Source organism: Uloborus diversus, chromosome 8 (assembly GCF_026930045.1).
Source record: "Uloborus diversus isolate 005 chromosome 8, Udiv.v.3.1, whole genome shotgun sequence".
NCBI lineage: Eukaryota > Metazoa > Arthropoda > Arachnida > Araneae > Uloboridae > Uloborus > Uloborus diversus.
In genome coordinates this window covers 101562599-101634687 of record NC_072738.1, presented here as the reverse complement: position 1 = coordinate 101634687, position 72089 = coordinate 101562599, and the positions used below count along the sequence as shown (strand labels likewise).

General features: G+C 34.4%; 1 long non-coding RNA gene across 1 annotated transcript; it reads left to right on the top strand.

The window, feature by feature from the left end:
- The first annotated feature begins 22020 nt into the window (after positions 1 to 22020).
- LOC129227713 (uncharacterized) lies at positions 22021 to 60644 on the top strand. The gene is made up of 3 exons (XR_008580870.1): positions 22021 to 22187; positions 37844 to 37919; positions 60533 to 60644. It is a non-coding gene; the product is annotated as an uncharacterized LOC129227713 (long non-coding RNA).
- The last annotated feature ends 11445 nt before the right edge of the window (positions 60645 to 72089 follow it).

Genomic DNA, 72089 nt, shown 5'->3' with positions numbered 1-72089 from the left:
TGGGTAGTTGTGTGTATGTGTGGGTGTCTGTATGTATGCGTGTGTGTATGTGTTTGTTTGTGTGTATGTGTAGGTGTATGTGTGTGTATGTGTTTGTGTGTGTGTGTGTAGTTGTGTATGTATGCGCGTGTGTGTAGGACATGGATGCAACCTGGAGACGGCTTTCGCTAGAGGTGCAGCATCGTGAGAGCCCGTCGACGGTGATGGTGCGGAGGGTAGCGGTGGGAAAAATCAAAGGAACGCCAAAAACAGTCAAGTGAGAACAATAAGCAATCGTGATTGCTCAAAAAAAAAAAAAAAAAATGCGCTGCTGATTTTTCAACTTATGTTCGATTTGCGAAATTTTCACCCCGCAAAATCACCGATATCTTCATAAACACGAAAATTACGGCTTTCGAAAAATAATCGTTGTTACAGTATTCGAAAATTTACTTATATCTCGGAAATTTTCCTATTCCTTTTTTTTTCTGGATTTCTACTTAGTGATTGGGCCTTAGAATTTTTCTTAGCTATAAAACGATTTGGTATCTTCATGTTTCTGTGTTTTGTGTTCCTCACCAATAGCTTTGAAACCGCTGCCATGTCTTTATACTGGTAAAAAACTCTAAAAATGTTTTTTTTTTTTTTTGCTTTGCACAACTATAACTTTGCAAAAGCAGGCACATGATACTATGCAATTGAAAAAATAAATAAATTGAAAAAAAAAATTAACCCACCTTCGCAGCTCTACTGTGTGCCATGCACGATTTTGCAATTTTATGTGCTTTATTAAGGTTACTCTCAACAATTTATTTCAACCTCAAATGTATTATTGTATTCGCAATTATGTAATTCGTAAAAATGTTAAAATTAAATGTTTGTTACGAACTGTCATTCTAGCACCGAGTTGGTTGACTGGGTTGAATTATATGGCGCAAGAGCCTTTAATGGGCAATACGTTGCCAAATTCTAGCACCAGAAATACAAATAGATGAATTTATCTTTTTCGTATTGTAAAAATTTGTTTTGTTTTAAGTAGTCACCAGACTTTAAAGAAATATAGTTAAATAAGCAATAAATCTTACTAATATTATCTATGCGAAAGTTTGTCTGTATGGATGTATGGATGTATGTTTGTTACTCTTTCACGCAAAAACTACTGAACGGATTTTGATGAAACTTTACAATAATATAGCTTATGCATCAGAATAACACATAGGGTAGTTTTCGTCCCGTTATGGGGGGCAAAACCCCCTTAGGGGGGCAATAAAACACAATTTTTGTATAAATTCTCTAATATTGGGATGAAAAAATACTTGCACATATTTACATTATATGTCCATCGAAAGCTCTGATTTTTCTGCTGAAGATGGCACCTGTTCGAAATTTCTAAGTAGAATAAAAAACGAGTTATGAGCTTTTTAGATCCATGTTCGAAGGCTTTCCTCAACTCAATACAGTATTTAGTGTATCATCTCAACTCCCTGTCGATAGCGACAATTGTTGTATTGTTGATTTTCTTTGCTTTTCGTGATTGTTCAAGGCTTTTCTCAAGTCAAATCTTGAAGTAAGATTTTTGCACAAGATTGGCAAATAATACATGATTTGGCTGATGATTTTCCATTTAAACGGAACTTTAATGGAATTAATGGTTTTTATTATTATTTATACTGATTGAACACTTACTCATTATCCAAACAACCAGCAGATCGCCAAAATTTTTGCAGAAAGATTTCCGTAGCTGATGCATTTGGCAGTTTTTTCAACGTTGCTGTTTTTGAAGCCGAAGACTGCGTCATAATGTTTCTCAGCTTTCACCATGCAAACAAAATATCGCCAATCAAAGAATTTTCAAGACTTTTTTTACTGTGTTAAATAATCCAGCAACTAAATTAGGCAAATCCATAAACAGCACAAAAACTTCCATTAATTTTCTTTTTTGCACAATTTCAAACAATCACCAAATTTTATTACTTATTTTGGTAACATTTCGGATGAAACTGTTTAGCGCCATTTTATGGTGACCAAAAATATCTCAGCATCTGGCGACGATATCTCTGTAACGAAAATTAATATCATATCGTTTTACAAAGTAAGGAAAGAATGGGGGAGCATCATCGAAGGTACCCCGAAACGACTTTCGAAAATTCGGTAAAATCACACCAAGCGCCACAATAATTGAAATTTCCCGAAATAACTAAAGCAAGTATATGGGGATTACGAGCGCAGCTACTTTTTTTTAATCACTTCATGCTTCATTAGCCATACAGAGAAGGTTTTAGACTCCATGTTAAAAAAATGTATCAACAGATTAATCTTTTTAAACATGAGAAGATTAATTTCATGTTTTTTAAATTTGTATATGCTTAAATATAGTGCTTTCTTTTCTAAATCAATACTACTTTGTTCTTTATACTTATTGCTATTTTAGTTTTATGGGTAAGTAAGAAACTCGATTTTTAATCACGTCAAAAAGATGTGTTTTAAATTCTTTCACTTAAAACAGAAGACAAAAGCAAGTAACTATTTTTTCTAATAATTATTACTGACCCAGGCAACGCCGGGTATTTTTGCTAGTTAAATAATAAAGGAATGAAAAAAATTCTAACGTCACTGAAAAATGTCCTTTGTTCTAAGAAATTCGCCTTAATGAAAGAAAAGGGGATGAAATAAAATGAATAATGTGCAAATGATTAAAAAAAAAATAAATGAAATAAAATAAAATAACAAAATAAATGACGTGAATTCAAAATTAAAAGTAAAAACGAAGTCTATTGACGCACAAATGTACAAAAAGATTATCTACACTGTTTCGAAGTAACAAGGATACTTTTTTTTCTTTTGCAATGCAAAGCTAAGGAAATTGGGGGAAAAAAAAAACCGAGCTGATGTGTGCATCACATGTCTTCCTTTTACTCCAATTTAATGTCATTTTCCCATTATTGGCAATTTTAATGTGAGTCAATAGTTTACTCTCTAAACATCACCAACAGTGGCCAAATCGAAACCAGATTTAAATTTTTTTTTAAACCGCTAAATTTGTCGCCAAGTTGGCGACAAAACTTGGCAACAAAAAGACTGTCAATATATCGCCAAGTGTCCGCCAAATTATAACACCACTTGAGTTTACATCGAAATTAACAATGATTTTCCCCCCAAAAGATGCAAAAGACCCCCTTAGGAACTCCGAATGCAACCAAAATTGAAGGTGCACAACTAGACCCCACTAGGAGTCTACGTACCAAATGTAAACTTTCTAGGACATACTGTTTTTGAGTTATGCGAGATACATTCACACATACGTACATACAGATGTCACCAGAAAACTCGTTGTAATTAACTCGGTTATCGTCAAAATGGATATTTCGGGTGTCTGTACATTCCTAGGCATATATGCACGTGTGGTCGAGTCGAAAAAAAAACCCAACATTCAGTCAGAGCAAAATAGAAATTAAGGCCGATTTTTGAGTGAAAATTTTTTCGCGAATACAATACTTTTTTGTAAAAGGAAGTAAAAAAGTCAATGATGTATGCGCGCCGAAATTCTTCTGTATTGAAAAAAAATATGCTTCTTTTAACCCCGGAACACGTGAATGTAATAATTTTGCAAATTTGCTTTAATACATTGACTTTTTTCATTCAGTATCAATCGTTCTATTTTTGATAATTTAACTAAAATTTCCACCATATGGCAAAAAAAAAAAAAAAAAAGCAATAATCTCACACACAAAGTTATATGGATAGAAGCTGACAACAGGCTTTATAGAGGTGAATTGAAACAAAATTTCCGCCAGGACACAGAATTATTTCTAAAAATAAAATTTCGTCTGTTTATTCATGTGTCGTCAATTCATCCACTTTTTCTGCTATCCCCTTTCGCAACTCCAACAAACTATAGGGGGCGCTGCAGCCACAGTCTAATGGCGGATGAAAAAGGTAAAACAAACAAATGCCGTAACTTTTAACTTGCTTTGAAGTTTAGTGAAAGACAGTAATTTTTCATCTTGTTTGTGGGAAGCTTTCTTTTCTTCTGAAATTACATTACACCTCAAACTGTCTGAAGCCTGTCATTTACCCCCAAAGAAAACACGTGGATTGGAATGTTTTACCTTTTTCGGTAGTATTTTTAATCACCGCAGGTAGCGTATTTGAACTCTGGAGTTGCGAATATTAAATTCACTCGTTCAAAATTTACTACGAGGTATCGCATTCGGGGGGAAACATTTTCCTCTACTACGCCGTCAGTTTCCGTGTGAAAGGTGCGGCTAGATTCAGAAGTGCGAAATGTTTTATCGCGTAATAATGAAGGGATGAAACGAGCGGAGATATCACCCGAAAAGGCATCAATACTTATTACACCATTCTTATCGGCAACACGATCTTTGCCCACAAAATACATGGCCTTTACGCGATACCTATTAAAAGGCGGTGTCCCTACTCGAATCGAACGTTCACACCTGTGAGAAACAGAAAAGCTATTATTATTAAGGAAAATGTAAACGATGGTTTGTTTGTGCTGTGAAAACGTAGTATATCTTACGCAAATTAAACGTGAAACATTTTGCAACTATGCACTGTGCTTTGTGGAATTTTTGAGTTTGTACATGGCGTAAACCAGTGTGTCCAACCTTTTCTTTCCAGATGGCAACACTTCATATTAAAATTATTCTTCCGGGCCAGAACACATCGCTCGTTTGGAAAAAGAGTACCACAACACGAAATTTTCAATGGGGTCGTTTCCAAAATTTTAAAACTATTTTTTTTCTGAAAGAGCATGCTTAAAAACATAGGATCTGACCATTTTTAAATAATTGACTAAGTTTTATATTTTTAAAAAATATTTTAATCGGTGCGCTTTTATTGTTTAATGCTTCTGCCGATGACATCACAAATGATGGAATGCCATTCACTGTTGCCATTCAGAAGAGCACAATATTTAATTCGCATCTTTACTCACGTGTACTGGCAACGATATGGTTGATAGCAAGCGTAGAGGCAATTTTTAATTCGCTGCTTGATTATCATAACGTGTAAACGCAGTGAAAAATGCGCCCAAGTACATCATTTGCGACGTCATAAAGACCACGCCTTGTTTAAAAAATCCGGCATTTTAAGAAATTAATTAAAAAATAAATGTTGGGAAAATGAAAGTATTTTCTAGGTCCATGTTATTTTTTTTGCTTATTCTATCACTTTCTGTGACTAACAGTAGTACTTTTGACTGAAGGAAACAACCCCATTCTCTTTTCGCTTAACGGGCTTCAAATGACGTTTTCTTCTTAGGAAAGGAATGACAAATTTTTTGTTCGAATATTGGTATATAACACTGGAGAACACAGCTAACTTACTTCTCTTACAGGAAATTGCCTGACGAGTTAAACTTCAAACGCTTCACCTATAAAATTTTATTTCTTCGTATTGTGACACGCTTCTTCCAAATGAGCGACATATAAAATTTGAAGATACTAACAACTTTTCTAAATTAAATGAGAAAACATGGAAAAGGAAAGAAAATGGGGTCGTTTAAAAATTTTTAAAAGTATTTTTTCCTGAAAGAGCATGCTTAAAAACATAGGATCTGACCATTTTTTAAATAATTTGTTTAAGTTTAATATTTAAAAAAATTACTTAATTCGGTGCGCTTTCATTCTTTATGCTTCTGCCGATGACATCATAAATGATGAAATGCCATACAGTGTTGCCATTCGCAGAACAGAATATTTAATTCACATCTGTACTCACGTGTATTGGCAACGATATGGTTGATAGCAAACGTAGAGCGCAATTTTAATTTGCTTCTTGATTATCATAACGTGGAAACGTGATAGAAAGATGCGCCAAAGAGCATCATTTGTGACGTCATCAAGACCACGCCTTGTTTTAAAAATCGGACATTAAAAAAAAATTAATTAAAAAAATAACAGTTGGGAAAATAAAAGTATTTTCTGGGTCCATATTTTTTTTTTTTTTTTTTTGCTTATTCTTTCAATTTCCGTGACAAAATGTACTATTTTTGACTGACGGAAACAACCCCATTACAAACCAAGAACTGCTGCTATCATTACTTGATCATTATTTTATTAGTTGCATCTGTTTTCTAAAAACCATTCTTTGGATATTTGGCTCCTAATTTGAGATAATAGTGGTTTTCTATTTGTAACATTGAACAAATCAGCGTTCCAGCTGGGTCAGCTTCGCGGGCCACATATGACCCACGAGTCGTAAGTTGGACATCACTGGCATAGACTATAGAGTAAGAATAGAACTAGCGTGACCGATTGGGTTTCTTTTATGGACTGTTACGGATAAGAACGGTTTTAACTACCTGTTACGTGGAACCCTGCTGTTACACGGCACGTCTGTGTGAGGTTCCATGAGTCAAATAGAAGCAAAAAAGAAGATACATCCCTACTTGGTAACTGTTACATATTAACTAAAAAAAGAAAATACAAAGGTGATTTTCCAAATATGTACAGGAAAGTTTGGATTACGTAGGTTTAAAATATCTATATATATTTTTTTAAATTTAAAACATCTGTAAAAAATAAGGAAGACACCTTAAAAGTCGCATAGCTAAAATAATATACAGTCGGATCATGATAATTTGAAGCTTATAACTTGAACATACATTTTTCTCAAAGTTTTCCTTGGATCCCAAACTTTTGAGACTGTTGTGGAAATTTCTCCGTAACTCGAACTACCAATAACTTGAACGTTTTAGCCGGTCCCTTGGGGATTCGAGCTATCAGGAGTTGACTGTATCAGCAGAGCTTAACTTTTGAACTTTAGTAACTGTGCCTTTTGTGGGACATGTAAATAACATAGTAGACATTTAAGTGATATAATGGGGATTTTAGTAATATTTTTTAATATGCAAATTGGAAGAATGATTTATAACGAATGTACAATTATTATTAACATGTAACCAATGTGTTGTAGTATGAAATTAGAAAATATAAAAATGAAATTTTCACATAACACTAAGAGTTTTAAAATAATTTCCTAATCATATCAAAATTCTTATTAAATGTAAACACCATGTTCAGGCAAGAAAAAGGAAGTTAATACAGTTATAATTACACAATAAAGATATTTAAAGACTTCGCTTAAATCTTACATCTTTTAATGTACTTCATAACGAAAAAAGACTGTACCGCACAAAAGCTTCTAGATGGAATCGCTGATGACTTTGCTGTTTTAGTAATTAAATTATCACTCCACCATCTTGGATACAATTTTGAAATTATAATTGACCTGAAAGATTTTTTTAAATCTGTCAATCTAAGAAAAAATCACTAAATTGTCTTAACACATCACACATCCTGATTTTTAAAAGTAAAAAATACTATAAATATAAAAAAAAAAGCCCTATGCTTCTATCATGTATTCGAAGGTGTTTGAGCACGTTACATGTTTCAACTAAAGCCGTGTAAATAACTCTGGAAAATGGGCTTGTAACTGACAAATGCTGTTAAAATATGCCTCAGCAAGTCTGCTTCAAAGTTTTATCAGACATAACTTCTTTCAAGAACTTAGAACTACACTGCATATTATCAAAATTTGATGATATTTCAATTTTATTGATTTTCTATTAGTCAGACAGGGGTAAATGACAGAGAATAAAAACTTACGTTGAAAATGAAGTCGAGCTTGTCCCCCCCCCCCCCCCAAAAAAAAAAAATTAATTGGAATCCTGAAATTTTGAATTCAAATTATGTTTTTCGCAATCACGAACTGAGACAGGACCCTACTCATTGGAGTTATTGTTTCTAGAAAGGGCTCCTGTCCCCCCAAGCCTGCCTCTCCTCCTGGGCGGTTACGTGTGCATAGTTGTGTGTGTAAGTGTGTAGGCTTGTGTGTGTGCGTAGACCTATGTGTATGCACGTAGGCGTGTGTGTGTGTATGTGTGGGAAGTCGTGTATGTGTGCGAGTGTGGGAACGTGCGTGTGTGTAGGACATGGACACCTCCGACCAGGAGAAGCGGATAGCTCAGGACCGGAGCAGCCGCGTCGCTTACAGAGGACGGTGGTACTACAGAGGCTTCTGGTCCAAGCTGAAAAAGGCACGCACCTCAAAAACGGTCAAATGAGAACAATAAGCAATCGTGATTGCTCAAAAAATTTTGAGTATCAAAGTGCAACTTTAATCTAAATGAACAAACTTGAATGCTTCTTTTCCAGAATTGCTGCCACTTTTTTGAGAAAAATTTTCCAAGGAAAAAAAAAATATTTTCCACCATTAGCATGACTTACGCTCCTTGTGACAGCGTTTACACTCTTTTTTAAGATGTTTCCCACTGTTTTGATTCTTTATTGTTAAGTTGCATTAAAATATGCTAATAATAATAATGATAATAATAATGACCAAGACCAGAACACTTGATACAACATTCCAATTTTTTTCGAGGAACTTTTGTATCATATTCGCAGATTTTATTTGAAATCGTGTGAAATGTTAAACCAAATAACTTTTAAGCAAAAAAGTTTTGTTTTTAGGATATTTTAACGAATGGCAAAGTGCTACATCCACAAAAATACTAACTGTAAGCCACCATTAAGGGACATTTAAGATAAAAAAAAAATATATATCCATAGAAAAAGTTTCTACACAACAGAGATCTAAATATTTGGAGAGTGACCATTAAGAGAGATTTGACACTCATATAACAAGAGAATAACTATACGAAGTAACAAAATATTTTTGTAATCTGAGTACTTTATTCATTGAAATGTTTAAACTTGATAATTAAATGGAAATTCTATTTATGCGTGAATATTTAACGTTAGCCATTTTTTTACTTAATAATAACTTGTGTAACAAGTTAACTTTTATTATTTTATCACATTAAAGCCACCAATGAATATTTATATCTGCCAGTTGTTCTTAGTAAGCACTACTGAAATAAATCTTTTTTGAAAGCATTCAGATTTGTTGTTCCATAGATCAAAATGAGAATGGTGGAACAATGGTCAAAAAAAGAGTTCCATATTGCATCTCTTAAGAACTGATTAATGCCCGTTGAATAACATCTTACCGTAAGATACGAGACTTGCATACGTAATGCGAAAAGAACACGGGGTATTTTAATTACATTCCTCGTGCGTACGCCTAATTAAATCCAGACTAGGAGTGCATTGTTCCACTGTAACCATATCTTCAGAAAAAGAAACTGATGTGGGCGGCAACCATAGGAAGGTGAGCCACAATTGGTGGGTAGAAGTCACGTGACCTCGCGTGCCGAGAAGATATTTTTTAAAGGGTGCTTTAAGAATTATTATTTTTATTTTTTTCAAGCATGCAGCAGTGGTAATAAGGTTGAATCTCTGCAAACAATGAGAACAAGACTCGAATATTGTTTGGAGCAACATTGTATGTATATCATAAATTTTCCTGATGTTTTAGTATGAAATCTTGTAATATTGCTTGAGTTATGAGGTTCTCTTGGCCACGGGACGTCACGCAGTTCACAGGGTGATATTACTAAGTTCTTAAGTGGATGTTTCCGCAGGTATCCCCGAAGGACACACTTTTCGCAGCACGCCAGCTGTTACGTAATTAGTTTGCACAGTGTTACATCGATCTGACTCGTTCTACTTGTTCTTTTTGCCGAAATACAAAGAAGTACCATTTCTTGGCTCAACATAGGATCAAGTAATTCTACAAACAATGAATTAGATAAATATTGATCTGGTATGTGCTGCAGTTGCAGCAATTTTTATGAAGTGGGTTTCCAAACCATCTGAAGGGTCCCTTCTCATATTTGTTAAGCTGAGATATAAATAAAATAAGAAGGCGTTCTACACGTTCTGTTAGAGGAAATACAAAGCAATGCCATTTCTTGCCCCGGATTGAATTAAGTAATTCCATAAACAATGAATTGGATAAGTGAAATAACACAACGTAAATAAAGTGCAAATAAAAGCATTTAAAAAAGAGTTAAAAACTCAGCAAACAGTTGTTTCGAGGCTATCAATTGCAAGCCCCTACGTCAGTGCATAAAAAGGAAGTGGTTCACCAATGCACACCAAACGACAAATGGACGTTTCAATGCATTTGTCGTTTGGTTTGCATTGGTGAACCATTCATTCTTTTATTCACAGATGAAAGGGCTTGAATTTGATAGCCCCGAAACAACTATTCGCTTTTATTGGTACTTTGTACACGTTGTGTTATTTTACTTATTCTACAGTACAAAGTTTTCGGCAGCTTTTTTACAATGAATTGGATAAATATTGAAGTGGGAGAAATGTTCATATGGTATGCGGATCCAAAAAATTTTATGAAGTGATTTCATCAAGTCATCTGAAGGGTCCTTTCCCCATTCTGTAAAGCTCGGAGAAAAATTGAATGAAAAAGACATTCTTAATGCTCGCTTAGATGAAATACAAAGTAGCACCATATCTTGGCTCTGCATAGAAGGAAGCAATTCCATAAACAATGAATTAGTTAGATAAATATTGATAAATAGTAGGAATCTAGATACGATATGAGAGGTGGCACCTACAATTTTTATGGGGTCCCCTTTCCAAAGCACCTGAACAGCTCCTCTACTTTGGTAAATCAGATATTAACTAAATAAAAAAGGATTTATTGTAGGCTTATAAGTAAAATGACACAACGTATACAAAGTACAAATAATAGCATTTAAAAGAGAGTTAAAACCTCAGCAAACAGCTGTTTCGGGGTTATCAAGAACAAGCCCCTTCATCAGTGCATAAAAAAATAATGTAGGGTTCCAATAATGCAAACCAAACGACAGATGGAATTTGCATTGGTAAAACCATTCATTCTTCTTTTTATGTACTGATAAAGAAGCTTGCATTTGCCCCAAAACATCTGTTTGCTGAGTTTTTAACTCTCTTTTAAAGGCTTTTATTTGTACTTTATGCACGTTGTGTCATTTTACTTATTCCACAGTACAAAGTTTTTGACTGCTTTTTTACAATTTATACTTATAATTGAAAATATTGAACTGGCGACGAAAACTATGATTACTACATTAACAAGGCAAAATATTGTAATCTTAAGTCAGACTAAAAGAAGTCCAAGTTAAGTTTCTCATCATTGGTAACGATGTTCGGAAACTAATGAACGAGTTTGGTAATTTCGGTTGATAAAATCTTTGGTTGATGAAAATATACTTTGTCTCTTGTTGAGTAGAAATCGCAAAACCATTAATTTTACCTTAAGGTATAGTCTATTTCAATGGAGGCAGGATAAAAAAAATACCTTCATAGTCTCGAAAGTTTTTGAGTTTAACATACGTTAAAAGTCAGCAAAAAGTATCATCAGTTGCTAAGAAATTGCTTCTCTGGAAGCTACGTCCGCGCTACCACTGAAGATGACCACCGCAGATGCGGTCGAAACGTTTGGAGTTACTTCACTCAGATCGCGGCACAAAAGCCCGGAATCATTTAATATAATGAGTTTACAGGCACGTTGGTTTTCCTAAAAGAAAAAAAAAAGAAAAGAAAAACATCCTTGTCCGAGATATGGCAACATGGACGTCGACAGAAGTTTTAAACTACTTTATCTCCGGAACGGTGCAAGATATTTGGTTGCAGTTTCTCTTCATTGAAAGAGAGTGATTTTTTTCTTTAACACGATATGCACCTCTAGGAAATATGAGTAAAATTTCTTTTACTACACTTTCTTGAAAAACAACAGATTAAATCAATTGTTTTTGAAATTGCGAATTTCAACGATTTTAAATTCTTTACTGTTTATCAGTACTATTGAGTACTACATTCCTTGAAAAAGAGAGCTTCCACTTTTAAGTTTAACAGATTTTAGATGCATTTGAAAATATGAGTTTTCAAGAACTCTATATGTAGATGTAGACTTGAAAAACCATCACTTTATTTAGTAGCAAATGGCAAAAAGACTTTTAATTTAGTTATGTAGCCAAATTTTCATTTTTAGCTGCCTCCTCATCCAAAAACTTCATTTTTATGAAAACAAGAACGCTTTCTTCAGCCGATTTGCCGTCTGAAACCTTAATGCTTTTCACCGCCCGCAAATATTTAGTGCAGAGCCGAAATATTGCTTGATTTCACAAAATTAAAATCATAAAAAAGTGGCAATTAAGAATGAAAATGTAGCTACATAATTAGATTTATGTTTTCCGCTCACTTGCTACTGAATAAAACTTTGAATTTACCTGTCTACATTTACTTAAATAATTCCTGAAAAACCCTCACTTCTTCAAATCTTTTGTTGAATTCAAAAGTGGAAGCTCTCCATTTTCAGGGAATGTAGCATTCAATAGCACTAATAACCAGTAAAAAAATCAAAAACTTAAAAATTGGCAGTTAAAAAAAATTAAAAATTGATTTAAGTTGTAGCAAGAATAAATGTACTCATACAGTACACATCCTTTTAAAGAGAAAGTCACTTTCTTCCCCATAAAAAATCGCAACAAGATATCATGTATCGTTCGGGAAATACAGCAGTTTAAAATTTCTCTCGAAAATCATAGTGAGAAATGGTGGCCAGGATGCCATCTTTGGCGAGCTGTATCTCGGACCATGAATTATTTTCCTTAAAAAAAATACATGTAACTTACTTTCTTTCAGAACTTTTTTTTCTTCTGAAATTTAACATATTTTAAGTTCAAAAACTTCCAAGACTATGAAGGTAATCCTGCGGCTTGAGTTTTGTTACATGGAATATGATGTTGGGATTTTTTTTAAACTGTTGACAATAACTGAATTACTAAAATAAACTGAAAAAATGATTAGGAAAACATTAAAATAAAGAAAAAAAGGGAAACGTTTTATTTAAGTGTAAAATTAAATTATTAAAACCACCAAAGTTTGTAAGGATAAGCTATAAAAAATCATTATAATTTTTACCAGGCAAATTTATTTATGAATAGATATCGAGTACAATTAATAAAATGTGTGAAGAACAAATCATTAAACATAATACACAATAAAAATGTTGATGACTAAATACAAACATAAATAAATAAATTAATAATTGAAAATGAATGAAAGAGTGTAAAATCGTAAAAAGGAAAAAAAAATAAAGAATTAAAAAGAAATATAATAATACTAATGGCTTAATAAAGATAAATTCTTAAATATGTATTAAAAAAATAAATCACTGGATTAGCGAAACAAAAAAAGTGCAAAGAAATGGAATCGGTAAATGAAATGAATGTGCGTGAAAAATAATAATAAAAAAAAGTATTAATTTTTGTAGGTGGAAGGAAAAATTAATAAAGGAATGCAAGACAAGTCAAAAAATTACTGAAAACAATGAAGAAACAAATTTATAACTTAACGGTGAATTGATAAGTAGTAGTTTACTTAACGAAGGGTTAATAAACAAATGACTAAACAACAGACTAAAGAAACCGATGAAGATAGTGTAAATGAATTGATACTAAAGAAAAAAAAAGAATCAGTCAGTAAAAAGTTGAATAAAGAAATAGAAAACAGCTTAATGAATAAAAAAGCAGAAAAATAAAGTAAGGAATAGAGCCAATGAATGCCTGAATCAAATAATGAATATATAAACAACGAAAAGGATAAATACATTTTTAAAAATTAGTTAATGAAAAACGAAACAAAATGAGCGAAATGACTGAATAAATAAATGAATACACAACCAAATGAATAAATGCGCTAAGTGAGCAAGTAAGTGAATTTTCTTTAAAAAAGGAACGCTTAAAGGGGGAAAAAAAAGAGCGCAATAAGTATATGAATAATTAAAGTGCATTAAGTGCCCATAATATTTTTCTGATGCATTTTCCTTGTTTTGTTTCTCTGTTTATCATTCTTAAGCTTCCGCTATTGAGGTTTATGAAATAATTTCGACGATATTTATTGGCATATAAACATTTAATACCCCTTTCCTTTCCTAACCTTCATCGGTCATACTTCCAGGGGTTAGGGCAGTTACGTCCACATACTGTTCACTAATAGAGCACTTTAAATGCATAGTGGCCCTTTGCTGTATCACTTAAACATGCGTCTGGAAATACAAGTTAAATCTCAGTGATTGATTTGCTGCCCTCTGCTCTTATCTTTCAGATTTCAATAAGAGATTGTGGGTATTGAAGGGTTCTAAATGGGATAGGGGATTTTTTCCGTAAATGTGTCTGTTCCTACCATTCTTTGCCGATAAACGTGGGTCGTCGTCTAGGCCATAAACATGGCTTAGCAGCAATGGGGATCATTGGTTGTTATTGTAATTGTTCTTTATATCAATCGGGATAAGGGTGACAAAATGATCTAAGAACTTTGTAAATAAAAGAATTAAATGTAAAAAAAAAATGGAGTTAATTGTATGATATTTTGAAGTAAAAATTCTTGAATCAAACTTTGTCGGCTTACGGTTCCAAGGTGTTTTGGGGCGATTCTCGAAAAAAATTTCCCGTGCGTAGCGCTAAGTTTTTTGTTTTTTCCAGCTAACCAAAGCCTTCAAAAAATAATGCTGTTGGAGAATAATACATGCTTTACTATACTATCAAAGCATAACAGTTAATCCCATATTTAATTAATAATTATTTGAATAAAATAAAAAACTTAGCGTTACGCACAGGACATTTTTTCGAGAATCGCCCTTTTGAGTAATCTTGCAAAGCAAATAAGGTGTCTCTCGTATAACACGGTTAATTCGTACTGTGTTATATACGAGACTTTTTGAAAATAATTTTTTTAAGTGTATTGAACAAAAATAAAATTCAATCTTTTAAAATTTGTTTAATGTCAAAACCGTGTAGTATTAGATTCAAGTCTTATACAATGTAACATCGAATCCGTGTTATAGTAGTCGCAAATTTCGTACCGCGTAATATTGAAACCGTGTTGAAGAAGTACCGTGCTGTACGACGGAAGCCAGTATTTCACTAAAAGAAAAAAAAATGTAACATTTTGAAGTAAAAATTTTGATTCCTTGAACCAAACTTTGTCGCTTTAGGTTTGCAGGTGTTTTTTTAGTAAAGCAAGGGAAAGCAAGGATTTAATTAACGAAAGAAAAAAGCGTTAGCTGTAACATATTTTATGGTAAAAAAACGGATTCCCTTTAAACAAACTTTGTCGATTTACGATTCGAAGGTGTTTTTGGGTGCTCTTAAAAATCAAAGATTTAATTAAAGAAAGAAAAAAAAAAGTGTACATATTTTGAAGTAAAAATTCTGATTTTTTTAAACCAATTTTTGTCGACCAATGGTTCGAAGGTGTTTTTACTTCCTTTTACGCAGTAAAGGAAGTATTGTATTCACAAAAAAAATTTCACCCAAAAATCGGTTATTTTGCTCGCTCCCGAATGAATATTGATTTTTTTTTGACCCGACCACACGTGGATATATGCCTAAGAACATATAAACACCCGAAATCTCAATTTTGACGATCCCCGAATTAATAACAAGTTTTCTCCTGACGTCTGTATGTAGGTATGTATGTGCGTATGTACGTATGTGCCTCGCATAACTCAAAAACAGTATGTACTTGAAAGTTGAAATTTGGTGCGAAGACTCCCAGTAGGGTCGAGGTGTGCACCTCCCCTTTTGTTTGCATTCGGATGTTCCAAAGGGGCTCTTTTACACCTTTTTTTTGGGGGGGGGGGGAATCATTGTTACTTTCATTGCAAACTCAAGTGATGTTATAATTTGGCAAACACTTGGCGATTTATCGCTAAGCGGTTGGTCAACAAGTTTTTTCGCCAACTTGGCGAGAATTGGCGTGTTTTTTTTATTATCTTGTTTTATTTTGGCCACTCTTCGCAATATTTTGAATTACATTAAGATGTCCAATATTGGGAAAATTAATCTGTGTAAAACGTTTTTTTTTTTTTTTTTGCTTCAATTCGCAACAAACTTGGGGTAAAAATATTAAAAGTTTATTTGTTTACCCCAAGGCACTATTATCATGAAATTGGCGTAAAAGGAAGTCATGTGATGCACACATGAGCTCGTTTTTAATGATCTTGGAAAGAAAGGATTTACAGTCGAGTTCCGACTTACGCGAGGGATGCGTACCAAGACCCCTCGCGTTGTGGAAAAGGGTATGCGTAAAAACTTTTATAAACATACCCAATTACTTTAGACACTTGTATACACCACCTCAAATTGTTAAAAACCACTTCTTAACTATACAGTACAGTTTCTTACATAAAAAACTGATTTTTTATTTGTATTTTAAATTTAAAAAGAATGTTTAATTCAACATAAAATGCTGCTACGATACAAAAAATCAATAATTAATGGAAAAGAAAGAAATACAATAAACCAGTACGGTGCGTACAGTATGTAGTAAGAAAAACTAATGCACTATAGTTTTACTGTACAGTGGGCCCAGTAATGATGTTTGTAGCTTAAAAAAGTGAATATGGTGATTTATGCTGCGTGATCAAACCTTTATTCTTAAATATTTTTAAATACACAATACAGTTGCTTCACTAGTTCTTTTACACCCTTTCCATCTATGGCAACGCAACACCCCTCTTCCTGGTTTCTTAAATTCACAATACTAGAACAGCTTCCATTTTTTTTATAATTTTTACATTTTGCTTTGATACTACTCGATGAACTTTTACGGACTTCCTTTTCTTGACTTTTAATTGCCTATATGGAAGATTCACTCATACCTAATTGTCGTGCTACCTTCGACGCATTTGTTCAAGCACATAATCTAAAGCTTTTTTTTTTCTTTAACTGTAAGAAACTTTCTCTTTTTCTCTCTCTATATTCACAAGATGAAACAGCGCTCTTAGGTATCATTATATTTCAACAACTTTCACATTTAGAATGAAAAAGAAGGGGGGGGAGGGAATGACGAGTAATTATTTGTATAAGCGATGTATCAGATTTGTACGGTGTGGGAACTTCCGCTATCAGTGATGCTAAAGAGATGAAAGTAAATTAACGAAAAAACATTTTTAGTAGCCAATAACAAAACCAATACGGCCACCGTGATTCCCTTCCGAAAATTTTCGTGTTGCTGGTGAGGAATTCGCGTTATGTCTAAAATTCTTTACTGGTGAAAAAACTCGCATTATAGCCATTTCGCGTAAGTCGGATCGCGTTGTAGCGGGAGTCGAATGTAGTTAAGAAACGTAGAAAATTATAAGTAGAGGAATGTGTGTCAAAGTAAAGTAACTGGGCAAAGTGAAATGGTGAAATATTTACCTGTTTTTAGCAACACTTATCTGTTGTTTTAACTATATAGTATGCCCCAGTGAGAAAAAAAGTCATGTCTGACGATCAAAGCACATTATCATAAAAGCAGTTTTCAAAAGTTAATATTCATTCGCAACGTATTGCAATATTTTGTTGTCAGTCAAAAAATATTTTTGCTTTTAAAATAAAGTTCTTGTGCTTAAAATTTGAACCATTTGTTTAGATCTACTAATATTCGGTGCAGCATTTATTTATTTAATATTAAGCTTATTTATATTTTAAATGTTTCGTACAATTAGTCAAGTTGTTGGGACGAAGTGAAATAGCACATTTCGTTTTCTTATTCAACCATTACTTTCGTACGAACTTATCAATTATTTCATTTACATTTCTTCATTTAATTATTCATTTATTCATTCACGCATTTTCTTATTCATTCACCATTGCATTCACTAATTTATTTTCCCCATATCTTAAATAATTTATTAATTTATTTATTCGTTTATTGCTTCATTATATCTTCATTAAACAATTCTTTGTTTATTTACTCGTTGGTTTGATCAAAAATATTTTAAAAAATCAAATGGAAAATATTTCATTAAAAAAAGTTTTATTTTTTCACTTCGCACAATAAAAAAAAAACAAAATGAACGTTTTCTACACTTTTTTTTTAAATACAAAATTACTGCCAAAAATCAAAAATAATGTTTCAATGCAAGTTTCCTTATAAAATATGTTGTTCTTTCTTTACTAGAAATTCGCCCGTCAAGGTATGATGGGTGAAAATTGCTTCTACATTTGAACGAAGCAATGGCCTGTTTGGTGATATTTTGATAGTTGACATTGTAATCCTAATTATGGTGGATAAACCGTAAAATCCAGTAGATAGCGTTCATTGTTTCCGTTTCTTCATTCCCCAAAAATCAGTCTTACCAGTAAAACAGTTAAGTGACCTGATCCAGTTCAGCCTTGTCAAAATAAAGCATGTCAATTTCCAAGCATGTCAAACATTACAAAAACATCATCAAATTGTCTTGCCGTGGAGCAAGTTTCATTGTTGATGACGTCAGGAGCGTTACTCGAGCATTCGCTATTATATATGAGGATTTATTGTAATTTTTGAAACAAATTTCCAATTTGTTCATTTTGAAAAAGTTATCTATTTCACTTTGCCCCTCATTCCCTTATTAAGGATCTAAAGCTTTTAAGCTCAGGTTCATATACAAAGGTGTAAACAATATGAAAAATAAAAAAAAATGTATGTAAATAAAACACACGAAGAAAACAGTCGAAAAGATGAAATCTCTTAGGATGTTGTTATACTCCCAACGGTTAAAAATGCGCTAGCGAGAGACAAAAAAAAAAGCGAAATAAATTTTACCTCAATGAGCAAAAGAAAGCTTAAAGTAAGATTAATGATAAAACGGACGAGGGCTTTAGAACATCGTAAGTCGTAATTAAAGCCTCTCGATAGCTCTCGGGTAGGTATATTGGCTAAGAACAGGTTCCCGCTCTTACGAAATTCGATGTTTCTGCATTTGTCCGCCTGCTTGTTTTGATTTCAAGTCTCTCCGAATCGGGAACCAAAGGGTATTCAAGGGCAATGGCGAAAGTTTAATAAATAGTGTTATGAATGTGCTGTGCCAATGCCTACACTCTCGAAAGCACACATTTTCAAAACAGTGTTTGGCAACAATAAAAGCGAAAACCTGTTTTCTTTGTAGTTGCTGATTTTCTGAGTCTTTTCATTTGTTTTGAAAAGCAATCGGAGAAGAGGTGAGAGTCATAAGAATCAAAACTTTTGAATTCTTAGCTTTTGACTTTTAAGTGGTTAACGGATAACTTGGAACTGTGAATTAATAAATACAACAAATTAAAAAAATAAAATAAAATGTCAGAACGAATTGCTTTTCATGTTTAGTTAATGTTCTACTGGCGAGAGTTGAAACTAGTTTTACAAATAAATAAAATATATAGGAAATATTTATTTTGAAATTTTGCAGGCACCAAATTAGGGAATAGCGCCATGGGTAAGATCGTCGTATGTGCCTCGTACCGATTAAAATTTCCAAACCATTCAATACTGTTTCTCTATACAATAGAGCCTCGATTACCTGCATTGAACGGGTTCGAACTTCTTTCGGTTAATTGAAAATTCCGGATAAAAGAAATAACTGGAAAATGACTGCCAGGTGACAGCAAAAAATTTAACTCAGACTTAAAACAAGTTCACATTCACAAAGGACATACTACTAAACGTAGTAGGATATTTTTATTTGTGTTATCATAATCATAAGCTAACTAGAGGGCTCCACCTTGCGGTGGACGGCACTAAATTACTTTAATCAGGGATACCCATTCCACTAGAGCTAGGATGCACCCCCTAAATACCACAAATTCCCCCCATGCACGAGCCCCCTCCACCAGCCCCAGAAAAAGAGAAAATACCCCTCAAAACAACCCTTCTAAAAATTTCAATGGCGCAGTCTGTGCCTTCCCTTAAATGGGCACCCCTGTTCCAATGATTTATCCCCTGAATGTCATGTAAACATCCTGGCCGTCAAGTAGACATTTTTTTTTATCATTGTATATCTCCGACCCCTTAAGGTTTAAAGGAGTGAGACAGAGCAGAATGGCTTCCCCTGGATGTCCTCAATCTAACGGTATCAGTATTCACCTGGTAGATATTGACAGTCCGGAGAAGATGATATTACAGACACACAGACAGACGTGCACAAGTTTTAGTTGTATAGATTTGTTCAGTAAATGTCACACAACTCAGAAAATGCTATAAAAATTTAATAAAACGTAGTAATCTTTACTAATAATAAAGCTGAAAATCTGGATCTCTGTCTGGATGTCTGTGACGCGCTTACCGCCTAGCCCGTTCGGCCGATTTTCATGAAAGTTGGCTCAAGTTAACTTGTAACATGGGGATATGCACCTGAAAGCGATTTTTCGAAACTTCAATTTTGTTCCTTTTTTTCCCCAATTTAAGGAACATTTTACCGAGCAAATTATCATGACATAGACGAGTAAGTTATCATAACATGGACGAGCAAATTACCATAACATGAGCGAGCAAATGAACATAGCAAATTGGCGAGAAATTCATCATCTATTTTTTGCAATATACAGGCGAACCAAATGATTTTTTAATTTTCTACCACGGGCAAAGCCGTGCGGGTACCGCTAGCATAATAATAAAGACGTTTAAATTTTTAATACTTTATTAATATTACAAGAAACTATTCCTGTTCTTTAATTTTAAACATAATTACTTAATAATTCTTTATTTTGTTATTCGTTCCCTTTCGAATTTAACGGCATTTAAAAAAACAAAAAGTTTTAGTGTTCCAAAATTTACTAATGGGTTAGAGTGGTGAAAACAGAAGTGGTAGGAATTCATTGATAGTGTATGCTTGCGATATAAATAGCAGCTTCCGATAACCCTAAAGTGACATACTTACGAAAAATTAAAAAAAAAATCGGTTTTACTTAACGCGCATTTGAACATTTTTATTTTTCTTTAACAAAAAATTCAGCTATTCGTTTTCAGTTCTGCTTAGATATTCATTTTGGTGATAACAGTTCAAATATTGATGATTTATCAAAATAGGCATCTTAAAGGTTATAATATTATTTAAAAGGGATGAGTTTTATCCTGCTTCTAACCAAGCTTTATCATCCAGTAAATAATCGGAGGATGCAACGAGAAAGTTGCTTTAAAATCGAATTTGGGTCACTCTGATATTCATAACTGTCAGAACCATTTTAAACAAAATTGCTTTTGCAGTTTCGGATTTTTTATTTTTCCCATAAAAAAAATTGATAATTCTTTCGATATTTAAGTATTACCAGTAGCTTGCAAAAGCATTTCTCTTCACATTTATTTATGATTGTCTGATTGTGTACTTTTAATAAGCTCCTTATTTCTTTCTGGGTCACCCCTCGTTCCTAGAAGTGCAAATCTGCCTTCGTTGAGAAGGCTGTACCCAGTCTGCATGCTCACGAAAAATCTCCAATGGGAAACGCAGTTTTTAAGTAAGTTTTTAAATAAAAAGAAAAAAATGTTGTCATTAAAAGGCAGCAAACTCTGTCTACTTGGAAATTTATTACGTCAAAAGAAAAATTATTATATACTTTTACAAAAAGCGGAACATATAAGTAATACGAAAGGAGGTGAAATTGTTTTTATCGATGTTCTTGTCGGAACAATTTTTTTCAAAAGAAAAAAAAAAAGTTTTTTTTTGTTTAAAAAAGTAAGAAAATGCAATAATAGCACATTGGTCCAAAATTTTTCTTTAAATTTCCTGCAAAAAAAAAAAAAAAAAAAAAGCATTGGAAGAGCAGTTGGCAATGCCAAAACCATTGATATTTAAATCAGGAGTTCTGCAATAAATACCATTGCAACCCGTAAAAATATTTCTTCTGGTAGTTTATGAACAAATACTTTTGGTCCTTTTCGTTTTTTATTTGTTTTTACCATTATAGGTGAACACGCTTCCGTTTTCCTTATTTCGAGTTTCCTGCATAATCCGTCCGGTTAGTTTTTCAGCATTTGTTATTTAATAGTATTTTGACTCCGACACACGGTATGAATGTGAAAAAGAAAATCAAAAGAAAAAATAAAAATATGTCGACTGATTTGTATTTATTCCTTTTCCGGGTTGGAAATAAATGCCGAAAATCGAATAAAATTCCGAAGAAGTGGAGATGGGTGGGAAAAAAAAAGAACCTCGAATCTGGACTCAAGGCCGCCGAAGTCTCTTTCTGCCGGACTCGTCGGGCCACATTGTTCCCAGCGTGACGTCACGATGCCCTATCTTCTTCTCCATCCAATGACGGTCGTCGAGTTTCAAAAGAAGAAAAAAAAAAAATAAAAAAGCCAACGTGCAAACGACGTCCAGAACTGTGTGGACGCGCGCGCGCGTGAATTGAGTCTTCCGTTCACGCACTGCACGTTTCCGCACGTGAGGAAGATGCGTGACTCGAAATTCGTGGGGTCACGTGACTGTGATGGCTGATGAGGAGGGAAGGACCGTTGTTTCCAAAGGGGTGGTGCCAGCACGGTGAGTAGGTGCGAAGAAGACTTTTTGTTTCCTTTTCTGGATTTTTTTTTTTTTTCTTTTTCATTTTTACATCAGTCGTTACCCAGATGTTAGCATTCAAATCGTGTGTGGTCCGTGACTCTCCTATAAAATTTTAAGAACTGTGATACAAGTTTTATTCGAAATTATGGAAGGGATCTACGCTATAAATCAGTTTTAAAATCGTAAATAAAGCGTAAAATGTCTCAATTTTTAAAGAGCATGGAGTGAACGCAATACACCCATGTTTGGAGTTTTATCAATAAAACAAGTGACAAAAAGATTAATAAATTAGAAATTGGAATATTAACGCACTCTTTATTCAAATACAGCAAACTCTCGACTATCCAGCTTAACGTGGTGAAAAAGTAGACCGAATAACAAGAAATCCGAATAAACCGAAGTTCTGTAAATATTTACTCATTTCCTTCCCTGCTGTGGTATTAAAAACATATGCTACACATTTTAAGACAGATTCAATCTATACGGTAGCAAAATGAGCAAAATATTTTATTGGAGCGTAAGAATACTTCGTAAGAAATGAGTAAATCTTATTTTACTGTTCATGAATACGCAAACTATTCGGTCTACACTGTAAAAACTGAATAAAAAAAAATAAAATTTAGAAAAAGCTGCCCATTTTCTAGAAAATCTCTTGGAAACTAAAATTTTATTAACTTCTGAATAACTAATAGACTACTAGAAAAGTTTGTGGATGCTCAGTTTTCAGGGGTTTTCTAATAAACGGGCAATTTCTGTGAATTTATTTTAATTTTTTATAGCATACTCGGATGTGAATACATATTTTGTGCCACAATTTTTAATTGTAGTACCCACGTGTGCTGTCGTGCAAATCGTAAGTGCAAAGCACCTAAGACACGACTGCTTCCAACTTTCTTCACTTTCTCATTTGAACGGACTGTGCGGAGGCTGGCGAGTCAAATACTAGTTGGGAGTCAACGTATTCCATATTTTGAAACAGCAAAATCAACAAAAAGAATCTGTACGATAGCATGCAAAAAGAGGGCACAACTTCAGTTTGAATTCATTGCAGAGGAAAAACATATTCGATTGCTGAAGAGACATGTCCTCCTCATGATTGTGCTTTCGGAATCTCTGCTATTTTCTCGAAATTTTTCTGCATTTTAAAGTAATTTTAAATCTTATATACTTTAGTTTAAAAGATTTGAATTTCTCCCGTTGCTACTTCTGTTAAAAAGCTTTCACTTGGGAACATTTTATGCATAAGCCTCTTGCCGTAGTAGTTAAGCATCGAGCTGTTTTTCCTTCACTACTCGTTTCTCCCAATGGACAAATGTCAATGCGTTGTCAATATATTTAAATGATTTTCTACTTTTGTTGATTATTTTTTCTTTTTTTTTTTTTTTTTTGGTTCAAAGTCGTATTTAAGCAAGCAAGCGTTTTTTTTTTTTTTTTTTTTTTTTTTAATTAACACAACCTAGTAAATTGGATGTAGGCATTTATTAGAGATATGATACAAATTGAAGACCTCGATGCAAAAAGGGGACCAATCCACCTTTTGCCAACTAGAGAACTAAAATACATAATAATTAGTTATAATTAGGTAACAGAATATTTTATTAAAATGTCATTGAAATAAGTTTTAGAAAGACAAATTCCATCATAATATGGAACATAAAGACAAAATATTTAAAAATGAATTGTAGAACGTTTTTCGTTTTGTTCCTGAAACATTTTTAAATGGAGCTGTTCCCTTCTTACACCGAGAAATTCAATTATGAAAATTATAAATCGTCGCCCCAGACCAATTCTGAAACAATTAATCCCAGGAATAACACTTAGATATCTTACTGTTGCTCTGAGGCACCGAAATGTAATTTGGAGGAATTTATTCCAAAGGGAATGCTTTTATTTTCCCCTACATATGGTGCTTCGAATTCAGAAATAGTTAAAACCGTATGTCGAAGTCCCTCTGAAAATGTACTCCCCTTAAATTTCAGTGAGAGTACTATTTTAATAACCCGACGTTGCACGGTCTACATGGAAACAGGGCCGTCTGAAGAGCTGACGGCGCTCGAAGGCGAAAGTTTCCTGGTGTCCCCCTCCCTATACACACAGAAAAATCAAGTTAGTTATAACATCAATGCATAATACATACTTTTTTTTTTACCTATTAATGAACAGAGTAATCAGAGAGCTATGCATAATACAAATCAAAACACAAGCAAAGAATCTGTTTCGAATATTTGTGAAACATTAATGCCGCAAAAACTTTTTGAAAAATGGAAATGTTAAAAATCCAAATATTTATCTAGTAAAATCTTATCCCATTAGATAAAAAACAAACAATTAAAACTGAGTTGGTTATTCATATTGATAAAATTAAGAACACGAATAAATAATTTGCTGAGTATAAATAGAAAATGTATTTATCACAGTAAGTTATATCAAAATTAAATTTCGATCTGAACTCATTCAATGATTCTTTTCAAGAGTTTTTTGGTTTTACTTGTACCAACTTAATACCAGCTTTCATATATATTATAACTAAAGATGTTATTCTTTTGCATCAAATACTTGATGTAAAGTTTTAGGAAGAAGCCCACAAATACTCAACAGCATCGAAAATCCCTCAGAATAGCGTTTTGGAGCTCTAATTTCGAAAAATCAATGGCCCTATTATTACAAAATATGGCCTTACAAATTGCATTTTAAGACATGAGTTTAAAAAAATAATCGTGCAAGGGTCCCCAAGCCGCCTTTCTTTAATATCATAAGCAATGGGTTTTTTTAAACGACACTTATAAAAAATGTAAGTTGAATAGCCCCTGAAAGAAAAACATTGCTTAAATTTTTTGATCCATAATTTTAAACAATTTTCCCGGAAAATGCTTCAAATCCTTCTATCTATAAAATCTTCGATCGGAAACAGTCTCTGAGCTCCCTCACTTAACGTAACGTCAATAAACATGGCCTATAATCGCATTTTTAAGACTAAAATTGCGTTTTTTAAAACTAAAATTTTCTAAATCTGGACCGGACAGCTTTTGACTTTTTTCCTATCCAATCAAAAAGATTTTTTTTTTCTGTTTTTTGAATGTGCTCCCTTAAAACTTTTTTTATGGTTACGTCCCTGCACGCAGGAGCAGAATTCAAGCAAATTTGGTGAGAGCTAGACAAAGGAGAAGCGTCTTTCGTTTGATTTTAAACAGTTATATTCTCATAAATTATATCTGATTCAATTGTACAAAGGAAACGTATGTTTTGGGGACTCAGAGAGAGGAATATTTTCGTGTCCAAGGAAAAAATAGAGATTCATTGCAATGATTCTCTATTTTGTGTGTCTATGACTGTGTATCTATGATACACAAAATGAGGGGGCGCCTTGTGGCGTCCCTAATTATGTACAATGAGGAGAGGGCGCCGAGAGGGCTTCACGAGGGGCGCCGCAAGGCGCTCCTCATGAAAATGTCATTTTCGTGTGAATACCCTCGTGTTCCGTCGAAACGATTGTCCCCCCCCCCCATTGGGACGACCCTGCTTCGAAAACAAATGCTGTGTCAAGTGACGCATATTCAGCAATCAGGCTAAAGTAAAAGAAAAAAAAAAAATAAGCGTAAAATTTCTCGTCGGTGTTTGAGAAAAGTAATTTTTAAGACTCAAAATTTAAGATCTCTTGGGATTTTTAAAGGTCCAAAAATTTACTTATAGCTGTTAATAGTCGCAAACATTCCATTTCTTGGATTTTTTGGCGAAAACCACCCTAAGTTGGGGCTTCGTCCCCATAGGGAGCGGAAAAAGCCCTATATGAATTCCTGAGCAGCAAAGGACGTCTGTGCCAAACTTGGCAAAGATCCGATATTGAATGGATTTTTATAAGGATCTTTCTCCATGTGAAATCCTGAGCATCAAAGGACCTCTGTGCCAAATTTGGCAAAAATCGGACTAAAGCTGTGCATTTGTATAAGGAATACACCTAAATTTATTACATATATGCAGTGAAGCACCATTTTTACATTTTTGAAGGGACGGTATGAAAAAAAGCATATAAATGAAAAAAAAAAAACTATAATAGGTATACGGTAATATGTACTAAACTCTGTACGGACCAAATTAAAAAACGTACAATTGATAAAACGTAGAAAGGAAAAACGTATAAACGGTACTTCACTGTATTATTATTTTATTGTGTATAGTTATTTTATTTATTAATTAATCCATCATTTTTTCAGTTTCATTTTCAAAGATATAAACAATTTCAAACATAATTCAGGGCACAGAGTTTGAATATTTGGCACATCAAATACTCGTCCTTTCCTTACTTTACCGTGTTGCATAATCTTAAGTGATATTTTTCCCCAGAAAAGAGCTCCCCATATTGCGTCGGTGGGTGATAAATCTGTTCATCACAAATATACCGCCGACACGAGCTATCCGTTTCTGTTGAGGGAACGGCGGCGTATAGGGGGAGTGACCGGTTACGGTTGTGGTCAATCAGAGTAAGTGATGGCTCCACGATGAACCGTGAATTTTTCATGTTTTGTCGATTTGGCCGAGAACGCATTCCGTGAGAGTGGGGATGATACTGACGATCAACACTTGAGATAAGTAGGGACGGGGGAACAAATTGTGGTACTCCGGGCTCGGATCTTTGCAACCCAAATGCATATTCTGATCCGAAAACTTTTCTGAAATAGTTACTGCACCCTAGTTCTTGAAAGCTATGTGAATGGAATGTAAAGTAAACATTTTTTTTTTTAATTTTGAACAATAACATACTTCAAAGAGCTGCTGTGATGTCATTGAATGCAATTTCCACAAATCTTATGAGGAAATTCAAGCATAGATTCAGTTGTTTCAACAACATGCTCAGTTCTGCCAGGAGCCAAAACTTATAACTATTGTTTGTTTTCCTTAGCGGAGACCTAGCGCTTATTTGCGCATGCGTCAGGTATGTTCCGATTTTACCAAAATAGGGGGAGAAAATCGGAAGTAAAATGTTCAAAATAACGTGTTCGTCAGTTCTTCCAATGCAGCGTCGAAAAAGACAGAGAGAGCACGTGCGAGCGGAAAGTGCCCATCCTCTACCTATTGCTCCTTTTTGAAATGGAATCTATCCAGAGTGGTAGTCTTTGCTTTCGAGAACGGACAGAACGTAGAACAGTGACAATATTAAACAATATTCGGCAATATAAAGATATTCGAAAATAATAAACAGTATTGGACAGTACTTATGAGCGATGACATGCAATAAAGTTTCTGGCAGATTACCAAGTAGTTAACAATTGGTTTAACTTCAACTATTTCAAAGTTGGTGTAGTTATTCACAAAGGTTATAATCGAAACATGATACAAACAAATTGCAACAGCAATGGGTATTGACTGCACTTAGGGACAAAACTGGAGTGGAAATAAAGTTTCTGGAGTACTCCAGAAACTTAAACTTACGGCCACATTGCCAATCTTAATATTAATATTTACTCGTAATGAATTCTATGAACCAACCTTCTCCCTCCCTCCCTCCCCCCAGGAGAATATTCTATTCTATCGAAAATTGTGCAAGACTGTGTATAAGTTATAATTTAAATATTGCAGAGAATTCGTATTTCTTTTGAAATAGGAAGGACTATTACAGTAGCAATGCCGGTAGCAGAAATCTTTTCAACGGGACCCAGATAAAAAATTGCCTGCAAGATAAACCGGCCTAAGATTAATCGTAAAATCTAAATCGGCAGCGAAAAAGGCTTCAAAATTACATGCTACTTGCGAATCATAACCCAGAAAATACGGTTCTGATTTTCATTAGCTGAAATTTAGGATTTTTTTTACCAAAAAAAGATTAAATATTTTTCTAGGCGAACTGAGAAACAGTGCAGACTCTTTTAAGAATATGCCACGTGCGTCGCAGCGTCACGCCGTTTCGGATACCGGGGTTACAATTATAGCAATAACTGAAAAATATGACTGTAGCCGGTACTAGAGCCGCTATGTAGGGGCCTTAGTCGGTGCAAAGCAAATTTTGCTTACTTAAGAATTGCGGTTGTTGACTTCAGGCTTAATTATTTCAAATGCTATGTATTCCTAGAGGCAGGTCTAGATACCTGTGTGCAATAAACAAATTTCAAAAATAATGGCCAATAAGGTTGTTAATTGATTATACGGTGTTTAGGGCAAAATCAGAAATATTTGTTGAATAAGTTAGTTAGAGCTTCAGTTATTTCGAAAAATTTGAGATTATTTGAAATTGACTGCCTCACCACAGTTATTTTGATGGTTGTATAGTTCGTTAGTCAATCATTCACAAATATGGTCAGGGAGACTAGAAGCACAATTCTATGGTCAGTTCATTCTCAAAACTTATTGGGTGGGTTAACTAGACGCCCAATTATTTAAATGACTCGATTTGGCTATTCGATGGACACCCACAGTTCTTGTTCTAGTGTTTAATGAACATGTTGCTTTAATTTCGACATTCGATTTAATGAGTTAGCCATAGAATGCAAATTCTAAGAGATTATTTCTCTACTAAACTGTCGTTTCACAACATTCAATTTCTCCATATAATCATGCTGAGTTTTTAAAACATGAATCTGTGGAAGTATTTATTACGCTCAAATAATATAATAATAGTTAGCATCGACTTTAAAACATTAATCTGTGGTAACATATCGCAAATTCATGAGAGTAACCAGCTTATATTAAGTATAAGGCAGTTTTGAACACATTTGATCAATGTATTATGCACGGAATGATAGGGGAATCTTCCCTAGCAAGAAATGAAAATTTCGTGGTATTATCTTCGACGAACTGATGATAACAATTTTCTTCCTGTAGCAATGATAGTATTTATTTCATGAAATATTTGACGAAAAACTAGCAAATGATTTCTATTTCCGAAAAAAAAATGAAGAAACTCGCCAGACTCGCCGAAAACAAACCACACAGTCTTGAAAAATGAATTCTCTAAGAAAAAGTGATTACTCTTCTTTGAGGAATCGAAAGTATTCCTCGATCCACTGGAACGCGGAAAAGAATGCCATGTCCAAATTGTCTTCGTAACAAACAGCGGGAAAAAGGCCCCAAGACTTGGGAATCACGTCTTCTGTCTGCACGTGACATCCCCTCTTTGGAGCTACGTGGGCTGGTGCCATTTGTGGGCTTGGGAGGCACTGAATCACGTCCACTATACCTCTTCTGGTCACGCGGTCACACGTGCCGTATGACTATAATCTTCCAACTCCCCTTTCCCGAGGGCTATTGTAATGTCTTCTGGCCAACGTGTGCTGTTTTTTGTGAGAAACATGGAACTCCTGATAAAATATGTAATGCGTTCTGCATGCTATATAATGCAGGGAATGATTTATTTTGTTCCAGAAGACATTCGGCAATACTGGTCAGAGCAAAATTTTTGAATTTCGAATTCAAGCTGGTGGGACTACAGAACGAAGGAAATTCCATAATCGTTAATTCAATCTAAAATCCATTTGTTGGTGAGAAGTACTAAAAAGTGTTGCTTGAAATTTTATTGTTGCCAAAAGAATGAAAATGGAAGTAGTAGTTTACATCAAACCTGTAATATGTACAACTTTATGATAATGCTAAGACCAGAAGGACCCTTGCTTGCAGACAATGTGTATATTTGGAGTTTATATGCACTGCTTGTACATTGGTGGAGCAATGTAAATTCCGTTGTAATATGTTATTACTCAATGTATATATTACGAACTAACATTAAGTTAAGCTGTACACCATGAAAACAGCTTAAATGCTATTATGATATTTGTTTTAGAAGGCCATTTCAAGAATAAATGTTACAATACTACTACAATGTATGTGCTATTGATCGAGAGTGCTTCGATGATTGAAACTGGATCTGCAACTTTCCCCCTCCCAAATATTTTTAGTTGAAAATGACATTTGCACATGTTGAGGAAATAATCTTTTTCAGACGCTTTAATTTTGAAACATAATGAATTTTGTGCTTTTAATCAATTAGTGGTCTTCATTTTGGATGATTTATAGTAAATATAATTCACCATATGCTCAACCCATTTGCGCGAGTATAACATTTTTACCCATATGTTTGCACTTTATTCCCAAATTTTAAAACGAGATCTTTAGAACGAGAGTTTTAAAACCAAATCTATTTAATGAAAACTGATTTGTTGATGTATGCATCCCACTTGCTTGGATAAAAAGTGCTAGAAGAAAAGAGAAAACTCCCATTTGGTTATGAAAAGTAACCGAAATAGTCTGAGAAAAAACTCTTAGTAGCGGAATTTCCTAAAAGCAAAAGCAGGAATTTCTTCGGACGCGGAAAACATAGGTAAAAAACTTTTTACTAATTCAGCGATGCTTTTTCTTCTCCATTACATATTTCCTTAACTCCCGCTTTCTAACAGGGATTTGCAAATATGCATAGATCTGGAAAGAGCTCTAGTTGGGATTTCTTTTTCACGGCTGCAGGCGTGCTCATAAATACATGCGAGTGAAACAGGTGGCTAGGGAAGATTCACATATTGCTGGAAGGTGGGTAGGTCCGAAGAAAAAAAAAAGCTGCTCATCAATCTCTATTCTTGTTGCTATTTTGTCAATCATTCAGATTTTCAGCTGATCTGATACCGTGGTGCCCATCTAGAGGGGGGGGGGGGGGGTCATGGCGCAGATTGCGCCATTGAAATTTTTAGGGGGTGTTTTGAGGAGGTATTTCTTTTTTGGGGGGCTTTTGATTTGGGAGGGGGGTCCTCGGAATACTTAGGGAGAGGTGCGCCCTTGCTCATAGGGGTGGTGGGCACCTGTCTGATGTTCGACCTTTTCAAAACATGGATTGTTTTTACGCAAACGTGTAAAATGGTTACATACAGGGGCGTGCACAGGGGGGAGAAGGGACACCTGTTGATCCGGGCCGCATATAAACAACCTTTACTCAGTTAGGGACCTTGTAATAGTTTTGGGACTCCTGATTGGCAGCAAACGCAAATGCGTCAGCGATGTTTTCCCCCTCCAGTCAACGCATGTGAACAAATTTCGTTCCTCAGAATCTCTGAATTCACGTTTTGATGTTTTGTATTCTCCCACCCTCCTTGAACAATGTCTAGAAGGTCTTGTTTCGAAATGAAACAAGCTAAATCATGCAAAACGAGCTATGATAAAGATGGGTGGTGTTATAACGCGGTACACTGTTAAAAAAATTTCCTGAAAATAACGGATAAAGTACCGGCAGCAAAGTTGCCGTAAATATTACGTTTCCGTTAAATTATTTTCCGTGAATTAACAGAAGTTCCATTTCTTATTTCTCCGTTTAGTTCTGTTCTTCCATTTATAAATTTTCCGTGATTTAACGAAAATTCCATTTCTCTTCTTTCCGTTGATCTATTTTTCCGTGTTTAAATTTTTCGTTTATCTATTTTTCCGTTTTTAAATTTTCTGTATCTTTACAGAACTTTCGGTTCTTGATTTTTCGTTGCGCTATTTTTTCGTTTCTCATTTTTACATATTTTACTGAAATTTCACTCTCGTTTTTCTATCCTATGTTTAAAATAATATATATTATAAAAATAGTTAACCATTTAAAAACTATTATTTTTTTAATTTGTATTTATTACTTAAATATATTTTAAGTGAAATTTTTGCTTGATAACTTACTTTCAAGCATCTATCTTGAAATTTGCACCTTCAGATGAATAAAAATAATCGAAAAGTACCAGCAAGGAAATTAGTGGATTTGAATATAACACCAATTTTTGATGCTGATTCTGCTCGATATTTTCTTCCACATCTCCTCGTACATATTCTGGCATGGCATGGAAAAGCATACATGAAAAATAGAATATTTTTTTTGCAGAATGAGTCAAATAAAATACCATTAAAAACCGGTTGACTTTATCCTGGAATAATATACCTGATGGAGGGTACCGCATACCAATTTACTGTGTTTAAAAACAGAATCGTTGACATACACGTGAAGAATTTTTTGCTCAGATGATGTATACCCCCCCCCCCCGGTGATTTCCGCGTTAGAGCAAAAACAGTAACTTTATAATAGTTCTATAAATTCTAAATCAGCTATCATCGGAATTCTATCAAATGCATATTAACAAGAAAAATACATTTGTATATTAACATGTTCAAAGATATTCTACAATACTTACATGTGACCAGCGGTGCTAAGTTTAAGTGTCTCCATTGCGTCTGAAAACAAGTAATCCAATAGCCTTTATTTTAAATGGATAACACGAGATTCTAAAACTATTCTCACCGCTAGAACACACAATATGACTAACGAACAGAATTGTTCGAAGTATTGAGCAAAATAATACACCGCAATAATATTCTAATACTGACTCAGTAAGACTCACATCAAATCACCAGGGCGATCAAAACACAGCTGCCTGTCTGAAAATGGCGCAAACATTTTTCCAAACTTACAAAGTCCAAAGGCGTAAAAACAATTTCGACATACGAGTATATTACTTTCCAGGCATGAAATAGCAAGCTATCTATTTTGTCTTCGACATCTGAGTTGTTATTCTAAATAAGCTTTTAATTAAAAAATGTAACAGTGCGATTTAATAAGCACTATCAAAAAGCGATGTTTATCATAACTTGAATGCTAATCAGGATACTAACAAAGTACAGCACAGCGGCAGCCCTAGAAATGGAAAAATTCTGTTTTCGTTACTTCCTTTCGTGATATTTCTGTTTTTGGAAGGAAAAAATACGTTTTGAAGCATTACGGAAATATTCTGTGAAAATCGGTCAGAAAACTACCTGAACTTTCAGGTTTTTTTTAACAGTGTAGCCAATCAGCAGTCTCCAAGTTTTTGCATGGTCTCTAGCAGAGTAAAGATTATTTATATGCGTCCGGGACCGAGTCTGAAGTGGGTTCGAGATTTTTAAAATGATGGGTGAAATATATGTAGGAACGTAGGGGTAATAATGTGGAGGGAGCCACAAAAAAGTAATTTGTGACAGGCCCCAAAATTTCTGTCCACGCTCCTGGTTACATATTTGGGTCTGAAGTAGCATTTCTCAACTTTATCCTAGGATTTGATAACATTTATTAAAGCAATTTATGCATCGGTGTTTTATGTTTATATTTTACAAAAAATAAAAATAAAGAAATAAATAAAATAAATTAACGACAGAATAAGTCAAACGAGAAATTTTCCCTTTACATCAGCTTTTCTTACATTTGAAAGTGCGATTTTCTAGGTTCGCAAAACATTTATAAGAGTTGGACAGTGTCTAAAGAATTGTGTACCAATGAAATATTACTTCTAACACTAGTGCACAAGGGCGCCCATATAGAAGGGCAAGGGGGTCTCAAGCCCCCCCCCCTTAAAAATTAGAACTTTCTTGCTTTTAGTGCTTTCTTTTTTTCAAAAATTTCTTTTCCAGCAATCATTGAATAAGTTATTAAAAATGTCAAATTTTAATATCTCTAATCTGTACTAAAATCGGTTTCCATGGGGAAAATATTCCGCTAAAACATGGGGAAAATTTTTGAGCCCCCCCCCCCCCCCCCTTAAAATTTTGCATATGGGCGCTCTTGCTAGAACATGAATATACATGACCTAAGTTCTTGCTATGAAACAAAAAAATGACTACTTCCTAGGCGTACAAGAAATAAATGTGGAATCCACATCGGTCCCCCCCCCCTCCCTTTTTATCAGAAACCTATTTTGCGCACACAGGTAAACCACCTGAGTACCTGGACCAGTTTTCTGAGGACCGGTGCCCGACCAGCGTTTGAGAACCGTTGATCCAAAGTATGCTTAGCCCAAAATTCGTTTCTGATTTAGTGGCGCAGCGAAGGGGGGGGGGAGGGGGTTAAAACACCACGCTAGAGCCATTAGTTTTAACATAAATGCAAATTATAATGTAGCAGTTTATGCATATGAAAGGGATGTTTTGATCAAAAGAAACCCTTCAGAAGGTATTTCTGGCAAAAAAAAATCCCCTTCAGAAGTATTTTTGATCAATAACCCCCTCCAAAGGTATTTTTCATCAAAAAACCCCCTCCAGAACGTATTTTTCATCAAAAAAAAAAAAAAAAAACCCTCCATAAGGTAGTTCTGGCTTGCTGCACTAGTGTTCTGATTTATACTAATGTATCGTCCATTTCATTGTATACGAAGCAAGCATTGTTTTAAACTTTTGTTACACCCCAAAATAAATATTCAAAATGAAAATGATTATTAAAATTACGTTTGTATACAAAGCTAAAAATAATTATATTTGAGGAAAGGATGGCGCTAAAAACTACCTCACCCAGGGGTTCCCTGATGGGAGGTCACGGGAGGCCACTGTGACCTACCGAAATTTCCTTATTCGGCAAGTTTTGTCTGAGGAGTTGGCAAAATTATCATCATTCGGTGAATTTTGTCTGAAGATTCGGCAAAATTATCATCATTCGGTGAATTTTGTCTGCCGAGTTGACAAAATTATCATCATGCAGTGAATTTTGTCTGACGATTAGGCAAAATTATTATCATTCGGCAATAATTTAGAGTTCCGTTCGGAAAAATTATCATCATTCGGTGAATTTTATCTGACGATTCGGCAAAATTATTATCATTCGGCAATAATTTAGAGTTCCATTCGGCAAAATTAGCATCATTCGGTGAATTTTGTCTGACGATTCGGCAGAATGATCATCATTCGGCAACAATTTAAGAGTTTCATTCGGCAAAATGATCATCATTCGGGAAAACTTGGAGTTCTATTCGGAAAATTAAGAATTTCAGCACTCCCACACATTAAGCTTCTGAGCACACCTGGCCTCACCTCACCAGGTGACACCTATGCCAAGAACGCTACTGCTTGATGATAATCTACATAAAAAACAAAACAATTTATAATCGTCATCTACAATCTCGGTTTAAAAAATGTATTTTTTTTTTCCTTGATCAATTACAAAGAAACACTTTCCGAACTTTCGACAAAAGAACTTTTGTCCTTGAGTGCTTGAAAATAAGAAACTTAATGATTTCGCAATGCAAATCTTTGTCCAACTTTCTTGAGGAGTAATGCTCGTAATTTATCATCTTTTCTCATTGAAAACGATATAAATGTATTTTTTAAGCAGTTTCATCAGAGAATTTCTTTATTTCGATTGCTTCTCTCGATGCATCCTGTTGTGAACCGCTTTCAACTGGAATTTGGCCAGCATTTAGCAATTTATTTTTTTGTTGCTTGGCATACAGGAAATTATTATTATTTTTATCATTCACTGCGCATTAAAAATTTTGGAGACGACGCATGATAAATTATTAATAAGGAAGTTAGTATGCATTGACAGTGCGTTTCGAATTTTAAAATGGGGTTGTTTTCTTCAGTATTACTTTTAGTCACTAAAGTTGATAGAATGAGCAAAAAAAAAAAAATAAATAAATAAATAAATAAATTAAATAAATAAAATAATAATAATTACTTGGACCCAGAAAATACTTTCATTTTCCTGACATTTAATTTTTAACTAATTTTTAAAAATGTCCGATTTTTCAAACAAGACGTGGTCTTTATGACGTCACAAGTGATGCGCTTAGGTGCACAAGCAACTGGCGCGCTGAATGTTTACTCTTGCTTTCTACCGCGTTTCCAGGTTATGATAATTCAGAAGTGAATTAAGTATTGCGCTCTACGCTTGCCATCAACCATAGTATTTAGTTAGCCTGTACACGTGAGTGAAGATGGAGTTAAATATCACGCTCTGCGTTAATGGCAACAAAGAATGGCAGTTCATCATTTGTGATGTCATGCGCAGAAACGTAAAAAATAAAATTGAGTCTGCGCACCGATTTAAATATTTTTTTTACTTTTTGTGTGACGGAAGGAATGTTGTTGTTTTTAGTTGGTGCCAAAAACAATGAAAAATAACAGCAAATGAAATTAGTGTTGGTAGTAAATTTAACAAATTAATTTCAAGGCTGAATCTAATCAAACACACATTTGTTGATTTTATTTATTTATTTATTTTTTGAAATAATGCAGTTTTTCGATGGTTTGTTTGAAAGTCAAGTCATTAATGTAAAAGCGTTAAAATTGCTTAAGTTCATCCTTGAGATTAGTTTGACTGTTACTAACAAAATTAACTTTGTAATTACTATTATATATCGGTGCTTTTGCTAACAATTAAAAACCGAATTTCGATTATTGATTATTTGTCTTGTTGTGCATAATCTGTTTTCTTCATTAAAATTTCCAATTTTGTTGTGAATCTGCCTTTTAGGTGCAGAAAGAACAAGAGAGTGGCGTGCGGGTGAAATAATAGTTCAGGATGCAAAAAAAAAAAAAAAAAAAAGAACACTTCTACTTCTATCGTGTATCTTTACGACATTTTTTTTTCTTTTCGAACTTTTGCAACTTGTTGATAATTCCGTGATTCTAAAAGTTATAATTTTCCATAATTTTAATCTATCTTTTCACATTTTAACTCATACTAACTATCATGCTGATAAAACTTAAATTGTATAATATTTTAAAGTGATACAAAAGAAAAGAAAAGAAACCGAGAAGAAAAGAAAAGAGAGTCAATGCAGTGAAAAAAAAAAGAAAAAAAAATCATGCTGTGCGAATCAATACGTCAAGAACAGGGAGGAATGGGACAGCTGCATTTATATGCCAAATAAAAGGTAAAAAATTGTTTTTAGCTTGTCCGGAAGATATAGCAGATTAGAATGAGGCAAGAGTCTAAAGTTACTACCTCTGGACAAGCTAGAAATAATTTTTCACACTTTATATCGGCGTATAAATGCAACTGCTTCTTTCCTTCCTGCTCACCCCTTTATATGTTGCCTAAGCAAAACTATGTGCTTAATTCACTAAATTACAAGATTTAATCTTTGATAATGGTTGTTATTTCAAATTGTATTTCTGCACCCTTTTCTCTTTCATCAGTGCACTTTTCTTTTGAGCGGAAACTTGAGTTATCGTCATAAATTTGCGCGAGAGTATTGTCATACCTTTTGCGTGATGAAATTCCACTTTCATCTCAACGTAAAATTCAATGAGAATATGATTTTTTCGAAGCATAACTTCAAATGTACCAAATTTAAGCATTTATTTATTTTATTTTTATAATCTTATTTTTGTTTCAAGATTTTTTGAAGACTGCATGTGATGCTCGGGTCTTAACCAGAGCTGATATGGAGATTTATAGGAAAAACAAGTATGAAGTATGAAGTTTCTTTTATGTTTTCGTTTACACAGTGCTGTAGTTGGGAAAAGATATTTGGGAAAACACACTTTTTATAAGATAGAAATCATGGAGGCCGATTTTTTCCTCGACAAGAAAAAAAAAAGCCAGTATTTGACTGCTTTAATTTAAAAATCAAACACTAAAAAAAAGTTGGTGTGAAACTAATTTCTATTAGTTTTTTGCATAGTTCTTACAGTAATAAAACCGACGTTTTGAGAACGGCGTTCCTCCGCATTCTCCTCCAACAAGAAAAACAGCAATGGTTAAATATTTATTGAGATCGAGATAAATCGAGATTAGTTTAAGTTCGGCAGATGACGGTTTTGATCTCCGAACAAAATTTTAACTAACGCGAAAAATAATTTAAAAAAATTATTTTGCCTACATTATACTTTTTATTGATTATGTTTTTCTTTGCAAAAATAATTCTTTTGATTGTTTCACTCTTTTCTCTTTTTTTAGGTAAGAAGTTTTGCCTTATTGATGTATGATGATATGTGTATGATATGTGTACATAATGAAGTATTGCTATTATGAAGTAAGAAATTTTTATTTTTTGTGGAAATAATTTTATACTTTGAAGCGCAATCTTTTCAGTTACTGGTAGTAAAATACTAGATAGTATTAAAAAATGGGAGAAAAAAATCAGAGAGCGGTTGAGTTTAGTTTGTTCGGGAATATAGTCCCGACAGTCCGAATGAAATGACACCCATACGTGTCTATAGTTGGAGCAAACCTTGCCATGATGTTGCAGTTAGGATCTGCGTAACCTTCAAAATGCAACCTGACTATTTTTGCCCCAACTAGAGCAGTTTAAGTAATACTGATAAGAAGACTTACTTTTGTTGGTTATCTGTACTACTGTGCGCGTATGTCTCTGTGTGTGTGTGTCTTTAAACCTATCTCCTCCAGACTTTCAATCTCTATCAGGTTGATACTGGTACCGTTGGGGATGCAGAACACCCAGGGGAAGTCATTCCACCCTGTCTCGCCCCTCTAAACCTTAAAAGACATCCAATTCTGAGAATGTCATGAAGACATCCTCAACCTTTGGATGTTCTGAGGATATCCAGGGGTAAAACATTGAACATCAATTGTCAACCGCTGTAAGCAGCATTGAGCCACTACAGGTGGCAAACTGAGGTTGGCAAGCGAAACGAACTGGAGGCGGAGTCACTTAGATTTTCAGTTAAAATCTTACGACGTTGCAACGTGTTTTTCTTCCTCTTTTTCTGCTGTTCAATTGCCTAGGTGCTACGTTTTGCCAGTTCGCACGATTTATAACTTAGTACAGTAAAACCTGTAAAGTTGACCATCCTTGTAAGTTGACCACCTGCCTATGTTGATCACTTTTGTCGGGAACGGAATTAGTCTTGTCTTATATAATGAAGGAAAACCTTTGTAACTTAACCACCTCTCTATCTTGACCACTAATGCACACCAAAATTAGTTTGGAGTATTGTAAAAAAACCTTTGAAAGTTGACCACTTGGTTTATTTATTTTTTAATTTAACTGAGCAAATCATTTCATTTATTTATTTATTTATTTTTTAATAGCTTTCCAAGAATAATTTAAATGCTTTGATGCCTATTCAGCAATTTTACCAACTAAATAAAACAGCAGCACAGCAGTTACTTATTTCTGGATAGGACATTTTCATTTTCAGCAACCCCTATGAACTAAGAGAGTCCAGCTTGTTGCTCTTTGTGTTTTACATAAAATTTCTTCAAAAAGAAAGTTAGTTGAACTTGAGATTGATAAATAGTATGAAATATTAAAATTAATTGAAAAGGGGGAAAGCCAGAGAAAATTAGCTGACACATATGGAATTTCTGAAACTAGTGTCTAATATAGTAAAAAACAAGGCAGAAAAAACAAAAATATTTGAATAACATTTTTAATTATTGTTTCAAAGTAATGTTAAACAATGAAAGTGACTTAAACAGAAAAAGTAAGTGACAATTATTCAAAAACTGAAACCATGGCTCAAGAAATGACCAAAAAAAAAAAAAAAAACAAAAAAAAACATTACCACCCTTTATAAGTTGATCACCTGTGTAAGTTGACCACCACAGTACTGCAATACAAGCGGTCAACTTACACAGGTTTCACTGTACGACTAGACATTAATTTTTAATGCCTCATGGGCATTTATTTTTTTCCAGGATAAATAGATAAAAATTTAACATCGATTTTGAAAAACCTGTCCTAAGCATTTACTTCCTTCGAAACCCCCAGCAATCTCTTTGACTTTCCTCAACATTCTGCAGGAGACCACTTGCCGTCATTGAAGCAAATTGACGAAGTGAAAAATAAATCCATCTGAATCGAAGTCCCTTAATCGGCCTGAAAAGAAACATACATAATTTATTTTTTTAAAAAGCAACTGTTTGTATTTCTTAAAATTAGGTGCAAATTTACTGGAGCAAAGACGACATTTTCGAAAAATACTTCTAGCTGGGTTCAGAAGATTGACAAAGTCTGTCAATGTCTTTGCAGAAACAAGAAGTTCTGTCTAGAACTAGACGAGCCTACTTTCCCGTATACCCATACTACTTTCTAGTACCTGATCAATGTTCTCAAAATAGCTAAAATCGCAAATTGTTTCAAACATATTTTTCCAATATTTTAAGCTACTTTCTAGGAATAAAATATTCCTCACTCATCTAAAAAAATTAGATGCGTAAAAAAAAGAAAAAAAAAACGAACAAATAAAATAGCAGCAACTTTTAAACAAAGCAGCTAATACACTTTTTTTCCATTTAAAAAAAAATTCTTCAACAGCTTTCAAAACGAAAAAAAAATAATAAAAATTAATAAGCTCATTAAAATAAATACATCCTATCAAAAAAAAATCGTTTCTTTTTCCCCTGTTGCCAAAAATAATTTTTTTAATGAATTAATGCACTTATCAAGATAAATAAAAACAATAAAATGTCAACGTAAAGAAATACTTTTCATTGTCAAAAAAAAAAAAAAAAAAAAAAATCGTCTGCGTGTATCTTTACGTAGAAACATAAATGACTTCGAGTTTATTCACCGAAAACTGAATACCTAAATAAAAACTTTAGCGTTAAAATAAAAACAAATCACATCAACAATAATTATTTCACAGTTAAAACCATAGCGTCGGAGTCGGAGTCAATCTAATTTTGGGATGAAGGAGTCGGAGTCGAATATCCAAGAATCGGAGTCAGTCATTTGTCCGCGTATAAATTTTGCCAAAGCTAGGAAGTCATAGTCGAAGTCGGGCAGTCGGAGTCCGATTAATTGTCGGGCACAGGAGTCGGATTCGGATTCAGGTGCCCCTAAATTCTCGGAGTCGGAGTCTGGAGTTCGGCGTCAAGACCTATTTCCAACAAAATTTGTTTGAAGTAAATCCGCCTTCAAGTACGGAATCTACATTGACTTTCAGTTTCCCCGTAGGCGCTAATGTTCAGGGATTTGAACTGTTCAAAATTGAACAGAAAATTGTACAAATCAAAAAGATATTTTATATACAAGTTTTTCATCAAAAGCTTTTTCCTACAAAGTTTGTTTGAAGCAAATTCGCCTCACAGTTCGGAATTGCCTTGAATTTCCCCGTAGGAGCTAATGTTAAGTTTTTTTGAACTGTTCAAAATTGAACAAAAAATAGTTCAAACCAAAAAGCGAAATATGGGAATGAGGTGTCCTTGCCGAGATCTTTCGAACAAAAAAAAGTTTGTTCGAATCGGACTATTCATTCAAAAGTTATTAGGGGGGGACAGACAGACAGACCGACAGACAGACCGACAGACAGACAGACCGACAGACAGACAGACCGACAGACATTTTTCCCCATCTCAATACCCTACTTTCCAATTTTTAATTTTTCGATATTTATTTAATTATTTTATTTATTTTTGACTTTTTTTTTTTGTTTTTCGGAATATTTTTAAGATGCATTAAGCCTTCTTTCATGCTTTTTTCTTCTTTTTCTGACTTTTACTGGGAAAGTAGGCTAAAAACGTGCTAACTTGGTTCGTCAATTCAATTTCCCACAAAACAAACTACCAAAAGTAAGAAATTAATCCTTTCTAATCAGACGTTGAAGACAAAATGGCAATTCTACTCTCAGCATCTGATCTCTTCAGGTTCCCCAGCAATGTTCGACTCTACCCAACATTCTGCAGGAAGATCTTCATCCGGGCAAATTGCAGAAGCGAAAAATGAATCCCTCCGAATCAGAGTCCCTTAATCGGCCTTAAAATCAGGTTCGCGCTGGGCTATTAAAGAAATGGAAGTGGACAGGAATTAATCCCTCGCGTTTCGTGTACCGGCAATGTGTCCTCGGTCCCGCGGCCCGGCGCTAAATGTTTGATGAGGACTCGATCCTTTAAGAGCGCTCAGCTGACTGTTTATTAAATTTGGCGATAGGCGGCAGCGGAAGAAGCGTGTCACTGGGATCGATTGAGCTATACATCTCGGGCTTTATGATGCCCGGACTCTTGCCCGGATAGGACTGGTGCGACATTTTTTGCCACGAATATTTGTTTCAGTACTAGCTGCGTCGCCCGGCTTTGCACGGTCTACCTTGAGAATAAAAGTTGTGTCAAGTGACGCGTTCAACAATCAGGCTTGAAAAAAAAAAAAAAAAAAAAGCCTGGACTCTTGCCCGGATAGCACCAATGGCAACATTTTTTTTTGCCACAAATACACGAATATTTATTTCAGTACTAGCTTCGACGCCCGGCTTTGCACGGTCTACCTCGAAAATAAAAGTTATGTCAAGTGACTGTGTATAACAATCAGGCTTGAATTTAAAAAAAATTATAAAAATTTCCGACAGACTGGGGGAAATAACCAAAAAGGAAGAATTTGAAATTCCACGATCACTGAAAAAACCTCAAAACAAAGGCCAGAATTTCATTTGTTCATATTTGAGAAAAAATACACTTAGCAGTAGTGGAATCCATAATAATCACAAAATGCATATCCAAGCTATGAAATCATCTTTAATTGTTAATATCACCGACCAAGCTAAAAATGTAGACGAGAAACAACGTCAGATGAGGGTAGATGTACGAGGGTTGTCCGAAAAGTCAGTATTGCCTAGAGAAAAACTCATAGAAAAACTTTTTTTTAATAACAAATTTTAGTTACACATGTAGAAAAAGCATTTCAGAAACAGCAAGGTGTTTCAAATTGGACAAAAAGAATGGCATAGTAAAAATTCTGCAATTGATTCTGTTTTTAATCGAAACGAATTGATTCTGAAACTTTTTATACAAGATTTATTTAACAGCAGTGAAAGTTCTCCCGGTTTAGAAATTGTCGCTGCGGCCACTTTAATTCGAAATAGTGCCATATGGCCACAGTTGGTGTTGAGTCAAACAACATGTCATTGCTCTGTTTGCTACCGAGACCCAACACATTGATCCTCTTAGGGTATTTCTCCTGTTGAATTTCGTGTAAGAAAACGTATCTGTACCTCCATTTTTCCAAGACTTACTACTGTAAGGAGACAGTAAATGAATGCTACACCCTGAAACAGCACAAAATTGAAGTGCCTGAACCGTTAACAAATTATACTCTGTAATGAGTTTGCCACGAATTAAAAAAAAAAAACCACTTAGATATTAATCGTGTCACTGGAGAGCCACATCACATAGAAACTTAGATAACTGCATTCTCACTGTGAGTTTGAACTCTTATAACCGTCACAAATATGCGTTCACACATTTGTCGCAGAGGGAAACCAACTTTTTATTCCTCTTTCACATAAAAATGCTGCCAGTGAATCAGTGAATTGCCGCCGGTAGCTATTGTTGAGCACCGTTTTTCGCATCTTCATCGCTGTCAAAGCAATTGCCTCCAAAATCACCTTTCGAGTTCAAGAACAAGTGGGAACAAGAAACTACAAGATCGGGGCTGCAAAGCGGATGATGAGACTGCTCCCAACCGATGTTTTGAATGAGGGTTTATTGTTAAGGTACACCAGCAGAATTGCACTTTCCGACCATCACTTGTTGTTGAACTTAAAGCGAGAGTTTACAAAAAGAACTTTGATAGTTATAAAAACGTAAAAAAAAAAATGGTTCACACTGGCTGCTTTACTGGCGGCATCTTTTTGTTTTGAAGAAAGCTAAGAGAAGTAGTAGTTTCCACTACGACAAATGTCGGAACTATGGAGAAGACGATGTTTAAAAATAGTTCATGAAATTCTCGTTCATGTAAAGCAAAATTTTGTTTTTAAAGAAAAAAAAAGTTTTTATGTGTGTTTTTTTTTTAAAAATTGGTATTTACTTTCGGGCAGCCATCACATAATATGAACTCCGTTAGGCTATTAGTAGGAAAGTAAGTCCAAACTGCTGTTTTGCACTTGGGAATACGGGAATCGTAGCATGTTTGTCGCTTAAATAGAATGTCATCGTGCTGTGTACAGAAAGTGGACAGGAGTGGATTTGAGCAATGGAGAAGACATGAATAGAACAATTGTATTCTGTTGTGACGAGTATCGTTTTGCAGTTCATCCTGAAAATAGGAGTAATTGCATCTGAGGGCTTATAAAAAATACAGCACCCAGCAAGAAAGTGTCAAACGATTTATACGATTGTTGTTAATTTGGGGTGGTATCAAGATTTGTAATCGTACTGACCTCCACAACATTCGAAATGAATCTAGGATGGTTTACAGCTGTGAAGAATAGATTCTTAAATGTTTTCGAATCACTTATGCTGGTGTGACTGGAAGTAATTTCATGTTAATGGTTGATAATCGCAACCCACGTCGTGTTGGAAAGGTGGACGATTTTCGTCAGGATGAGAGAATCATTCAAATGTTTTTTGATAACTTATTCTCTCTGATGAAACTTGGTTGGGACGTGCTAGGCAGAAGAATTTCTGTCCTTCTATCTCCCATACATAGAAGCTAAGGTGGAGAAACTTTTCCCGCGAAAAGGAAAGAAGTAATATTTTGGCTATTCTTTTTTTTACGTAACAGACACTACGTGCAACAGGTGGTCAACCTTTTTTAAGCTTAGAGAAAACCACGCCCTCTCTTAAAATTAATTTTCACACGAGAAATAATTTTTGATTATTTTTCTGGAATAAATAAATCACATAATATGAGCGTGTTCGAGGGAGATCTTTACCGTTATAAATATTAATAACAATATACTAACAGGTTAAAAGAATTGCAGTTTTCAGCCAAATAAAGAAGTCGAAGAGTCCTTGTTTTACACAACTATTCAATTTACAACTTGATTTTTTGCGAATCTTCATATGGTGGGAACGTGGGATCCGATATCATCCCAGCAACGTCTTGGAAAAAGACACATATGATAATGCAGGAGTGTTGCTGGAAGCAGGGACGTGAGGAGCTCTATGCGTTCGGTTCCTTTAATGCTTTAGCCAGTGATGAGAAAACCCTAAATGCGACATTTAAGGGGTGCTGATGGTCGTTCGCTCCTTTTTATGGAATGTATTACCCCATAGGGCCATTCTGGTTGTTGACTATCTGGAAAGCAAAAATGTTCATTGAATGGAATAGTCAGCCAAATATCCTAGTGAACATTAGGGTGGTTCAAAGAAACTTTTTTTCAACAGGGGTCCAGAACCCCCCCCCTATTTTTTTAGACTTACTAATAGTATTTTGCTGTAAAAGTTTTAGCTTCTTACTCAAATTTTCAGCCCTAAATTTAACATTAGCCGTAGCATAGAAAATACCACAAATTTAGAAACATTTATTTCCCCCACTGTTTTTACGTAAATAATTATTTTATTGCAACTTATATGCATATTACTAGTGTATATTATAACAGTTGTTGTTAATGTGTTTTCAGTTCAATGTATTTTTTAACCCCCCTCCTCATACTTATGAAGTTTCGGGAAGGTGTTGAGCACCCTCTTTCAGTTAAAATAGGAAGTTACAATTCTTCCAGTATACTACTATCCGCAAGTCTAAAAGTATTGAGGGGTGTCCCGTTAGCTAGGAAAAACTTTTTTTTACATGTATTTTTGAACCCACAGTGAACATGCTTGGAAGGCTATTGGGAAGGTAATTGTAACACACCAACCTTCTACCCAGAATCATTCAGGAGCTTAAAAGTGCTCTGGAAAAGGACTGGGTGCAACTTCCACAAGCGCGCCTGAAATCATCTGTTAATAACATGACGAAAAGTTGTGCATGTTATGTGTCTGTCAGAGGCGGCCCTTTTCACTGCCTTTTTATTTATTCACTCAAGATAAAAAAAATTTTTTTTTTTTAGAAAAGTTTGTAGTGGATGACACTTGAGACTTGACGTTAACACAGTTTTCTCAAATATTAGTTCATTAATTAAATTAATTTATTAAAATAAAATTTTTCTTCGTTTACCAAAGTAAGAATTGACTTTTTAAAATTTTTCGTATTGTTTAAGTTCAAAATATAAACTGGCACTTTTTGAAAGCTAGCTCAAAATTAACGAAGCAATTGAAATGCGAAAAGTAAGTAATCATATACAGTTGTTTAAATAAATTTTAAAATCCTTTCTTTTTAATAGCAAACAGGCGGGTTATGCTCCCCTTCAGTGACCAGAAATGTCTTCCATTTGCTCGCAGCCATCGGTGTTTTATCGAAAGCAAATATTTGGGATAACTTTTTCCGTATCCTAAGGGATTTAGGGATGACGAGAAAAGAATTCATCCTTTTTTTACGGGAAAAGTAGCTCGCTGTCCCACTTAAAGCGATGGACTATATTACTCCACCATGCGATATAAGCGCAGATGGCTGCCTTCAACCAATTGGCTGTAAATAGCCCTTCCTTACTTGAATCAGCATGAGCGCATCGCATTTGCTTTACGACGTTGGGGAAAGAATTGAAGTACGGTCGATGAAATCTCTTAGAAATTCTATTCTTTATTGTTTTATTTATTTATTTATTTTTTTATTTCTGACTTTCATTTTCTTTAGACTTACAACTAGATAATCATGTTTTGTTATCTAAAGTTCGTTTATGATTTTTCTTAAAATAACGACTATTGGGAAAATAAAAATTTGAGACTTAAGTGCAATTGAATCAGTTCATTTTCAACTGTTAACTTTGACCAGCAACCTTTATTATTATTTTTTATGACAAGGAATTTGAAAGTTCCATATTTTTTTTAAAATATCATAGGCTAAGTCTTCTATTTCAGCACCTTGTCTGCGAAGAGTTCGAATTTTTGATGACACTTAAGGGAGCATGTAACTTCTCAAAAGGTAAAATCTACGAAAAGATAAAATTTTCATTTTTTTTTTCTTCTCAAGATGTAGTTTGATAGGTTTTTTTTCCCCCAGGCGACGAAAAAAACTTCCAAAAATAAATAAATAAATAAATAATTATTGGTCCGCGAAATTTTTACCGATCCGCGGAACAAAGGAGGTTTTAGACACAGTTTTAGTCTACTGAATCATACCTTTCAAAACCACTTGAGCATCTCGATTACAATAACGGACAAGTCTCAAATAACATTTCAAAACATATTAGACAAAAATTACAGCTTTTTTATTCGTGTATCTTAAAGCCTGATGTCGGAGATTAATGAAGTCTTTGAGTAATTTATGGACTCTCTTGTCATTTTCTCCAGTCAACTTCCTCATCCGAAGTCCAAGTCTACAGGATGGACAGGTTTCCCAACAGATTTCAATCTTCCCTTCTTCGAGACGAATCCTCTTTCTGTTTTGCAGCTGTAGGGTAGCATGAATGAAAAGCGAAAAGATTTTTCTGACGTTGATAAGCGTTGTATCAAATTCGTAAATCATTGCCCTTCTTGACAAATGACAACATGAATTATGAGCAACTTCAAATATTATGTCTTTGTTTCTTTGAAAACCAACATCTGTTTAATTTTTAGTTTGGTGATGCGTGGATTGGTTTATAATAGGAGTTCGCGGTAGCCTCAAATGTCATGTCGCTGTTTCTTGGCAAATGCGGCAACTGTTAATAATATTTAGGCAGGTTGATTATGTAATGAAAAATGAAAACATAAAAAAATAATTAGTTGAAAATATACATCTTTCTTTATTTTCCATTTCTCTATCTACATCTCTGTACATTAAAAATATTTCCGTCAAATTTTTGTTTGTTTGTTAGTTTGTGTGTGTGGGGGGGGGGGGGGGTCTACGATGTCTAGGAGATCTCACAGTCTTGAAACTTGATACAAAATTAATTCGGACCTGGAGAGAGAGCCAGCTGGGAGCTTTTTTTTTTAAATTTAAATTTTGAATACGTTTTTCTGTAGTTAATTTTTTTAAGTTTAAATTTTGCATAAATCGCCAAATTGGATTGAGGGAGGGGGGGGGGTGTGAGGAGGACGAAAAAACTTCCCTCAACCCTGAACATTTTATATGTATTGAAAGATCTTTATTTTTCTGTACAAAATGAAGTTTTTTTCCAAATTACAACCAACCGAGTTATAATCTCAACTAATTAGAACACGCTCCTAATTTAACGAAATTCTTTGGTAAAACTGAATTAAAGCCCTGATCGATAGAGCAAAATGTTTCTAGGCATGTTAGGAGACTTATGAATTCGAAAACATCTTTTCACACGTTACGTATGTCGGTGCTATTATACCCATGAGTCCTCTTTTCACTTAAGGGGGTCCGGGACACAAAAATCCTCAAATTTTGCAATTTTTTTTTTATAATTTGAAAAATTGCTCCGTTTTTTCTGCTTAAGAGGACGTTTGAATCTTGTTTCTACCTTAAATAGAACGAAAGTTATAGTTATTTTTGTTGCATGCATCTAACGAATGTGTACATAACTTTAAAACTTTAAACGCGTTTTTCTCCATGATGCAATTTTTCCCGATTTCTTGCATTCAAACTCTTATAAGTCAGGAACCGATAGAGATAAAGTAATGAAACTTGGAGCATATCTTTTTCAAGCAATTTACTTTAATTTTTATTCGGCGAATTTAAAAAAAATGTTTACTGCAAAAATTATGATTTTTTTAAAAAAAAGTATCTTCGAATTTTTCGAAATTTTTCTTCAAATATTTTTTATTTTTTATTGAATCAATATTTTTAAAATCGCCGAATAAAAATTAAAGCTTAGATATTTGTGCATACTTTTTTGAAAAAAAATTGAAAATTGACCAACAATATTTTGAGTTATAGCAATTTAAAGCAACCCCATTTTTTTTGAAAAAAACTAATTAAATTTAAATAAAAAAATAATTTTTTTTCATATTTATGTTATGATTTTGCTTATTAAATAAATGATGAATCAGTTCAAAAAATTTCAAAACTCTAAAGTACATAATAAAAAAAATTTCAAAATGTGTCCCGGACCCCCTTAAGCGTGACATACGATTTAAAATGGGGTTGTTTCCTTTAGTCAAAAGTAGTATTTTTAGTCACTGAAATTGATAGAATAAGCAAAAAAAAAAAAAAATAGTATAATAATAACATGGACATAGAAAATTCCTCATTTTTCCAACAGTTATTTTTTAATTAATTTTTTTAACTGTGCGATTTTCAAACAAGGCGTGGTCTTGATGACGTCACAAATGATGCTCTTTGGCGCATTTTGTGCCGCGTTTCCACGTTATGATAATCAAGAAGAGAATTAAAATTGCACTCTATGCTTGCTATCAACCATATCGTTGCCAATACACGAGAGTAAAGATGCGAATTAAATATTTTGCTCTGTGAATGGCAAAACAGAATGGCATTTCATCATTTGTGATGTCATCGGCAAGAAATGTAAACAATGAAAGATCACCGATTTAAGTTTTTTTTTAAATATTAAACTCAAACAAATTATTAAAAAAATAACTAGATACTAGATACTATGTTTTTAAGCATGTTCTTTCAGAAAAAAATACTTTTAAAATTTTGGAAACGATCCCATTACTCTTTCGATCCGATTTTATTAAAAAAAAAAAATAATAAATTGTGATATGTATTTTTCTATTGATAGTAAAATTGTAATAGTGTTATAACTATAATGAGCGCTTTAATTAAATTCTATTTTCTGTAAAGAGAAGGATACGCGGGGGAATTCAGGATAATTCTCGTTCCGGACGAACTTCTTTTGATGTCGTTTTCAATCAGTCAGGTGAAAGAAATCATATCCGATTACCCATCAGATGTCTAAGTCTGCACTTCGTTGGCACCATGCTAAACTAACGAATGGGAAAAATCGCGTTTTTCAAATTCAATGTTTGCCGTGGTACTCAAAAAGGGCTGCTGGTTATAACTTCTTCAAACGATAGTTTTTTTTACTCTTAAAGTTACCTATAAACGAGCTGATGTGTGCATCACATGACTTCCTTTTACTCCAATTTAATGTCATTTCCTCATTATTGGCAATTTTAATGTGATTCAATAGTTTACTCTCAAAATATCACCATCAATGGCCAAATTGAAACAGATTTAAAAAACCCGCCAAATTTGTCACCAAATTTGGCGACCAAAAGACTAGTGAAATATCGCCAAGTGTCCGCCAAATTATAACACCATTTGAGTTTACATCGAAATTAACAATGATTCCCCCCCCCCAAAAGGGGCAAAAAACCCCTTTAGAAACACCCGAATGTAACCAAAAGGGGAGGTGCACAACTAGACCTCACTAGGAGTCTGCGTACCAAAATTTCAACTTTCTAAGACTTACCGTTCTTGAGTTATGCGACATACATACGTACATACAGACGTCACGAGAAAATTCCTTGTAATTAACTCGGGAATAGCGTCATTATGGATATTTCGCGTGTCTCTTCGTTCTTAGGCACTTATCCGCGTGTGGTCGAATCGAAAAAAAAAAAAAACCTCAATATTCATTCAGGGCTGAGTAAAATGGAAATTAAGGTCGAGTTTTGAGTGAAATTTTTTTCGCGAATACAATACAATACCGGATTCAGTTCAGCCCTGTCAAAACAAAGCATTTCCCTGCATGTTAAGCATTACCAAAACATATTGTCAAATTATCATGCCGTGGCGCGAGTTTTATTGTTGATTATGTCGGGCTCGTTACACGATCATTGGCTATTTTTATATGAGGATAATCATGGACAACAATGATGGATGGGGAATATTGTCAACGGTTTGATGGTGAAGGGGCTTATGACCTCCTGACTTTCCCCCTTGTATCCGGCCGTAACCATCAGCACTTAACATAAACTGTTCCAACCTGTTTTCATAAGTTGGTGGGTAAAAAAAAAAAAAAAAAAAAAAAAAAAAAAAAAAAAAAAACCCACACATATACACTCACAAACAAAGACAAATTTCCTGTCTGGAAAAATTTTCTTTTACGGATAGCTTATTCGCACTTTACTTCTTTTAAAATTTGACGGTTCAAGCCATACCTATCCATTCGGTGTTGCCAAAAATAAAATTACAATAAAACTGCTTTTATGGATCTAGCATGCAAGTGAAAAAAATAATAAAATATTACGGTCGAGATAGAAAGTATGATAAAGGTAAGATGAAAGCTCCGGCTTTTTTGTGAAGTTTAAAAAAGGTATCTTCTTTACTAAAGACCTCACACATCGGTCACAAGGTTAAAAGGGTCGGAGATAGGTACTGCCAAATTATAGGGTGGAATGGCGGGAAAGTTCACCCCGATCACTTCCAGCAACTAAGTGTTTATCGGAAAAGCTTGTTTACATCACGGATAAATTTTTAAAGAATCAGAATCCAAAAGTGTATTTTATAAGTAGACTGAAGGTAGTTCTAAGAAGATTGAATTTTTAATGAGTTCACATTCATCATTTTTATAAAGGGCTTGTCTAAAGTAATTTGATTCATTTTTGTTTAAAAATAATTATGATTATATTTTAAAATTTATTTTTGACGTGATTTTTTTTGAACTGTATAAGAAAATACCTTTGCAGTTGATTTTTTTCTTTGAATTTAATTTGGAATTCAAGAAGGAATTTGTGATGAATGCTCCCTTACACCGACGTTTAAAACAAAAGAGAACGAATTCATTTATTTATCTAAACAAATTTCCAATGATTTCAATGATTCTTGCAGAAAAACGTCAATTTAATCTTTACGAAATTTGCACTGCACAAATTTCTGTACGTACTGAGAATCAACTCGTTTTGTTTTGCTCATTTTCCTGTGCGGAAAAAAAAACTGCTCATTAAATAACAATCCTATTCTATTCTGCTTACTTTTCTGCCTGTGAAAACAACTCACTGAGTGATCATCCCGTCTTAAATTGTTTACTTTTCTGTCTGTGAAAACAACTCAGAGTGATCATCCCGTCTTAAATTGTTTACTTTTCTGAACGTGAAAACAACTCATTGAATGATATCATCCCGTCTTAAATTGTGTACCTTTCTGTCTGCGAAAATGATCATCCTGTTCAACTTTAATTGCTGTATTGTCTGTGAAAACAACCCACTGAATGATCACCCAGCCTTAAATTACGTACTTTTCTGCCTGAAAACAGCTGACTGAATAGTCAACCCAGCGAAATTGCTTACTTTTTGGTTTGTAAAGACGAGGGGGGGGGGGGGCTTTTGCTTTTAGGGGGTCTTTGGTATTTGGAGTGGGGGAGGGGATGCCATTGTTCTTGAGGGATTGGCAGGGGGGGGGGTATCCTTGAACGTTGTATAACATTTCGCGTACTAATCTGTAGTGAAAACGGTTTATTGTGCGATCAACCTAAAATTTGCAGAACAGGGATAAATTTATCGTATTTATTTATTAGTTGTCGAAATTTGGTCCTGATGACTTAATACGTTAACCCTTTGAGGATGATCTCGATGGTAGAGTGAGGATTTTTTTTTTCATAAATGAAACTTTAGAGGCAAAATAAATAATGTGTCAAATTTTGTGAAAATTAGTTCAGTAGATTTTGTATAAACGGAACATTTGTGTCTATATGGTCCACAAGAGATGTTAGGCTACAACTACTTTACAAAATTCAAAATTTGATTAATTTGTTATTCAACTCGTAAATATTTGAATAATTAATCACATTACCAACATTGATTGTTCAATTAAAAAGCAATCTTGAATAAAAGTAGAAACATATGGCATTATGAATGCAGATGTATTTCATTTGCAAGATTTTTTTTTCTTTTTAAAGGAATAGAAATAAATAATAGCATTTCTTTTATACTACAAGTTATTTATTTTTTCTTTTATAAATGTTAGGATTCTGATATTATAATAAGGTTTGCGGAGTCAGAAGGAAAATTACCGAATCCAGAATTTTAAGAGAACTCAGTTCCGACTCCTTTCGCTCAAAATCAGATATCGGTTCGACTCCGTAGCTCAGGTTGGTAGAATTGCAGACTTTGAGGAAAAATGACACTCCGACTCTTGGAATTACTACTTAAGGATCGACTTCCTAAAGTCTTCGACTTCCGACTCCGGAAAGTTTAGAGCTTTCGACTTCGACTCTTTTACCTTAAAGTACCCCTCTTTTACAACTCCGACTCCGCAGCACTGGTTGAGTTGCAGACTCTGTCGGAAAAAGGCTCATTCCGACTCTTGGAAATACTACTTAATGGATGACTCCTTAAAGTCTTCGGCTTTCAACTCTTTTACTCCAACAATAGTCCAACTCCGACTCCACGACTCGACTCTGATTCTTCAGCCAGGTGCGCCCTTTAAGGTCATGGAAATTTTTGGAAGTAGATCGCTGTGACCTTCCAAAAATTTCCTTATTTGGCGGATTTTGTCTGACGATTCCGCGAAATTTGGAGATATATTTGGAAAAATTATCATCATTCGGCGAAATTTGGAATTCCATTCGAGAAATTGAGAATTTCCGCCCTCCCAAAATTTTAAGTTGAGGGGCGCCCCTGTCCGCAGTCTTAATAATATGAAAAACGTATGATTTCTAAATTATTTGTATTCATAATTTAAAAAATAAATTTTAACTTATGGGACAAGTATGTCCATTGGTCCGAAGGCTCTTCAGACGGGATCAGTATATTCCACTCACTCTATGAGTGACTAAGGCTCTGCATGCAGCAATATATCCCCGTCGAGTCCTTACCATTTCCAAATTCTTCTTGTATTGGCAATTGAACTCTTGCATTGGCACGCTTTTGCACGTTCCCTCAAGATTCCCCACCAGCCAACAAAGAGCGCGGATTTACATAGAGGATCGGGCAACTTCATTAGGGTGTGTTCCACGGTTGAAAACGGATGTAATTAAATATTTCGTGAACTAAAAATTACGCGCTACATAAAAAGGTAATAACATCGGCTTGAAACATAAAAGTAATCACACGTTACGAAAGGCATTTAAATACCTAAAAAGCCGCCAAGCCCAAAAACCATTTCCTTGTTTATTTCTTTCCGTTGCAGCTTCTTCAGTCGAGAGGTGATAAAGCGGCTATTACTTTCCATTTATGGCGGACAATTTTTCTCATTATTTACTATCGTGTAAAAATGTTATTTTTGTCCCGGCAGTTATTCTCAATCCTTTCGCCCGGTGGAATTGTTCATCGCATTCGATTCGCCCGTTCTATGGACCATAAAAGTCCAAACTCTAATTCATTTTACAAACCAAGCGATTGGTATTTTAGAAGTCGTAACTCCGTGTGTGATCCGGAAGTCCATTTTGGCATTCTTTAATAAAATTGTTTTCTTTTTCTCAATTTGAAATTACCATTTCGTTACTGTTCGCAACTGGCAGTATTTAAATTTAAAAAAAAAACTCCAAAAATAGTTGCTGAAATTATTTATTTTAAAAATTATTTCGATTTGAAAAATTGAATTTTGCTCTTTTTTATTTTTGGTGTATTATTTGCGTTTAAAATGAAGTAAAAAAGAAAGTTGTTGAAATGAACTATTTTTTGCTAACATAACAAATTCATTAAGTTCGAGAATGGATTTAGCGATACTTTGATTAAAATATTTCAACAAGCTGAAAATTGAATAGTTAATCGTAGTTTTTTTAAAACATATATAATTTGAACTTTCTGTTCTCCGATGCAGTTGGAACTTAATACCCGCAGCATTCAAACATAAGTAATTGAGAGTAAATGTCCTTCAGTTTTAAAACCTTTTTCTAATTACCTTTATTCAATTTCAAAAATTTCTGCAAGATAAGGATTTGAGTTTTAATTTCTGAAGAAGTGTTTCAAATGAGTATAAGCAAAGCAACATCCTTGTTAATCAGGGTCATGGTAGTAAATATCATTTTTGGATAACTGGATTTTATAGAATAGAACTAACAAAATTTACACTTCGTTCTGAAAATCAAAATTTTCATTTAGTTTCAAAAATAATCAGTACTTTTCTTGATGAGAGGTAAATTTATTGTTATTATTTATTGATCCGCTCTCTCCAAATTTGAAGTTTGGATTTAGTTCTGTTTACAAATACTTGTCTAAAGGTCAAACATTTATCTTTCTGAAAACTAAAAGTGAACTTACTTTTTAATTTTTTTCCCTCTCTGTCTTAAGTTTTCATCCGGTTCCAGATGGAAGACATTGATAGCTAGCTATTATTGCAAGATTACCATACGATTCTATAACTTACATGATTAAATGATTTTTATGGTTAACTACAAATACTTATTTAAGTATAAACTTATTATCTTCACACTGCTTGTATTGTATCAATTAAATAGATCAAAAATTGCTTATGCTTGCATTGGTCTCAAACAGTGTTCCGTTCTCTAAGGGTATATATTAGGCTCAGTCAATAAATAACGAAGCAAAGGCTATAAAACAGACTTTATTCGAAATTTTTCAAAACATTTGACTGAAATTGCTTAAACACTTATCCCATTTGGAAATTAGTCTCACAAATCCGTGCTCATAAATGTCCTTTGGCTGCTACTGGAACCAATTACGCGCGCACTCCTTTACTTCATCTTCTGAATGAAATCGTTGTCCCCAAGGTGCCCTCTTGACTTTCCCAAAGATGTGGGACCATATGGGGATAGATCTGGACTAAAGGAGAGGTGGTTCAAGATTACCCACTTAAAATTTTTTGCAAAAGTTCCTTATTTTTTTGCATTGGCTGTGTGTGGTTCCGGTAAACTTTCACGTGCTGTTATCCTGTTGCACGATATTGCTAGGCCACAGACAGACAATGCAACTGAGAAACTTCTGCAGAAATTTAAGAAAGAAGTCTTGAATGTTTTGTCCAGATCCCCTTATAGTCCAGATCTATCCCCAAATGATCCCACATCTTTGGGGAACTCAAGAAGGAAATTCGGGGACAACGATTTCATTCGGACGATGAAGTAAAGGTGTTCGCGCAGAATTGACCAGCAGCCAAAGGACATTTATGAACACGGAATTATGGGAATAATTTCCTAGTAGGATAAGTGTTTAAACAATTTCAGTCAACATTTTTGAAGAATGTCGAATAAAGTCTGTTTTGCAGCCTCTGCCTCGTTATTTATTGACTGACCCTCATAATTTATAATCTTTGCTTTCTTAACTTTATGAGGCTTGTATTTGCCAGATAGTGAATGAGAATGAAAAAAAAAAGTTCGAACTGCAGTTAGTTAGTGGTTATAGAGTATCCAGATATTGATTTTGAAGTGAGTTGTTATAAAAATATAGCCACAAAAATAGGAAGAGAGTCATGAGTGTAATATAATCGCCCCACAAATAAAGTCTCTGGAGTTCTGGGGTACTTAAGGCACTCCGATAGGAGGTCACTGGCATCTCCAGAAATTTATAAAATATTGCCCGAATGTCCTTTTTCATTAGATGTGTGCACACCTGCATTTTATCATTCGGCAAAATGTGGGGTTCCATTCAGCAAATTGAAGAGTTCCACCGTGCCAAAAATTTTAGATCGGGGTACCCCTGCGTATACTTCTAGTTATATGGGAAAACTTGGGTGTCTGTTTCTCCGGGTAAATTCTTGAAACTGAAGTTCCCGAAGCGCACTTTTATGCTAACTTTGGTCTCTTCAAACCCCTTGACCCCCTACACCCACACTTGACAGAGAATGAATCAACTGGTCGTAGAAGACGACCAATACGAAGATTAACTTCGTGAAATTCGTATCGAGCTTAATTACAAGGAGTATCGCATCTTTTTTTCTTCCATGACACATACTTGACGTCTTTGCTGTCAATTCTGATCCCAACCTGAGGGTGGCCCAGATCCTGTCACATGTCTTATACCGCCCATTTTTCTCAAACAATGACGTGTGTGAGCCAAGACCGCTCCATCTTCAGTTATCTGGTGGGTCAGAACGCCCCGTTTAATTCTGTTAAGAATGGTCTAATTTTCATTACCGATTCTTTTGTCAACTTGATGGATCTGCTTTCCTACGCGGAAAGAAAGCACTTGTATGCGAAGACTCAATTGGCGTGGTTTATAAGGGTGGCGGAACTGTTTGTTGGTGCAAACAGTTGTGAAACTTAGACTGGCAGTTGTAAGACGGACATCGTTATTTTTCAGTGAGACAGATGATGATTAATGAGTTTGTTTCGCCAAAAGCTTTTTTTGAGGCTGTTCAAAACTGTTCTCTGTTCTGAAGGTATAATTCACAGAATCTCAAAAAAAGGAGGCGTTCCTCTTATGAAGTTACATCATCACATTATGGATATTGTGTACCTTCTGCTTTGAATTTTAATCAGAATTTTATTTTAAATTAGTCGGAGGGGAGGAGGTAGGGATCGTAGTTAAATGGAGGTCTTATTTTTCCCCCTTTTTCTTTTTTACCAATGCCAGATTGTATTTGTAATTTTTATCACTTTTCTATGCAATAAAAAACGCATACTGACTATTAATTACTGTAAGAATATTTAATTTCTACACTCATTCATTGCGCCAAAACACACACCGATTAATTTATTTTGTAAATGAAAGAAAATAGGCAATATTGCCGAACCCAGCATGGGACTATGCATGGATATTTTGCTTCCTCGCCTCCCATCCAGAGAGAAAACTCTTGTGTTGTCACTGTTCATGACACTATAAACTAACACTTCACATGCATGTGAGCATGCAGTAATACTGTTCTCTCGGATGGGTCAGTACTTGTAAAGACTACTTGTTTGGCAAAGGATAGTTCAGGGCTCAACTCTTCTCAACAGTTTGAATACCTCACATTAATGCCCCTTAAAGACATAATCTTTCTGTCCCCTCATCTCAATCGACTCACTGCTTGGGAAAATGACTTACTTAGAAACTGGTAGCTCGCAGTTAAATTACTATGCGTCCCCAAATATTCTAACACTATATATTAACACTTGGTACAGGCACAATTATACTGTCCTTGTCCTCTCAGTTAGCTCATTGCTCAAGAAGGCTTTTTAGTAAGTGAAAGATTTGCGATTAACTGTTATCCATCAAAGACAAGCCTATGACTTTTACCACTTGCACATAAGACGTCCGACTTGCTTAAATATAATGCCCGACATTACTTGTGGAGAACTCTGTGCCAGTATTCTATTCTTGTTCTGCAAATTTACACTTCCTATACGGACACAATGATACTGTCTTCTCAGGTAGCTCATTGCTTATGAAGATTTATAAGTGAGGGACAATTATTTCCGATAATTGCCGTCTTTCATAGACGCCTATGACTTTTACCACATGCATAGAAGACGTGCGACTTGGTTGACAGCAGGGCCTGATTACTGAATAGGCCAACTACCGTGGCCTAGGGTACCCGCTATTTATAGGCCCCAAAATGGCTAAAACTACTTTAGTCTGTTACTAAAATAGTAAAGTTTGAATGCAAGAGGGATCCAAAAAAGTATTTGGCCTAGGGCCCCTTGATATCTTAATCGGGCCCTGCTCGACAGCTTTAGTATCCGACCGTAATTTGATGAGGACTTGGTCTCCACGCCAACAATCCTTTTCCTCTGCCCAATTTACACAGCTCTACCTTCTCAAACATTTTATTTCTACAAATTAACACTTCTTAGAGATGCAATGATACTGTCCTCTAAATTAGCTCATTGCTTAAAAAGATCTATAGTCATTGATAGTTTTCGATTTTACTGCTCACACGCTTATGACCCTTACCACATGCATACAAGACATCTGACCTGTTTGGTAGTTTTAACATCCGGCCATAGTTTTATGAGGACCTCGACCCCATATCAGCGATTTACGTCCCAATTATGCTGCTGAGCGTTCTCAAAGGTTCTGATGATACAAATTGAAGACTAAAATTGGAAAGCGCAGTAAGTGCCAAATAAATTTTACGTGGCATCAAAAATAGGATTCCAGGCGGATTATGGCACTTACTGCGTTTTCCATTTTTTTCATAAGGACTAGGGTTAACCAAGATATTGACATTCAAAAATCTTTAATGGCACGTACTGCGTTCTCCACCGCACGGGCACTAACACTTGCTCCACTGGCGGACCCTAACAACGTTATTTTAACTACTTTTAGGGGGGGGGGGGATAGGTACATAAAACGTTTACCACAGTAAAATGCTTGGCATTTTGACGAAAAAAAAAATTTTTTTTTGGCACTTAAAGCGTTTTTTACTTTGTCTTCAATTACAAATATAGTATCCTTTCAGTTCTCTCTTTTCTTAATAAGATTTCGTAGTCAGCGACAGTTCCCGATTTTACTGTTGTCGAACGAAGACATGCCTATAATTCTTACCACTTGCATATGAGACGTGCTCGACTTGGTTGAAAGTTATAACATCCGGCCCTTATTTGACGAGGACTTCATGCCAGTAATCCTTAAACACTGCCCAATTAAATTACTAAAGGTTATCAAATATTTTAATACAACAAGTCAAATTACACTTAGTACAGGCCCAAGGATACTGTCCCCTCAGTTAATTCATTGTTTAAGATTTATTGGTCAGTGACAATTTCCGATCTAACTATTGTCCATCGAAGACACGTCTATGACTCTTACCACATGCATAGATGTCCTTCTACTTGCTCGGTAGCTTTAATACCTGACCACAACTTGATGAGAACCTGGTGCCTGTTTCAGGAATCCATCACCTCTACCTAATTAATACGACTGTACCTTTCAAATATTCTTATACTAAAAATCAGCACTTACTACAGACGCAAAGATGCTGTTTTAAATTTATTCCTGTGCATCTTTTAGCTGACTTAATGCTTGCATATCGGTTAGTAGAAAACGTCAATGATAGTTTCCAATTTATTTGCTGTCTGTCGAAGACACGCCTGTGACCTTTACCACATCCATATAAGATTTACTTGGTAGTTTTAATATCGGTCATAATTTGATAAGGACCTGGTCCCCATGCCAGCAATCCTTCACCTCTGCTTTGACCCAACCGTTTAAAAAGCTGAAAGCCTCTCATAATGGAGTATGAGAGCCCCGCAGCAAACAACCACTTCAGCAGAGCCGGGCGAATCGTCATTTACAAATCACTTTTCGAGAGGAAACTTTCGCTCGATTATTGTAATTACGTCCCGCGCTTTTAAGATCTCCTGACATCGAGTCTCCATTGCTGAATGATTTAGACGTAAGAAGAAAAGAAAAATATCGATGGCTGCGTGGCGGGATGTTTTATGGCGGTGTTCGTCCGGCGGAGCGTGAAATGTGTGCCAGGAGTAAATACCATGAAACGTGAGGATAGATTGTTCCTGGAGAATTTCCGTAAATTTCCATGCTCGGATGGAGGGTACAGCTGCTTGACATCACGTTCGGCTGTGAATCGATAGGAAAAAGGCAAAGATTTTCAAGAGCGACAGCAAACAAGCAAATGCACACACACACAAAAAATTTTTACATTCGTTTTTCTAATTTGCAATTCTTATGCTCTATAGCAGAGGTCTTCGACCTGGGTTCCACGGAATCCTTGTGTTCCCTAGAACTTTGACAGGGATTTCACAAGTACCCTTTGTTTCATTCAAGCATTATTTCGATAACATTTACCTTTTTTTTTCAAAGTTAGCCACGGAACCCAACAAAGGATTGATGGAACTCCAAAGGATCAGCGAACCACAGTTTGGAAAGCCCTGACTTAAAGGTTCCTTCAATAAAACGGTAAACTAAAAGGGTACCTAAAATGCAAAAGCTTGAATACCCTTGGTCTATAGCTGTGGTGCCCAAACTACGGCCCGCGGCCACATCACGCCCACAAAGCTTATCTGTGTGGCCCCTTTAACTTTTTAATGTCACAAATAGAAAAGCACGATTTGTGACAGTCGCCAATTTGGAGCCAAATTTTCGGAAACTATTTACTGAAAAACATACATTTAATAAAATAAGCAACAAGTAATGATGACAACAATTATTAGTTTATAATTCTTTTTCCTTTTCCAGATTTTCCCAGATGTAATGATACCTTAGAGAATAATGAACTATTTTGAAATTTTTTATGCGTTCTGGTCTGCGAGAATGACTTTAGTATGAGATGCGAACCTCGGACAGAAAATGGTTGGACACCACTGCTGTATACTATAATGGATTAATTAATGTTTCTAAAAATCCTATTTGGGGGATAAAATCATTATATGGACAATGTCTATCTGTTCCATACTCGATCTGCCCTAAAGAAAACAGATTCCATTTCTCTTTCGAAAATCAAGTACAATTTGAAGTTTCTTTGTTAGCTGGATAAATACGATGTAATTAAAAAAGTTTAAGAATCAGTTTTAAATTGCAGTCTTAATTACTACTTGTGATGCAGTAAAGATTACTTACATTTAAAAAAACATATGTGTGCCGTAAAGGCACAAGGTAGCAGTGAAACTTTTATCTTTTCTTTATTTTATTATGTTTTTTTTACATCGTGAACTGTCACTTCACCCGCACGTTTTCTCCGATGCCACGCTCTTGTTTTTTTCTGTGCTTGACTCAGGAAGATTCGCAACGAAATTGTATACTTTAATGAAGAAAATAGATTATAAACAAATAGAAAATTAAACAATACTCAAAATCCGGTTTTTGATAGTTGTTAGTAATTTTAAAGTTAATGTTGTTAAACGTTTAGTTAAAAGTTAGCAAACCTATTTCAAGGCTGAACTTAAGCAATGCAGGTTACGGTTTAAACTGGTGACTTGACTTAAATTATATGCTTGCTTGAAATTAATTTGTTAAATTTTTCAACAAAACTAACATTATAATATCTATTATTTTTCATTGTGTTTGGCAACAATTAAAAGGTGGAAGTATTTTAACTTTTACAATTTATTATTTTTCATTGTTTTTTGGCAACAGTTAAAAAACAACTACGCCACTTCCGTCACACAAAAGGACTTCGGATCAGAATTTCAATGCCCTCGAATAATAAGTTTCACTTCAAAAGAAAAAAATTCTTCCACTAAGTGACGTTGGGTTACTGCTGTAAAAACTAGTGCACAAAATAAAAATAACAAAAAACAAAAATTAATTGCATCCCACAATTCTTATGGCAATTACAGCGTGGCGAAGCACAACGCCAAAAACGAGTAGCTTCGAATTCCTCGAGTACAAACAAAATCAGAGCATAACAGCTTCAGAGTATAAAATAAAAGGTTTTGTGTAACAACTTGGGAAAGAAGAATACGCTAATAACAGCGCGAAGTATCCCCCTCGTATTCATAGCCTATTCGCGTAACATGAAAAGCGTGACGTTCGACCCTAGAATTAAAAAGATAATTACGATAGCCCCCTTTGTTCGTGACGCTTACTGTGTAATAGCAGGCCTCTTAAACACCCCACTTAACGCACTTTTATGAAATTACAGCCCTCAGACAGTTTGCCCTGCACTACAACTGGCTTTCAGTTTTTTACGGATCTGGCGACTTACGTAGGTTGAAACGAGAGATTTTGTGTTGATCTAATTCAGGTTTTGGGTTCCTAAGTTTTTGCTTTCTTTTAAATATTTTCAGAGAGTGGTTCACTTTGGGACATTCTCTCTCTCTCTCTCTCTCTTTTGTTCTAATTTTTTGATATTATCAATTTGTGTCAAAGTTTTGCCTGTTATGTGCAAAAAAGCTATAGCAGTCAAATTTTGTTTAATAACTTTACGACTAATGGACGAACTAGCAACTGTAAATTCCAGCAAGTAATTTTAAAGATAGATAAAAATAGTATTAAAATCCATCATTTGAATGGTATTAAATTTTTTTAATGCTACTATTTTTATAAAAAGTTTTAAAATTTGACCTTTTTAATCTTTTCCCAAACTTTGAAGCTCATGCCCAATCTAAATACTCTTAAAAACCGCTTATTGGTTATCCATTCTTAGGTCCCTTCTCATTTTTTATTCGTACCTACGAATGGAAATGATTTATAAATTATATTTTTCCATGTTATTGTGGCATAATATTGTACGTAGAAGAAAAAAAGTGTACAGAGAATATACTATTTAAAAAATAAAAACGCAAGATTAATGTTCTGATTCAACGCTTATATTCCTCAAAGGATTTAATATCGGATTTTAACTACAAATATAACTCGAAAGGACTGTGACAAACATTTAATGTTCGAAAGAAATCATTGAATATGTTGCCACCAAAAGATGGACAATGACTACAAATGTGACCTCAGTTTGCATACAAGCAAAATAATGACAAACTAAAATGAGTAATGATAATAAGTTACAATATAAACTGTTGAGTGTACGTTCTGACATTAGATAGACAGCGAAGTTATTAGTAGGTAATCATAAACAATAGAGAAAGGTTGTAACCATAAATTGCGTCTTCAAGTGAATCTATAAATCCTCGAATAAGTCGTAACCTCAGGTAAGACACGGTTGAAACTTAATGTGCGATTATTCTAAGTGCAATTGAATAAATATAAACCATGAAATCACAATTTGTGATTGTAAAGACGATTTTAAAGTAAAGGAATAAAACAAAACCACCAGGAGCATTGTCGTTCTACATAATAAAATAGGTGATTTTTTCCCCCAGCCAAAATGTATTGATATCTTTTGCGCTTGGCACATTTCACTGAAAACAAAAGATAGATAAATCTACTTTTTGAAATCTTAATCATTTCTTCTTTTATAAGCCGAATAAAACTCAATCTTTGGAAAGAATACATACGCAAAATAGCTTTGGCTCTTTTTTCAACCGCCATTCAGCGTGCGCCCACAAGTCACTTATACTTAAGATCCACAAATCATGGAGCACTACAAAAGTGGAGTTGGCCATCTATAACTCTAATAACAACAAAAAGGAAAGAATTAAAAGGAAGCTCAAGAAGAAAGGGGAAGAGGGGGAAGCAGTCCTTTCTTTTCAAAAGTCAGATCAGGGCGATTTGTTCGCCGCAGGTGGTAAAAAACGGCTCAATGTTTGATAGACTTGCAAAGGTCGCCATAAAAATAGATGCCAGGCTCTTGTCTGGAGGTAGGTCTTCGGGATAGAGAGCTATGCGTTCGCTACTACTAAGATAAAAGAAAAGAAAGAAAAGTTTGATTTTGTGCTTTTGCTTTTTTCTGTTTTTTATATTTTCTGATGACTTCATCTGCCAAGGAACGTCAAGACGATAATTGTAATTTATTGGCCGATTCGAGCATAAAGGAATGGAAGGGACCTGAATTTTGGACGCTTCACTTTTTGGAAATATTTTTAAAGAGTTTTGTTGTTGCTCCATTCGCTTTCTTTCTTGGTTTTGTAGATACTAGTTGGGCAAAGTGTTTGTCTTGAAAAATTGGCATTGAAAATTTGTGATTTGTGCGATTTTCTTTTCTTTTTAGATGCACTTTGCATGGGAAAGATCCCATTACATTTTAATGTACTTTTTTTAGGCACAAGCTGAACTATTTTGATTTATTTTGATTTATTTATTTATTTGATACTTTTTTCTTGGTTCTTCGATAAAATTAAATTGTATTAAAACTTCCATTTTACCAACTTCACCCAAGTAACTGAATTATTAGTAGCTGAATTAATGTAATATTGAATAATTATGTTTTCTCCAGCGATTCTGTGCTTCTGTCATTTTCTTTAAGAATGGTGTGTCTAAAATAAAAATATTCGGTAAGTCCATCACAAAAACAATCAAGTTTGCTTTAAGTTCCTTTAACACTACTCGAGTTAAAATTTATTGAAAGCTCGTATTTTACGTAAGTTGTTAAATTATTTGCAAAAATAATGTGAATTTTTTTCCCTATTTCGATTTTCCTTCATTACATTTTTGAAAAAAAAAAAAGAATTAATAAATAAATGGAGTAAAAGTGACATATCGAGATCGTTATCTTTTGTCTCTATTAAAAATTAATATAATGCTGTGAAAAAGAGTCTGCCGTTCCAGTACTGCATTTTTTTATTTTTTGCTTAATCACTGCAAGGTATTAAGTGTGTGTGAATGAATCGGGAGTGGGGGGGGGGGGATATCTTAGCTACTTAAAACAAAACCACCAGTAGGTAAAGAAAGAGCTGGAAGGTAAGCATTTCAAATTTGAGCACCATTTTATAATTTTGATTATAAGGCATAAAGCAAAGAAATAAATACCTTTTTAACCAATATTATAAAATGGTGCTCAAATTTGCAACGCTAATACCTTTCAACTTATTCTTTACAAATGTTAACAACTAGTGCAGTGTTATCTACTGGTGGTTTTACCTCAGTGTCAATGTTTTTCTCCGAAGATATTTCTAGGTTTCAGTCCAAGCATTTCCCGTAACCATGACAACCACAGAAAGGCGTGGTTGTTTCTGCGTCAATCATTGCATCAGCTGCGCGTTCCGTTCTGCGTAAATGACTTCGAAGGGAAGAAGAAAACCGAAATAATTAGCATTAACGCTCCAAACGGCATTTTCTGGCAGCGTAGGATATGTTCCAGTTAGGGTGAATCACCGCATAACGGGTGTACGACCATCCCATTAGACAGAAGATAGCCGTAAATATTTAATAAATGCCTACTGATTCGTTTGGTTGGAATTGGAAAAGTCATAATGCTTCTTTAGGCTCATTTTTCTGCTGTTACCAAGTAAGACTTGAGACTTTATTAAAGTGTGTTATCACCAGGATCAGAGTTAAATCGTGTTTTTATCAGGGATGTGTAGTAGGGTGGTTCAAAAAAATACATGTTAAAATATATATATATATATATATATATATATATATATATATATATATATATATATATATATATATATATATATATATATATATATATATCCTAGATAACGGGACACCCTTCAATATTTTTACACTTATGGAAAGTAATATGCTGAAAGAATTTTAGTTTTCTATTTCAACTGAAAGAGGGTGCTCAACCTCAATTTTCATAAGTATGGAGGGGGAGGGGTTAAAAATACATTGAACTAAAAAGCAATGATACATATTGTAATATACTCTAGTAATATGCATACATATTGCAATAAAATAATTATTTACAAAAAAAAAAAAAAAAAAGCTGGAGAAATTAAAAGTTTCTAAATTTATGGCATCTTCTACGTTACGGCTAATGTTAAATTAAGGGGTCATTGAGCACCCTCTTAAAATTTGAGTAAGAAGCTGAAACTTTTACAGCATTAGTAAGTCTAAAAAAAAAGGGAATATCCTGGACTCTACCTGAACAAAAGTTGTTTTGAACCACCCTACTTTGCGTCAGTGATGGATAACAAAAGCTTTAAGTTTCCAAGAGCCGGAGTCTGTCATTTTCCCTCCGAGTAAGAGTCGGAGTCGGAATAATTTTGGGGTAAAAGAATCAGAGTCGAACCCAAATGATCTAACGAAAATGTATTCATTATGATTCATTTGGAGTTCCTTTCTTTTGCTCCTTTCTTTGTGGACAGTTTTGATTTATTTCCCAACGAAACTTGGTAAGTTTTATAAATTGCATTAGCAGCTTATAATCAAAACTGATATCAAAAAGAAACGGTTAGAGTGAAGAACTATATAAATTAGAGACAAAATAGATACACGATAATCATTATATCAAAATTTTAAATAAAAATTTTGAAAATTTGATGAAATATCAACATTTTAATCATTTTATTTCTCATCTTTTCTGCGCATGAGCGAAAGATAGGAATTAAGAATTTTCAAAATTTCATACCCAAATAGATTTGCCAACTTATGGGTGCTAACTTCCTTGTTGAGACTTATTTAGCAAGCATAAACAGATCATTTCAATATCACTATGTCTTCAAAGATAGAAATTTGTTCTAATCTATCTAGACTTTGATAAGGAGAACTTTTATAAGCATCCATCCCAAGCTTTCTGCGGACATCTCGATTCTGGTCTACACGGATGGATTAGTCACAACAACTGCAATAAAGATAAAAAAGTAACAATATGAAACTTACAAAAAAAAAAAAGAAATCGAAATTGAAGTTGTTTTCAAAAATACGGGGCATGTTTTCAAAATGAGGTCTGCTTTGAAATAAAAAAAGACAGAGTAATTGGGGGGGGGGGGAGCAAAGAAATTTAGTGCACAAAAATCTACCAACCTTACGCTATTTTTCGACATTGCTCCCGTAATTTTCCAAGCATTTGTCATAGCGTGGTAAAGGTTTTTGTACACCTATTTGTACAAAGTTGCCGCCTATGTAGTCAACCATGAGGATCTTACAGGGCTTTGGCTTGGACGTTTTTGAACGTCCTCTGGTCTGCCCCCACCTCGCTCGCAACAACTTTCATTTGTTTGGGCATCTAAAGTCTTTCCTATGTGGTCTGTGGCACAATGGCAATAATGAACTCAGAGAACATGTTACCCCATGGTTGACTACACAAGCGGCAATTTTCTACGAATAAGGTATGCAAAAACCTGTACCACGTTAAGACAAATGCATGGAAAATCACGGGAGCAATGTCGAAATATAGCGTAAGGGTGGTAAATTTTTGTGCGATAAATTTCTTTGCTCTATCCCCCCCCCCCCCTCACTTGTACTCGTTCTTTTTTTTATTTCAAAACGGACTTTACTTTTAAAACGTTCTTCATATATACTTTTAATATGGAAATAAAACGCCTTTCAAGAAGATGGTAATTACATTTTACTGCGCAAATCAAAGACAGCTTCCCGAAACAATAACTCAAATTTTTAATATGAAACAAAAGGTTTCTTGACAACGTATCTGATCATAAATATAAAGGGCGTTGTCTATTTTCGAGGAAATTAGTCTTCAGGAGATTGCAATGTGCAAATAATTACCCATGCGTTTTTGAAAAAAGTTCTCGTTTGTTGAAGGAAACAAAGATCCTTGAGTGGAGTGAATTTTTCTTCCGTGCTCTGGTTTTGTTCTTCAAGGAAACAAATTCGTCTTTTCAAGGTGAGGTTGCAGTTCTAAGTTTTTGCTTATTTCCAGGTTGCATTGTTACATTTTCATAGATTGTTCTTTTCTCGAAAATATACTTTTAAATCCAGAAGTGACCAGAAAATTCAAAATTTTGGGGGGTTATTTTTTCATTTTTTTAAAAAAATTTTATTTAATTTTTTCTATTGATTTATTTTTAATTTAAATTATTTATTTTATTTTACTATGATTCTATTTTATTTCATTTATTTATTTAATACTAGCAGTACCCGCACAGCGATGCCCGTGCTAAAAATTTAATGGAATTCCGTTGAATAAAAAGAATTGACGCCCCCTCCACCTCTGATGCGAAATGATCGTTTTTCTTTGTATAAAATGCGTACACACCTTTTCAAAAAAAAAAAAAAAATATATATATATATATATTCAAATTTCTTCGGAGTTTAAAACTTTTCGTCAAATCTTTAAATTAGATTTACAGTTGCTTTAAAACTTTATTTAGCGAGTGAAGCGGTTTTTACTGCAATTTAAAATATTTCGCCAAATAAACAAAAAAAGACATCAAATAATATCTTTCAAATGTAAAAATAATTCTGCAGCTCTATTGTTTATCGCCAAACTTGCCCAGCAACCACGCTATCATAATCCATCTGTATAACGAAAAAAAAAAAAACATCCCGAGGAACATTCAAAAATCATCGTCAGAAAAAAAGAAGAAAATGTCGTACATTTCACTCGGATAGAAACAAATCAATTTTTTTTCCTTCAAAACAAATCACCAAAACAATGAATTACATTAACGGCTGCCTTAAAACAATAATCCTAGACTGAACTGCTCAGCGCCTAATAACGTGCCAAGCGCCGACGCTAGCGGAACCCAGCCCTTTTGCGAGTAAAGCGGATGTTTTTTCTTTGGCAATAATAAATGTTTCGCCAAACAAACAAAAAGGTATAAAATCACATTACCGGAAGCTTTTAAATCTTTACATATTTGGTTCTGCGTTGCCCGACTTTGCCCGGTCTACCTTGAGAACAAAAAATGTGTCAAGTGACATATATTCAACAATTAATTAAAAGAATGACTTAATAACGTAAAGGATAACTTAAATAAACGAAAAAAACACCATGCAAAATTACCCTTCCAAACAATGACGACAGATACTAAAATACTTTTAAGAAATTAAAATGCGAAAGATGGATTTTAAAAGCGTGACCATGGAAACATGAAATAAAATAAGTTTAAGAATTGAGAATGAGAAAGAGGGAAATAAACGATGGATTCAAAAAGCGTAACCATGGAAACGCGAAAATAAAATGGTTGACAACCTGAATCAAAATGACATATTTCGAAATTGATTTAAAAACGCTTGTAACTTTTTTTTCCTTTGAAGATAGAAGCTAATTTTTTCGACCATAGATCGAGAAAGATCTGAAGTAAAAAATCTCGCTTTTTCCAATGCTGTCAAAAAGAAAACTGTGGGACAATTCCTTCACTTTTTATTGATAGATTTAGTAAGGACAGTAGTGCCTAAATTTCAGCTAAGCATAAAAAAATTCGAGCTAAAAACGGAAATTACTCCCGCGATAATTAAGTTAGAGCATTGAAATAAATTGTTTAGAACGCAGAAAATTCTACCCTTTTTAACAATATATAATATTAATAAGTGCAAGTAATTTTTCACCCCTTTAATAGCCAATAATAGGCATTTTACGTGAAATTTGGGCCTAAATTTGAATAAAAAAGAACTATTTATCGGATTTTTTCGAATTATAGTCTATGTTACTCAGCAAGAAAGCACCTTTCATATAGTGAAAGAATTTTTCAAATAGGTGCAGTGGTTCCGGAGATTACCCCGAACATATAAACACACAAAAATCCGCCCTCTATCTTTATAATATTAGTAAAGATGTGCGTGTCTGTGTGTATGTCATTAGCGTAGCACAGAACTTTTCAAATAAAATAATAATAAAAATAACAACAATTAAAAACTAATAAATAAAAAATATTTTTAAAACAAACTAATTAAAAATTAAAAAAATTAATTAAATAAATATATTTAAAAGTTAATAAAATAAAAAAAGAGAGAGCTGAAAAATAAAAAAGGGAGAGGTTAAGATTTTTTTTAATGGGGGGGGAGACTTGTACCATTGAGCTTGGGGGAGGGGATGGGCACCCCTGTTTAAATATAAACTAATAAATTCAGCCAAATCTATTTTCACAAACAATCCTATTTCTGACTGCTCTTTTAAACTCCCAACGGAAAAAGAGGGTGTTAAAAGTTTAACTTTGTTTTTTCATCCATAAGCTCATTTCTTTTGCATTGAAAAAGGTGTTCCATGTAACGCCGAAATACGTGTCTGCAGTAATCGGCAATGTGTGCTACTTGACGTTGCTATTTCTCATTTTGGTTTAGTATTTGTATTATGCCTGTCTGTTGCATCGTAGCTCCAATACGAATCAATCGGTTTTAATCTTGATATTGATTCCCCCCCCCCCCCCGTTGTTGTTCGGGAAGGTGACTTGAGCAATGGCGTTCTTAGCCATTGCTCAAAAGCTAAGTGGTACACAACTTAGCTTGACTTGCCATATGAGACCGTGTAGCTAATCGAAGTGGCCTGATGTTATTTTTAATGCTAGGAATCGAAATTCCATAACAACCAATCGTCAACACTATCTCCCAAATTGCTAATTTCGAGAAAACGAGCATTTCAGCTCCTTTAGCTCATGGGCACCTACTGTCTGACCACGGATTATACGGAAAGACAAACATCCGGTTTACAAGCGGAAATGGACGCACCTATTAGTAATTTTTAGCGATGTCAGTTTTTGCAGATGTATGTTAGTCTCTAAATTAAGCTGAGTCTCATTCAAGTGAATGGATCACGCGCATCAAATTTTTACTTTTCCCCTCATTCAGATAGACTCGTCTTGACTGGACGTTTGCCAATTCCATACAATCCATGGTTGGACTATACGTAGTTTTTTTACATTTTATTGCTCTTCCTGCTTTTCTGCGTTGTTAGGATAACGCGTGTCATCATACTAAACCTAGAAAAGAGTTAACTACTAATCGGCAAAAAATGCAGAAGAAAAAAGAAATTAATTTGAATTATGGCATTTTGAATTCAAATTATGGTTTTCGAATCACAAGTGTGTGTGTGCATGTAGGCGTGTGTGTTTGTGTCGAGACATGAGTATGTGGTTGTGTGTGTGTGTGTATAGGTATGTGTATGTATACGTATGTGTTTGTGTCTCTATGCAGGAATGAGTGAGTGTGTGTATGTATGCGTGAGTGTTTGTGTCTGTGTGCAGGCATGAGTGTGTGTGTGTATGTGTGTGCGTGTGTATTTGTGTCTGTGTGCAGGCTTGAGTGTGTGTGTGTGTATGTGTGTATGTTGGATATGGACGTAACCTGGAGACGGTTTTCACTATAGGAGCAGCATCGTGAGGTCGGTCCACGGTGGTGCTGCAGAGGGAGGCGGTGGGAAAATAAAATCATAGGAACATTAAAACAGTCAAATGAGAACAATAAGCAATCGTGATTGCTCAATAATGCTTCTTTGGTTAGGACCGCAGTATAACCTTTACTGCGACGCACAAAATTTCATCTTTCAATATCCCCTAGAGGTAAGGTTAAAATATTCGAAATGTTATTTCAATAATCCCTACTGATTCTATCGATACATCTTCATAAAAGTTGTGCGACGTCTCTTTACTTTTCTTTCTCAAATATTAATTACTCTGCATAGTTGCTACTTTATCTTTATAATAGCCTCAAAAATCCAATGAATCATTGAAGTGACTGTTCGCTGCTTCGGTGACATTTTTTAGTTTCAGGTTCGAGTCCTAAAACGTATTTTTCAACTTGATTAATCGATTCAAATGCTGCGCAATCATCATGATCAATCAATAAAAAAATGTCATTAGATGATTATATATTCCTATTTAGAGGCAATTATGTGTTTAAGTGGTATATAATTAAGATAATTTAGATACTCTTTAAAATTATTTTTTGAATTTTAGTTTTCTTTTCACAAACAAAATAATAATATATTCATATCGTTCTGTCGTTGCTACAATTAACTTGATAGTGAACTGGGCGATGATTAAATGCAGTGTATTTGCATGATGTCACTGAAGGAGACTGTAATTTTGTCCTTTTAATGAAATTATATTTTATGGTAGTAATCATTTTTAACGTTGATTAAACACAGTAACTTTTTTATTATTAATGATGCACATGAAAAATTGCCCCAAATACAGTTGGATGATTATTAAATTCTTTCTTACAGGAAGAATTTGATGGTTCTTAAAGTTGTTCTCATTTTATTTTCAAACCTGTTGCAAATAATTATCACCTTTAGGTCACCATGTGCAGTGCATTAACCTTCATACTTTAACACACAGAAACATTTTTTTTTTTCCAGAAAAATTAAAATGGAAGATTTCGAAAACTTTCTTATTACATTTATTAGGATCAGGTGGTGGAGTAATCGCATGAGAAAATGTATTGATGATAGATATTATTGGTCAATTCGGTGTACATTACTTTTCGTCGACACGAATTTTTTTTTTTCCCTTTTTTCAGTTTCAACCTTATCTTTTGATACACTTAAGAAGGGGGATAATTTAAAAAGCGTAGGATAAACCATTAGTTCAACATGTAATTCTAGCAAAGA